General features: G+C 38.4%; 1 pseudogene across 1 annotated transcript; it reads left to right on the plus strand.

Moving 5' to 3' along the window:
• The first annotated feature begins 3,501 nt into the window (after positions 1–3,501).
• LOC149203502 (OVARIAN TUMOR DOMAIN-containing deubiquitinating enzyme 1-like) lies at positions 3,502–30,199 on the plus strand (annotated as a pseudogene). Its single transcript, XR_016253959.1, has 8 exons — positions 3,502–3,841; positions 26,768–26,833; positions 26,932–27,015; positions 27,171–27,293; positions 28,888–28,940; positions 29,274–29,323; positions 29,412–29,512; positions 29,607–30,199. The product of XR_016253959.1 is annotated as an OVARIAN TUMOR DOMAIN-containing deubiquitinating enzyme 1-like (transcript).
• Positions 30,200–72,089: the final 41,890 nt, after the last annotated feature.

A 72,089-nucleotide genomic window follows, 5' to 3' on the forward strand; every position in this document is an offset into this window, starting at 1 on the left:
ATCTGAGTCTGATATGTACCTCAAGATTGCAAACTGAAAATCTGATAACGAACAACAAGAATGCTAGGAACATTGCAATTTTAAAATAAGGTGGTCGTTTCATTAATTGTTTCTACAGGTTCACGAGGCAATCCGTCATTGTTAGATTTAGGAACAAGAATGGAATTAGTTCTGCATGGGGCTAGAGGTCTTGAATACCTTCATGACCATATTAATCCACCAGTGATACACCGGGATTTTAAGGCCACCAACATCCTACTTGACAATAACTACAATGCCAACGTGTCTAATTCTGGGCTAGCAAAGCTTGCTTCTGAAAAGTTGAATGGTGAAATATCCACTGAGATTTTAGGAACTACGGGATATGTTTCCCCAGAGTAAGTTTCTTAACTTACATCAAATGTTATTCCTTGATATAAGCAACAACAAATGGCTAAAGGTACAAGTTTACTCCCTCGCATTTGATCACTTGATACAAATTTCACTACAGGTATGCGTTGATAGGACACCTAACAATAAAACCATCAGATGTTTACAACTTTGATGTTATGCTTTTAGAGCTTTTGACAGGCTGTGTACCTGTAGACATGAAGAGACCTCCAAGGAAAGGCATACTCGTCTCTTGGGTATTGATTATTTATCTATCTTGCTCTCTTGTATTATGTATTTTGTTAAGTATCTTTTTTTTTTTTTCGATCTGCAAAATTTGAGCCCAAACTGTTCATTTAATGGGCAAATCCTTCATAGTTTAGTTGATCATTAATATATTTTTTTGAGGCCACTAAATTTTTAATCTGATATTTTATTTTGAGCTGGTGAACCCCAGGGATCAAACATAAGCCCATGTCTTTAGGAAATTGTGTTCATTCTTGGGAGGTTGGCACTGGCAAATAAAAAGTGAAAATAAGACTTTGTCCTCATAACTGCTACAATGGATGATGGACTAACTACCTTAGCAGCTCCTAGTGCATCTGCATAATACTGTGGTGGTTTCCTATCTCAAGTTGGGTGGCTTGGAAAGAAAGCATTTTAGTACAAATCAAGCTTCAACTCTCTTGTATTGCCCAGACCGTCGGGACGGTGACTCTATCCTACCCTGCATTAAAATGTAGACCTGTACATCTGAGCAACATTCTCATGTTGTTGGTTGATATATAGGTGGTTTCAGTAATCTAGATTGAAAATTTTTCCATGCCTTGTCCTAACTTGAGGTGAAATTCATGTAGGAAAGTGTGTCTAGGTGGTGGTTATTCTCTGTTGGCTATGCCATAAATCCTTCTTGCTCTGATTAATTTATACTAGTTTTTTTTCTTAATTATGCACTAGATAAGTTGCATCATTCTATTTTTCCTTTTTTTTAGTTGTATTATTTAAAATAATCTTGTAATATAATTATTGTATATTTTAACTATGAATCATTTATATATGAGTTTTGAGATGGGTCTAAGATATAAAACTTTGTACAAAATATTGATATGTACGGTTATGAATTGTTGATATAAATTTTGAGATGGGTCTAAGATATAAAGTTGGGTATAAATTCTTAATTTGTAGGTGGTTATAATTAAGTTATAAAGTGATAGCCGTAAAGTTATATTGTTAAGTAAGTGATATTGTTAGATAAATTATTATATGGGTAAGTAAAAAGATTTCATGATTTATTAAATATAATAAATTTATAAAAGTAGATATTATAAACTATTTTTGTTCATTTTAAAACGCTTTATATATGATAAATTAATTATCATAAAAAAAATTGAATTAAATTATTATATTGTAAAAGAGAAAAGTTGAAAGATAAAATTTTATGAAATACATAATATAATTCAAGTATTTTTAAGTTTGAATTTATTCATAATTTTTATTTTTTATTTTTTATTTTTAGATTATCATCATAATTATTAGAAAAAAAATCATTTTTATAAAATGAGAATTTAAATTTATAATTAGTATAATTACTAATAATATTATACAAATATAAATATTTAATGGTGTTTATTGGTTTTGATTGTTTTTAGTTTTACAATAAAATTTCAGCATTGCAAATATAAATTTCCAAAATATTCCAAAATTTAACACACAGATCCATCTTAACTTACGATTTGATGTGTCCTCCTAAGCTTGCAAGCTAGGAGGGTTGGTCTCAAAAGGCAATTGAGGAGTTGGTCTGGAAAGGCAATTGAGGCTAAGCTTGCAAGCTAGGAGGGTTGGTCTCAAAAGGCAATTGAGGAGTTGGTCTGGAAAGGCAATTGAGGCTAAGCTTGCAAGCTAGGAGGGTTGGTCTCAAAAGGCAATTGAGGAGTTGGTCTGGAAAGGCAATTGAGGCTAAGCCTTCAAGTTGTATTTCAAAAATCCCTTTCGTCATACTATACAATCTTGAGGAAGTTGTCAAGAAATCATCATACATGACTATAAGTTATGCTCTTTATTTCTTAATGATTGGTGGTTATGTTGGATTTAATTTTACTAGTTTTCGCTGGTTTCTTAAAACACTGTAACGTTAATTCATATAAAGTTTAATGGTTTCTTAAAAGACTGTAATGTTAATTCATACAAAGTTTAATGTTACAAGTTATAATAACATAGATTTTGTTGCCCAAAATGCTTTCCACCTTGCATTCTTTTTGTGGATATGGGTAAGCAATATGCTCTTTCAGTAAAGAATAAATTCTTGTGTGTAGAGTCATTGAGTTTACTATGGTAATGCCTGTAACATTTTGCAGTCTTTTCTTTGTTGGCCTGTGGTTTAGTGGTTAAGTGGTTGAGACACGACATCACTATGTTAATAACCCAAAGTCAAATTTAGATCAGAGCCTTAAATTATAAGTTGGTTGAAATTTTATGAGATTTATATGCAATATTAATTCAATAATTAATAAAAAATAGTGTGAGACACCCTAAATCAACTTCTGTTTATACAACATTAGAATTTCATTTCTGCTATATATTTGCATCTCATTTAAATTTGCCCATTCCCATGTAGTGATTGTTTCTTAATTTATGTCTTAAGGAGTTTCTTTTGCAACATTTGGTGCAAATGCTAGTTTAAACACTATTGTTCAAATATAGCCATTACTTGAAATTATGTCTCTTAATAATATTTGTTTTTAATATATTAATGAATTAATATTATAACTTAAACATTATTGTTCAAATATAGCGATTACTTGAAATTATGTTTCTACGTTGCTCTCTATTTAAGCCTTCGCCATGGTCTGCCTCTTCATCTGGTCTTGATCATGAACCACGCTTGTTGATTCGAAATGCGTCCGCCAAAAATTCTCTCATGTAGTTTTTGCCAAAAAACTTCGTTTAAATTTAATTAAGCTAATTATAAAATTAAATATATAAATTCTTGATAATTTAATTTAATATGTATATATTTTTAGATATATACACTCGATCCAAACAGGTAAGGTTTTGAAAATAAATTATAAAAATAATTTGTAGTACCCATTCAATTAACACATTCCCAATCACTGAGCGACTGGTTGCGTTCGCTTCGGATTTGAAATATGGCAGGCCGTCCATTTCAAAAAAATAAAGAATAATATTCCCAAAAAATAGTGCTATATAAATGGCCACCACTCCCTTTCATCTTTAAAGGAAACTTGGAGATCCAGCACAGCAGTTTAAGCATAAGCAGACGAAGAACAGGAAAACCCTCGAAGCCCTACCCTTCGTCCATTGCATTTACTCTGAAAAAATGGATGGCAGTTGCGATGGAGGTGATGGCGTAGTTGACGCGGACTGGACATGCTACAAGGACGACGACATTATACAGCAACAGAATGCCATCCAGGCCGAGGAGGCCCTCAAAATCCCATTTGTCGGCGACAAGGTAAGATCCGCAAATATCAAAGTTTAAACCCTAATTCTGCATGATAAGAACTATATGTTTTGTTTTCCCCACGGCGATTCGATCTCGCGACCACGCCCTTCGCAAATGCAATTGTCTCTCAATTGTAATTGTAGGGTTTGTATTTGTTTTGATACCCTAGACTTAATGTATGCCTCGAATGCAGATGATGTTCTTTCTTTATCCCCGTTTAGGCAGTGCCGGTCTTTCCGATTGTAGTCCTCACGGAGAACCGGGTTTTGAAATTATGTTTGACTTCATATTATGTGGAAGTTCAGTGTCTATTTTAGCTTGATTTGTTTTTCAATTAAGATCGGCAAATTTCTCATCGCTATTAGTGCCTTTTTAACATAAACTGCCCGGTCTTTCCACTTGCAATGACTATTTTAACGTTTCCGCTGACGTGGTTCCGATCTTATAGAAACCTTTGTTTGAAGATTGCGGGGTCTGTGGTGGAATTTTTTACACTGTTCTAAATATTGTTCAGTGCACTTCGCTTCTGCCATTTCGTCTGGACTCTGTCGCTTTAAGAGTGATTGGGGACCATTTTAATTGATCTGCTAGAATATGATACGCGATGATTGAGAACCTGGTAGTGAGTTTGGAACTTGGAAGCGAGAGGGGGTTTACCACTGTGATGTCGTTTGATATTTGGTTTTGTTTGTTATGAATAAAGTACATGGATTAGGTCATGACTGCAAGATGGGGCCGAAAATATCTTATTGATAAGGCAATTGATCTTAAGACTTATATCTACTTATGCGATGATTTATTGAAGGGAGAGGAAGCAAGCGGAATTTTTCTTTGTGGAGTGCGCCATTGTATCTGACCGTATATATTGAAACTTTTTTCGTGCATATTTGGTCGTAGACTCTATGTTAGATGTATACTTATGTATTTCATTTTTTCAAATACATGTTTATAACTTTATTGGGTATAATATCTGTATGTGTATTTGAACGTATATGGTTTGGTAACTCTGGTATTGAAATGTTGACGGTCTGCACGTTTTCCCTATTTACAGAAAAATATTATTGCTTTCCATAGGTTGAGAAGTGAAGGAACTTCTCTTTGGACAAGGGAATTGGGATAAAGTATATAATGTCTAGTGATATTTATTTGGTTTATCTGTGATCATGATATTTGAGGAGCTTCTACAATTGTTTTGATTGGTATGGCGAAATGGAAGAATGGGCCTCGTAAGCTGAAGGGGAGCTGTTACTATTTGTGGTGCGGAGAAGATCTGCTCCTCATGGTTCTTATGTCTCAAAACTGCCTTATGTGATGCCTACCAACACCCTGCACAAATGTTCAGTGGCAAGGTTGTTCAGCCTCACTCGTTGTGGCAGTTTTCTCTTCAAGAATCAGCAGGCATAATAAAAAAAATCAGAACTGCAAACAATAGACTAGTTTGAAGGGAAAAGGGCAGTAATTTATTGAAGAGCGACTGAAAACTCAGCAAACCATCATTCTATTATTCCAAAAACTCTCCAGTTTACATCCATCTTACCACTTTTAGACACGTCCACAAGATCCTAAAGTCATATGTACTAAAGAAAACTACTTCTAATTTAAAAAAATGTGATTCTTATCTTTTCCCTAAATTTTGCATAGATTGTTTCAGTTTGCAGGTCTACCATGTGGTGGCCCATAAAGCATGCAAATTCACTGATGTGCAGTCAAATGTTTATTTGAATTAGAAATGGTCTATCAACTTTTCATCTTGTATAAGTGGCAGAAAAAAATTGAAACATTAGTGTCTTGTTCTAGTATTCCAGTTTCTATATGTACAAGGTAAATGATATGCTATAGAGCCTCTAAGCATGAATGTTATTCACTTTGTATAGTCCTCTTGACTTTTGCTCTATGTTTTGGACTATTTGAGGTGATCCATGTATGTTAATGTGTACTACCTCTCAATTCTTGCTTAATAGATTCATGCTTAAGATGTTTCTATGCAAGTATGAAACCAAATATGATTTAAAGCTTACGAGTGACTAATATGTTTAGTTATCTTTTCTAAAGATGGTTATTTTCGTTTGTTAAGCTTTTAGTTTTTTATTTTTATTTTTTTTATTTCTTCCTTCTTGTAATATGTTTCTTGAATAAGTCCATCAAGTACTAACTTTCATTCCAAGGATGGAATTCAAGGTAATTTGGTTTCTTTAGGGCTCAGGGCTAGGTCAAGATTCAATAGTTGGCTCACATAGAGAGCAAGCATGTCACAAAATGGGATTTAAACCTAGGCGACATTGCATAATAACTTTCTTCTAGTCACTCAATTAATTTCCAACTGGCATTGTTAAGTTTTTTCGTTGAGATAGTTGTTTACTCTTTGGAACTAAGGTTTCCTTGCCTTAGATTGTTAAAATTGACAACTAGGGTCAAATTCCACTTTGGGCAGCTCCTTTGAAGAAATTAAATGTGGCGTTGAATTCCTCTTTTCGAGAGGACCAAAATTGACCTAAAGACCGCTAAATTTGGATAAGGAAAATATAGTTTTGAAAGCAAGCCCACACGTGTAATTTGTTAAGGTCATCTTGGGGTAAATTAAACAAAGAGAAACCTTTGCCATCTCCTATAAATAGAAGTGACCTCCATCCTCATTAGACACATCCTCAACTCATAATTCTTCTCTCGAAAGTTGGCCTTGCCCTAGGAGATCAAGCAAGGAGGACAAAGAGCATGTTTTGGGCTATTTTTGTTTCTTATGTAGGTCTGAGTTATTGTAGGAGAAGGCTGCATCCTTAAGGAGAATTTCTGGGCTGATTCAGAAGTGTTTTTGTGACTATTTTATGTGGAATACCTTCTTTACAGCAGGCCGAGTTGGCAGGAGGATGAGGCTTTTGGAAGCATGTCTGGGCTAATTTGATGGGTATTTAGGGATTGTTTTGGGCCGCATCTAACTTCTCTTTCTAGTCACAAATCCTCTAAGGAGATTACAGGGTTCAAACCTATCTTTGAAGGAGGTTAAGAGGTTTAGATATCATCCTAGCTTGGGCCGCATTCACAACAACGAAGAGCGAATTGTTTTAAGGTTAATCACATGGGTTTATTGCTGTAGGTTAGGGCTGATGTGTGCCCTAACCAGGTCTATAATTTTCTCAGAGTTAAACTTTTTTGGGTTCCTTATCTTCAGCAAAGAAGACCACATTAATTGATCTAGGATCAAGCACCTTTTGGAGATTATGTTGTATCAACTTTGACTATTGTTGACCACTAGTTAGGGCATAGTATGTCTGTTGTTGTTTGAAGGCGGAAGTGCAGACTTTTTGGGCTCTTTGGAATTTGGACAGTGGTATTAATCATCATATTGACAAGTCAATTATGACTTTGATTGTACTCTTTCTATCTGTTGAACATTTGATTTTTGATAAGAAGATGAATTGATCAAGGGTTTTCCCCATCTTGGGGTTTTTCCTTGGCTTGAGCCAATTCCTGTGTTCTCTTGTCTTGGCTTGTCTTTTGCATATGTTATTTATGTTCTTTCTTCAATTATTGTCGATGTGATTATGGTTTATGTGATTGCTAATAAAAGAAATGGAATTGAAATGGGCTCAAATGGAACATTGAAGTAATTGTCCTAAGCAAAGAACATGTTAACCAAAAATTAACACAGATGCTATGATTGAGGGAACGTATTCTGTAGAGTCATGTGATACTTTTACTTCTTGCTTAATTCAATTGTTGCAAATATCAATTTTGGGAATATATTGTTGAGGATTTGGAAAGAAACTTGTTGGTATATCCAACAAGACTTGGAACAATTGACAATTGAAAAAATGTTTGGAAATATTAGGAGAAATCATAATATTTGCAACATCATCTTAAGTTTTAGCCCATACTTGTGTGATTTTTAGCACTAGCACAAAATCTTTCAAGTTATTGATAATCTAGGAGGGACCATGCTATAAATTAATATTTTTGTCCTTTTGTAAAAGGTTTTTAGAACATCCTAATCTTCTAAAATTGATTGTTATATGGCCTCCATGACAGTCCTCTTCTTCAAATTAAATTCTTCTTTTGAATTTTCAAGTGCACCCTATTTACTATTTATGTTGTGGAAAAAGAATTGGAAGTGTTTTTGTGGAGTTTGGTTGGTAGATTAGTTGCTTAAGTCTTGAGCCATCATTTTCTATAAAGTATTTTTGGAGCTATAATGGTTGGCACATGCCAAACAACATTATGAAAACATAACAAGAAGAGGTAAGCCCTCAAACATTATTGCCACCAGTGTTTTACGACTCCGACTCCGACTCCGACTCGGCCGAGGATCGACTCCTCCGACTCCGACTCGGTAATGACTCGGCCGGCTCGATTTCAATGACTCGGTCGTTGTAAAAAATACATTAAATATTTATCTTTTTATTATAAAAAAACATAATTTTAAATATTTTAAACATAATTTTAAAGATATTCATTCATGTTTCCAAACACACAGCATTATAATATAGATGGAAGACAACATATGATCAAAGTAGGCTCATGAACCAATCCATTATATCAAAATGGTACCCAATGGCAATACATAGTCAACTGTCATACATGATCAAAGACTCAAAACAAAATACAAATAACCAAGGAGGCTAGAAATGGCCTCTACAACAAAAGTAAACTGTGATGGTGACCAGACTCCAATACTAGTACTACTGGCTAGTAGCTACTGCCAGAGGAGCCAAGATCATCTCGACCAATCTCTGGATCATCATCATCAGAGTCAGACAAGGGGCCCCATGGCTCCTCCTCATCATCATCGTCTCCAACTGCAACTGTAGAAGTGGTGCCAGTACCACTAGCAGGCTGTGCAGCAGATGCAAGCTGAGATAGAGTAGATATGCGACTGCGCTTCTGTCGTGGCTGAGCAGAGGAAGCACCTACAACTGGAGTCCTACTCCTTGCTGGCTGTGAGACTGAGGCTGGTGGATCGGGATCTGCATTCAACTGAACAGGCTGAAGTTGATGTTCCAGTTCAAGTTCATCAAGATCCTCATCAGGATCAAACTCTGGTGGACGACTCTCCACTACCCAATCTGATGTTGGATCAATGTCTTCCAACACAATGGGATCTGAATCAGGTCTTTTGTTCAGCAATTGGTTCCGTCTGAGCCGAAGGTTGTATTGGACAAAAACTAGATCATTCAACCGTTTTTGCTCCAAACGGTTTCTCTTCTTTGTGTGAATCCTCTCAAAGACAGACCAATTGCGCTCACACCCAGATGCACTGCAAGTTTGACTCAAAATACGAATTGCAAACTTTTGCAATTGAGGGCACTGGCCACCAAAGGCCTCCCACCATTGTGCTGCAAAAAACATAGGAGTGTAATGAATTATGAGTTAGATGAAGGCTGAAGCTAAACAAAATTACAAATTATATCTAACTTTCAAATTATAAATGATTTAACAAACTTTAGTCTTTAATAAAAAAAGTAAAACTGTAAAACCATTAAGAAATTGAAAATTGAAATTTTGTTTACCTGGCTCATCTGCTTCTCTTGCAATCTTTGCTAGGTTCTTCCCAAAGGTCCCTGTTGCATTGCTGAAGGATGTGACCTGTTGATGTATCTGCAGCTGATCAGACTCCGATGGGATCATGCGTTCAATGCAATCAACCAATCCATCTCTGACCTCCCCCTCAAAGCTCCTGACTCCTTAGCTTTATAATGATACCGTGGGTTCAAAAAATACCCAGCTGCATGTATAGGGCGATGGAGTTGATTGTTCCATCTTTCATCAATGATTGCCCAAATGGGCCCATACTTTGCCACTCTATCCTTGTATGCTGTCTTTATTTGCTCCTTTGCTTGATCCATAGCCTCATAAATGAAGCCCATAGCCAACCTTTCCCCATCCACCAACCGCAACACCTTAACTAGTGGCTCAGCAAGCTTCACAATCTCTGCTGTCTTTCTCCAAAAAGTTTCATCATGGACTTTCCTTTTCAATTCTCTGCCTTCTGGTTTGTTAGACCAATTGCTTTGATTCCATTCATCACTGGAAAACATCTTTTGCAAGTTTCTATGTTGGGAAAGCATAGATTGCAATGTCAAAAAATGTGTAGCAAATCTAGTGATGGCAAGCCTAATAATATCCTTGCCTCCAGTGTGTTTCCTCATGAGACTCAAAACCAATGTATGATTGTAGATAAATTTTGTTATGCTTTTGGCATTATCTACAGTGTTTCTGACCCAATCTAATTTTCCAATATCCTCAAGCATGAGGTCTATGCAATGTGCAACGCATGGGGTCCAAAAGATGGTCTTGTGTTTTTCCTCTAACAGTTTACCAGCAAGAACATAGTTAGAGGCATTGTCTGTGATGATTTGAACAACATTAGCCACCCCCACATCCTCAATAACCTCATCCAATAGCTGAAACAACAAGTGGCCATCTTTTACCTTATCAGATGCATCAACTAATTTTAAAAACATGGTTCCCTGTGGGCAGAAGGCAAGAAAGTTTATGATGGTACGGTTTCTTTGATCAGTCCATCCATCTGACATGATGGTACACCCTGTTCTTGCCCATGAGTCCCTGAACTCTTGCAAATACTCATTAATGGATTGAATTTCTTTCTGCAAACGAAACCCCCTTAGCTCTTGCATAGTAGGGCCTTTGAAGCCTTTTCCAGCAGCATGTATGGCATCAAACATAGGCTCATAATATGGTGAACGAGCAGCATTAAAGGGGATATCAGCATCATACCACCATCTAGCTATGTAGTCACAAGCAGTCTCCCTCAATTCTTTCTTCCAATGGTCATCTAAAGTGGGCTGAATTTGACCTTTACTAACTTCAGGACCATGTGCATCTGATGGAGAGGAGGAGTGAAATAACTTTTGATAGTCACATCACCCTTCATTCTACCCTTTCCCTTATCTTGAACAGAACCAAAAGAGGGAGGAACATAACAGAAAGGGTTGGATGCCTCAGTTTGAGGGATAGAGGAAGAACCCTCAAAATCATAGTGGGGGTTGGTAGCCATCATTCTTTGTATCTCCCTCTTCCTCCCAATTTCATCATGTATCTCTTTTTGCCTAGCCTTATCTTCTTTAAATTTTTCAAAGCTGGCCAACAAATTCTTTCTAATCTCCTCAATTTCATCAGAGGGACATGCGGTAATTTGGCCTTTAATCCCTGCCAAGTGTTGTTTCAGCCTATGAATCCCCCCAGGACCTTCCTTAATTTTCCTATGGCAAAACTTGCAATGCATCTGACTATCAACCATTTCAACATATGCCCAAGCAGGATCTTTTGCTCTAGGTGCCATTTTTTGACTAGGAAAACAATCTGAAAATGAAAAAAAAAAATAAAATTGATTCAATGTTCATTTATTTGACAAAAAACACTCTCTAAGCTTTCTTGATATGCACCTAAAATTTACTAAGCAAAAACAGATTTATAGAGGTGGAAAAAAATACCTCCAGGCACAAACTGCCTCCTCAAGCTTGCTCCAAGAATCAGCTCCTCAATGCTGCTCCAAATGGCTGCCCAAGAAGCTCCTCACTCCAGCTACAATGCTCCTCCAAGACTCCTCACTGCTGCTCCAAAACAAGCTCAAGAACTGCTCACTAATTCTCAAAGAAGACTCTCACTCAAATGCATAAGACTGCTGTGAGTGAATGAGAGCATTTGGCTGTCTTAAATAGGGTTTGGGAGGGGGAAATGGACCCCAAAAGCATTTAACAATTTACCATTACCCTTTGGAATCCATAAACTGAATTTAACTTTACCAAAAATCACAAAAAAAGTGAATTTTTTTCATGTTTTACGCTGCCCAGCCGTAGGTTCATTGACTCGGCCGAGTCATAACGGACCCGGCCGGGTTGACCGAGTCACATATGACTCGGCCGAGTCATTGGATGACTCGGCCGAGTCATATGTGACTCGGTCAACCGAGCCGGGTTGCTGGCCGGGTCAGAGTTTTGGGTGATGACTCGGTTCGACTTGGCTGAGTCGGAGTCGAAACGGGTGGGTTGTAAAACACTGATTGCCACATGGAAGCTCTTCATAAGAGAAGAAGTAAAAGAGTTAGCAAGTAAAGCAAAAGATATTGAAGGTCTTCAAGTAGACCACCTCAAGTTGGGGGTAGGAATATTTCAACCACCATGGCAATGATACTCAACTAAATGCTCTCAAAAGGCTTTCTAGCGTGCTAAACACCAAGTGCTAGGGTATAAGATTCTAAAGGTATGAAGATAATACCATAAGGGACTTGACCAAAGCTTTCCAAGAAGAGGCTCTTGTAAGTGAGGCATGTATAGAAGAGGAAGATTTTCCTTTTGAAAATAGTGTTGAAGAAGCATCTCACATTGAAGAACATGTCCATGAAGATCTTGATGAAGAAGACACTTTTTCTAGTGCAGACCAAGATAAGGTAAGTGGTTTTCCCTTTGAAGTTTTTGGGTAGAGTCATGCGCACGGTGAAAACTTTGAAATAGAAGATCACTTGGAAGAATCGTTGGAAGTTATTGATGTTGATGAATTCATACATGTTGGGAGGTGTAAATGAGATATAAGCTTACTCACTTTGATGGAGATCCTATATATGATTTTGATGATGATGCTAGAGATGTGTTGAAGGAGTCATTTTATTGATACTCATGATCATTTCTAGCCCCACATATATAGTAATGATCTTTGGCCATATAGGAGGACATGATCACAAACTTGTTTGAGCCACCTATACCTTCTTTTGATGCTAATTGTTAATTTCCTCCATATTCTAATTCAGATGATTATCCCTGTTAGCTTTGGTCTCCTTTGTTGAGTCTGATTGTTGTGAGGGGCTACAGGTTTTTCAAAGGATGGGTTTCCAACCCTTTCCTCCTACATGTTCCCAACATGTCTCTAAAGACACGACCCAAAGTCGTATATTTGTTATTAAATTAAGTTTGGGAAGAGTGTTTTCAGGTTGCGTTTTTTTGTGCAAGTTTCATTCTATATGAGAAGATGCAACAAACCCTATTCTTCAAGGTTCGAGTCCTTGCATCCCTCTTCATTCTTGCCTTGGTTACGGGATCTTAAGGTCCTTTTTCAAGTTTTTGATGATCCTTCCTCAATATCTTGGGGATGATGTTGATGAAAGTCAAGAATGTCATGTTGATCCTTTTTTTTGAGATGCTTTGGTTGCATAAATAGGACCTTGCTTGTAGCAAGGATAAGTTTATCTCTCTTTATCTTAGCCCTTCTGTAGCCCACCCTCATATCTTTTATCCTATCCTTGATTGTTGTGATTGTCATCAACTTATGCTCAATGTTTCCTTGCTTTATTTCATTACTAAGCATAAGGATAGGATATTTGATCCCAATTTGATTTTTTACTGGCTTCATTAGTTGTATAACTATACTTAGCCATCATTGTTAGCATGTTAGTGTAGGTAGGTCGAGGTTGCGTCTCTTGCATCTTTGATTTTGAAATGTTCCTTTGCTTGTAGTTATAAGTTTTATTAATAGCTTAACAACTAGTTGACATAGTGCATCATGTTCAGATGCTGTTGTTGCTTTTAGTTTTTTACATGTGATGTAGGCAATAGGTCTGTGAGCCAAGGATTATTAGGATTCTCATTCATTCTTTGTTTGAGCACATGGATCACGTGCTTTACGGTGAGCGAATGTTTGCTAGTTGGAACTAGATGTTACTCACTAGTTTGATCTAGCTTGGTAGTCAATAACCCCACTTTCATCCATAGGTCACCACTTTTGGTTGCCTCTCAGCCACTCTTTGATCAGGTATTTATTTCATCTAGCCAATTCACTTGAGGAAGATGGGTCTTCAAATAATGAGGTATGCTAACCATTTTTGTATTAAGTACTTTCATTTAGTGGTTTAAAGCATTCTCTTATGGATCATAGGTTAAATTGGATGATTGGTCGCTTTTGATTGTATCCTTGTTCCCTTGCTTCAACTTGGTGGTTATCTCTTGCCTCTACTCCAATATGATCGTCCTTGAGGCATTTTCTTTCCATTGTCTAGGAGGGGCATGAATAGGAGGCTTTGATTGATGATGCATGTCTATGTTTTCCACTTACTGCTCTCATTTAATCTCTCTTCTTCTGGTTGATTGCTCGTTGCTGACATTTATTGGTTCCCTATATACCTTTTTTTTAAGTAAGGGCCCATAAACTTGGCCTTCAGAGGTTGATGTATTGGAAAGAAAGATAAAAGCCTATATAGCTGCATTGAAAGAAAAATTAAAAAGAAAAATATGGCTGGGACAATTTGTAAGTGCGTGGGAAAAAGCTTAACTTGAGCTCTACCTCCCCACTAACCCTCACCTAGTTCCTGGCATATCATGATCTATTTATTAAAATAAACTTCTGAACATCCCAACTGTTGTCGCTAAATATTGCACCTGCAACACAAGTGTAATAGGAGGCTTGGAAATCTCCCTAGAGATAGCCTATGGGTTGATTGTAGACCTGTGCCTAGGACATCTTAAATAGAGGAGTGCTTGTAAGGTTATATGTGAGGGGTTGCAACACTCCAATTGTCACGTAAATAAAAGAAAATAAAAGGAGGGTCTTGGTTCAATAAGCTTTCAAAGAGGAAGATTCAAGCTAATTCATGGATCCAAATGCTGGGGGGTATTTTGGCAATCTCAAAGAGGAATGACTTCTCCTTTTGGTGCCCGACACACGAAAATGAGACAACTAAAATGAAGTTGTATTGATGGTGGAGAAGAGGAAAGGAGGGAGAGAAATAGGTGCATAGGGCTGTAACAAACAAAATCCTAGGCAACAATGTTCTAGCAAAAAGGGGAATTTAGTGGATAGGGTTGTGAGCAAGACATAATCCTAAACCATGGTTTTCCAATGAGAGGAGAGAAATGGAGGAGCAAAAGAAGGTTTCAGGTCAAACATAACATGGGTATCATTCTCTGCCAAAGCAACTTAAGATAAATCCATAGATTGAGGAGGAACCAATGACGTTCATTACACTCTTTCGAAGAAAGAAAAACACAGGTGAAATGAGATTACCAAGAGGAACTTGCTACACATTAATCATGCTTGGAATCAACAGGTAAACACCATTTATCCAAAAGGGCCTAATAACCAGTCCATACACTCAGCCATGATATCAACAAAGTCTCATAAAAACATATTGAACCAAAATGGCAACATAGAGTTCAGCCCTCGCGGGTCTGAGAATCTGGAACCTTCGCATTATGTTTCATCCCCCTATTTATAAGAAGAGGGGGCTAGTGGAGTTACAATTTACAAAAATATCTAAGAGCCAGGGCTCCAACTGCCATACTAGACTAGTTGTCCCCCTTGTAAGGCTCTGCTACATGCCTGTTACAACAGGGATCGAATCCCTTCTTGAAAACAGAGAAGTACAAAAAGTCAAGAGGGATGGGAGGAAGAATGGAGGAAGAGTCCTTTGCTGTCCCTGTGAGAGCCTTAGAACATGCCCTGTCTGTGTCACAGAGTGTGCCCATGCTGCTCGGCCGGTTGACTGTCTCTTCCACTTTGAATGCTTATGGCACCAACTTGTGGAGGCATGCTGCAGGCCGAGTCCTTCCTTGAGTGTGCCCCATACCTTCATTAAACTACCCAGTTGCCGACCCATCTCGCCTTTAAACCTCTGTACGATGTCTCCAATGCCCCAACGCGATGGTTGGGCAGTGTTCTTTGTTTAATAGTGTAATCGCACAGTCGCGGACCTTTTCCTCTAAAACAAGTGAAACGGGCCGATTTTGATTTTCCCCTTGGCCCCTTTTACTATACCCTTTTTTGTGGCTTTCCTCATATGATGTGGGGCTGAGACCGGGTGTTGAGCCCTCAGGCGCTAAGGTCGTCGGCTGTTGTGTCTCGACGACCTTTTCCTTTGTATTGCCTTTTTCCCTTATATAAGAAGAGGGGGCTGATGGAGTTATAATTTACAAAAATATCTAAGAGCCATGGCTGTAGCTGCCATACTAGACTAGTTGTCCCCCTTGTAAGGCTCTGCTACATGCCTGTTACAACAGGGATCAAATCCCTTCTTGAAAACAGAGAAGTACAGAAAGTCAAGAGGGATGGGAGGAAGAATGGAGGAAGAGTCCTTTGCTGTCCCTGTTGGAGCCTCAGAACATGCTTGTTTGTGTCATGGAGTGTGCCCATGTTGCTTGGTCGTTTGACTGTCTCTTCCACTTTGAATGCTTATGGCACCGACTTGTGGATGCATGCTACAGGTCGAGTCCTTCCTTGAATGTGCCCCATACCTTCATTAAACTACCCAGCTGCCGACCCATCTCGCCTTTAAACCTCTGTACGATGTCTCCAATGCCCTAATGCGGTGGTTGGGCAGTGTTCTTTGTTTAACAATGTAATCGCACAGTCGTGGCCTTTTTCCTCTAAAACAAGTGAAACTGGCCGATTTTGATTTCCCCTTGGCCCCTTTTACTATACCCCTTTTTGTGGCTTTCCTCATATGACTGGGTGCTGAGATTGGGCTCTGAGCCCTTAAGATGCTAAGGTCGTCGACCGTGTGTCTCAGTGACCTTTTCCTTTGTATTGCCTTTTTCCCGCATATCGACGCTTTAACCTGCTTTGCCTTTTTCCATCTGAGCGTGCTCATAGTTTGGATGCGAGGTCTTTATAAACTCGACTTTTAATCTTTTATAGCGTCTGGGGGAAAATATTGCATATCACAATAGACACCTCTCTATGTCCTTAGCTCTTTACCCCTCGACACTTGCGATCACCGTTTGCCGATAACTTGCTGACGTCATTGTTGACATCATCATTGCCACATGTCACCCTGTGGGTGGTGCCACATGGCACCTAGAAACAACCCCATAGGACCCTTGAAAATGCCAAAAACGAGTGGCACATGTCCGCCTGCCACGTCATCTTCTGTACTTGCCATGTCATTACTGATGTCAGCTGCCATGTCAACTCAGTGGACCAATCAGAGGCCGCCACGTGGTCTCTTGGAGGAGAGAAAAGGGCCCACTCGACCCTGTTTTGTCATGCCTTTCTTGTGTCAGCCTTCATAGGCCCTCCCCCGGCGAAACAATGAGAAATCGCAAATCACAATCGGCTGGAACCGCCGATATCTCTTAAGTGGGAGCCCTTTGCCTTCGCCAATGGCCGATGTGCGATATTGCTTGTGGCTCGACACGTGTAACTCGCAGAGGAGAGAGAAAAGGGCACACCCGACCTTGTTTTGTAGGCATTTCTTGTGTTAGGCCTTTATTGGCCCTCCTCGGCAATTGCAGCGATAAATTGCAATTGGCCTTCGCATTTGCCGATAAGCCTTAAGAGTGAGACCTTGACCTTGTCGATTGTTGATATGCGATTGCGATTAACTGTCCTGAGCCCCGATTGCGATTTTTCTTCAACACTTAGCCATTTTTTCTCGTTTGTTGGGCTTTCCAAAGGGATTCTTCAACATGCTTTAATTTCTGCCCCATGAGTCCATTTTTGGACTTCCATATACCATCAAGAAGCTTTTTCTGAGCACTACGCGATGGAGTGGGTCCGATATGGCACTGATAGCTTCTGTGGCCCAAAAAATTAGCACCAAACTTCACTGCTATTGGGCATCTGAAGCAACTGGTGACTAAAAAAGTAGTGAGTGACAACACCAACCCCGATGGGCAATGAATTACTACATCTTAAGGGGGGATTTGATGCATCTATTGAAGCTTGTAACCCAAGGTATCCATTCAAAGAAAAAGAAAAGTATTGAAGAAAAAGGTGCACTTGAGGGGTGGTAAAAATAGGAAAAGGAAAGGGGTGTCTTAGGTCCCACGATTGCTCCCTCTTCACTTCATATTACTAAAGGACATTGGTAGCGTCAATGGTACACTACAATGCCATCTTCCATGAAGTCAAACCTCAAACCACTTCACCTTTCACTTATAACTTTAGATTGGTTAGTTGACATAGGAATTGTTCCTCCCCTTGAGATTGGGAGCACCCAATAGGACCATTGATAAACGCTCCTATACTTGAGTGGGGTAACTTGTTTACAAGTCTTAAGCTAGAAAGATGTTTGTAGATGAGGCTTGTGTAATGTAATTTAATGCCTTGTTCCATTGAATATGGCCCACTTTGATATATTTATGGTTTGAGGTACCTTTGATCATCTCTCTTGATTCCACTCGTGTTTGCTCCAAACTTCACTGCTATTAGGCATTTGAAGCAACTGGTGACTAAAAACGCAGTGAGTGACAACACCAACCCCAATGGGCAATGAATTACTACATCTTAAGGGAGTATTTGATGCATCCATTGAAGCTTGTAACCCAAGGTGTCCATGCAAAGAAAAAGAAAAGTATTGAAGAAAAAGGTGCACTTGATGGGTGGTAAAAATAGGCTGAGGAAAGGGGTGTCTCAGACTCTCAGGTCCCACGATTGCTCCCTCTTCATTTCATATTACTAAAGGACATTGGTAGCGTCAATGGTACACTACAATGCCATCTTCCATGAAGTCAAACCTCAAACCACTTCACCTTTCACTTATAACTTTAGATTGGTTAGTTGACTTTGGAATTGTTCCTCCCCTTGAGATTGGGAGCACCCAATAGGGACCATTAATAAACGCTCCCATACTTGAGTGGGGTAACTTGTTTACAAGTCTTAAGCTAGAAAGATGTTTGTAGATGAGGTTTGTGTAATGTACTTTAATGCCTTGTTCCATTGAATATGGAGCACTTTGATATATTTATGGTTTGAGGTACCTTCGATCATCTCTCTTGATTCCACTCGTGTTTGCTCCAAGTTTTATTGACCATCACTTGAGGGATCAAAGCATGCTTCTTTGATATTTCAAAGAGGATATCTAGCCTACATTTTGACTCCACTAGAGCACTTGAACACTTTTGAGGGGCATTTGACCATGTGATGAATCAACAACATAAATGATGTCGTCCTCTTTTTTCTAGCACCTTGGACTCTAAGCATTAGACTTGGGACATTTTCTCCATAGATGATATATTGCAGGACTCGACATGATACCCCCAAGTTGTCTTAGTACCCTTCTTGATGGATGTTGCCCTATGGATGATGGTTTGATAATGATGACTTAGTGGGACCCCTTTGGAGGTGTTTGTACACCTTTGGATTGAGGATGTCACTACCTTGAGCTATGACACCATTATGTTTGAGCTTGACCATCCCTTGAGGGATCAAAGCATGCTTCTTCGATACTTTAGAGAGGAGGTCCAACTCATGCTTTGACTCAACTAGAGCACTTCCAAGTAGGTCATTGCCACTTTTTGAGGGGCGGTGGGTCATGTGACGGTTCAACAACATAGACGATGTCATCCTCTTCCTTCAGAACCTTGGACACTAAGCATTAGACTTGTGGTGTTTCCTTCATAGGAGATGTATTGCAGGGCCCAACATGATCCTCTAGGTTGGCTTTTTATGCTTATTGATTGATGTTGCCTTATGGATGCTGGTTTGATGATGATTACTTAGTGGAACCCCTTTGGAGGGGCTTGTACACCTTTGGATTGAGGATGTCACTTCCTTGAGCTATGGCATCATCATGTTTGAGCTTGTAGATGTGATGTGCGCACCCATTTGCATGGCATCTTGCAGATGATGGACCACTTGATGCTTTTGATGGTTTATTGATAATGGAGCACCTATCTTACACCATGGAGTTGGCTTGAGTAGATTTCAAGGCACTCCTTACACAATTTGATGAGGGAGAGGCTCATTTAGAGCATGGTGTCATCTTCATTTGCCTTATTACTCACACATGTTGGTTAAATTAAGGTTTCATGTTATATTTTGAATTGATATGTCTATTGTGTTGGTCGACATGTGACCTTAGTATCATATTTTGTAAATTATGCTTATGTTGGGGCTCTTTTAGCCTTTTGAGAGGAAATAAACTCACCTTGGCATTGTATAAATAAGGGAGTTGATTCCCCCCTTGGATTATCTTGTCAGACATTCATTATTCATTTCTTGAGCTCTTTTTACTAGTGCATGATAAAGTCCTAGTTGAATGACTAGGCCCGGGGTTTTCGCTATAAAGTTCTAAGGGGTGAGACTAAAAGGTATTTTGGCCTCTTTTCTTGCCCATAGAAATGGAGAGATAGTTTGATTCTGAGAAAGACCCCTTTTGGAAACCGAGTTAGTGATGCCCACTAGATTGAAATTTCCTCAATGATCGATTTTATAATAACTGATCTACTAGCCTAGAAAAGCGATTTGTTACATAATAAATGGATACATTTCTCAATTTTTGCAAGGAGCCTACTTTAGTCTGCTCTTCAATAGTTGTTTGGCTTGAGAATAAAGCCCAAATATTTGAAGCCCCCTCTAATTTCTTCAAGAGGAAGGGAAAGGAGGTGTTCTATATGCTCAATATCTTCACCATACAGGCCCCACCAAAACATAGGAGATTTGGCTTGGTTGACAACCATCTCAATGGCCAAAGCGAAGGACTTTTTCGATGCTGAAAATGCCTAAACCTTCAGAGAAGATCAATATGTCGTCAACAAATAGGTGTGTTAGACAACATTGGTGACTAGTACTCATTCCTTTGAAAACATTTATGAGCTTTGCGTCTCTTAGGAGTTTGCTAAGACTTTCAACAACTAATAAGAAGTGTAGGGGAGAGAGGGTGCGTCCTTAAAATAATCCCCTTTTAGCATGGAAGAAAGGCAAGCTTGCTTCTTTTATGAAGAGGGCGAAGAAGTGTGTACTTATACAATTGAGGACCCAAGTCACAAAGGAATGGTTCAATCCCAAGTGGATTAAGAGAAGACAAATGTATAACTGACTTGCTTTGTCAAAAGCTTTAGAGAGATCCACTTTATATATTATTGCTTTTTGGTGTCCTATATGGATGGAGTGTGTACCCTCTTGTGCAAAACCAATGGTTTCATGAATTTTCCTTCTCCATAGGAAACCAAATTGTTTCAAGGGAATGTTCTTTGACATGACATATTTTAGGTTAAGGGTTATGATTTTCGAGAATATTTTGTATATGGAGTTACATAGGGAGATAGCCTTGAAATGCTCAAAGGTTAGAGGATGATCATATTTCGGGTTAGGGCTATGAAGGTTGAATCGAAAGGGGCAAAAATATGGTTCATGGCCCTAGAGTATTCAATAACCTTTAGCTTTTCCTCTCTTATAAAGTTGTAACATTGCAATTGGAACTATATTGGGAGGCCATCTTGACCATGACTACTAACTCTAGTAGGGAGTGCGTAGGCCAACCCAATGCTGCATAGAGGAGAGAGGAAGCAGTTTGACACTTTCGTTGGCAGAGATGGCATCTAGTGGATTATGAGATCAGGATCGGTTGGATGGTGCATCCAACTATGTGATTTGGAAGGCGAGGATGTCATGCCTTATGGATGAACATTTTATCAAGACCTACATCGACATGTGGTAGCTTTTCCCGCAGATCCAAATTCGCTCAAAAAGTACAGAGGAGAGATGGCGAAGTCCAAGCGGATAATCCTCGACGGAGTGAAGGATCATGTAGTATGCCACATCTGTAGCAAAGGGACGACCAAGGAGATGTGGGATGCCTTGTCCACTCTATATCATGGATCTTCTGAGCAGGGGAAGATGTATTTGGAGCAGAAGATGAGATCCACGCATATGCATAAGGGGGAACACATTGGTCCGTTCCTCTCAAAAGCTTCAGGAAACCTGAGACAAGTTGGCAGCTGTGGGGTCAACACCTCACCCTACTGAGATGGTGAGGTTGGTCCTGAACTCAATTTCAGAAGAGTGGCAAGTATTTGTCCAGAGCATCCTGGGTAGGGAGAAATTGCTAGACTAGGAAGGAATGTGGGTCACTCTTCAGCAAGAAGAGATGAGGAGAGACTTGGTCAAGTGTAAACTTGATGGCAACAACAGTAGTGGGAAGAAGCTCAAGGAGGAGTATCAGAATGCAAGCCTCGCATTTAAGGGGCAGTAGGAGCAACGAAAGAAGAAGAAAGATGTTTCGAAGATCATGTGCTTTTGGTGTGGTGAACTTGGTCATTATGCTACACAGTGTCCTCTCAAGAAGAAGGACAAGGAACAGAAGCATAATCTGAGGGCTGCATCCACACAGATCGAGGAGGAGGAGTTTGCCATGATCGCCCAGAGGTGGGGTGAGATAGTACTGTAGTTTGAAAGAATTGCAGATGGGCAGGGTCCTTGAGGAGTCCACCTCATGGATCAATACGTTGCTACAGGAGCCCATATCAGTAGTAGCAGGATGGACCAGTGTTGGTGCAGAGGAGTGTCAGAGTGATAGTTTCAATGGCTAGGTGTGTGAGAGACTGAGCAATACAGAGCTAGAGTTGGCAGCAGTGCAGTTAGCAAAAAGAAAAATCAACAAAAACGCAGAGGCTTCAAAGGATCATCATAGAGACTAGAAACAATCACAACTCCATCAACAGATGCATCATGTTGAACACCCGTTCAGTGATTTTGGATGCTTTTCCGTTGCTGATGCAGTAGCAACAACAATTGGAGAAGGTTGTAGTGTTGGCAGTCCCAACAGCAAGACAAATGCAAAATTTGAGGAGTTGCAGTACAAATGCAGTGTTGGTAGTGGCAGGGTCAGCAACAGTACATATGCAACATTTGCGTAGTAGTTGATGGGTAGAGATGTCAGACATCAGCGATGCAGAGGGCGATGTTATAGATTCAGGCTGATGCTTCAACAAGTTGCATTACTAGAGCGCATTCCTCGCTAAGGAGTGTTGATTTCTAGTAGCATCAGATGCTATAAGACTCGACATTTGCAAGGAGGCTTGGACACATGTATTCCACAATAGCCAGAAATTGTTTTGGAAAATTTCACCCAGAATTAGTATTATTAAAATAATTAATTATTTTTTAATGGGTGCGTAAGTCTAAACTTAGGAAATTAAAACAATTAAAGGGTATTAATCAAACTGCGGGTGGAACTTCTAGAAGAAGACAAGGATCAAGCCAAAATGATCTCAGCCATTGATTATAATCTAATCTGGGCCGTTGGTTCTCAACACAAGGATTATAATAGGAGGCTTGATGGGCATTTGGAAAATACATCGAGTGAGAGATCAGAGATCTATTTTCTGAAGAGAGTAGCGTAGCAATTGCCAGAGAGGTCATCGAGGAGATTTCTTGTAGTGAGGGGTAGGGATAGTTTTCTGGTTGAGGAGTTCCCTGATCAGGGGATACATTGCAGAGGAGGCAGAAAGAGATCCAAAAGAGGTAGCGCAGAGCCACGTTGATGCACCACAGAGCTTGAGAGGAGATTCGAAATTTGCTGGAGAGTCGAGTTCTAGAGCTAGAAGCCGGGGTGTGAGACCGGAAGGGAAGAGAGTCGAAGTTCCAGAGGCAAATCGACCAGCAAGAAGGGTGACGCAAAGCCTAGTAGATCTGACACTAAACTGCGTAGGTTGACACAGAGGCAACACAGAGGCAGTGTGGGGCTTGCCATCCAGAGCCTGGATCAATATTGAATCTCTAGTGATAGTGTGAGGTATTTCTCACTAATTTCTCTGCCAGTCAGATTCTCTGTATCGGATAGCCAGTAAGGCATCCAAAGATTGTATTCAGAAACTACTGCATAATAATACAAACCCTCAGTTGCTGCACCGGTTTTCCCGCATTGGGTTTTTTCGGGGATATTTGTCCAAAAATATTGGTGTCACTTGCATGTGTGATATTTCTTCTTGTTCAGTCCTTGTTTCCGCATATAATTTAATTAGTGAAGGCTGTAGTTGTATTTACTTTGATATTTACAGTGTAACACAGTAAATAACTTGTATGAATTAGCAAGCAGGAGAAGTAATATTAGTTTGTTGCAATAGGGGATTTGGGTCACCAGATTTTCACACAAATTTCTCAAACGTTTCAAAGTATTCTTCCCTAGTAGGCCCTACCATTTCATTTGGTGCATCACATGGGGTTACTTGACCTCGTATACTGAGTTAGCCTACAAAAAGGGGTTGTTTTTTACTTGAAAAAGGAGAAAAAAAATTAAAAACAATTGCTGAATCAATTGTGGATTTTTTAAAGAGACGTCATACTTGGGGTGCTAATTCCACTAGACAACTCCAAACCAACTCTAAGATGACAAAGAACCTCTAAACTTGAATTGTTGTAAAACTCAGTGCTGTTGCAGAACTATGCAAGCTCTCATAAAAATTTGAAATGAGAAGTGTGAGGCAAATAGGAGCTTGATGCTATTTCTATAATTTTAGGAAGCCAAAAATTGGAGGGAAACTACACATGGTTTCCTTAGAAGCCAACTAAAACCCCAATTTGTGGGTCCCAAGCCCGCCATGGGTGCACATAATAGTTTAGGCTAGTTTATAGCGGAATTGGCCAGTTTGGATTGGTTGTTATTGGTTAGGTACCAAACATGTACCGGCTAGTTTGGATCAGTTGGTACTAGTCCCTGAACTGGGTCTGTTGGCTGGTTTGATGTGCCAACTTTGATGACCAACTGCTTTGATTGGTTACTGGTTCAGATTGACTTCGTTTTATAACTATGGGTGTTACACTTTGCACAACATGTGAAGTCTTGGGATGATGTAAACTAATCTTTATAACACTATAATTGTAGGAAATTCAAACTAAAAGCTTCTCACAATCTAAATGTTTGGCACATTAATGTTGAAAACCTTAATCTAACTCTCCAACAAACCTTAATCTAGCTAAGTGAAAATACAACATAAATGTTAATGATTTTAATGATTAACACGATAGACATTACTATGTTAGTTTTTTAAGAATGAATAACTCGAATGAATGATTTACAAATGAGTGTATTATGCCTATATACCTCCTTTATAACTCGAATGAACAAATTTGTGTGTGTTATGTATACTCAATTCCTTTATGGTTGAGATGCTAGCCCCAAGAGGTGGACTAGGTTGACATTGACCAAAGTAGTTAATTAGATAAAATATATGTGTAGTGGGTTAACTATCATATGCAGGCTTAATAAATCCCTTGATACATCAAATAGGAGGTCAACATATGTCCTCAAGTGAAGATTAACCACTTAATCACAAGATCCCCATGCTAAATGGGCAACTTCTCTTAAGGCATTACATTTGCAAAAGGCATCCATAGAACATCACAATATCCCCCCCAGTGCTGATTTGTGGGGATCAAAAACCATCACCCTTCCAAAAAAACCTTCATGATCTTCATTAGGATTGATCATGTCCAAGAGTCTTTGACTGAGAAAGGAAAGAGTAGAAGGGCTAGCTATAATAAGAAAAACCTGGAATGATGTGTTGGGGGCCCTCCAAGCAATGACATTGGTAAGAGTGGCAACAAGCCCACTTAGGTAGAGATGGATATAATGTAGTAGAGGGATCATTGTAACCATTGTCATCAAACACTTGTGCATCCATATGAAGAGAGTATCAAATTCTTGTTGGGATTCGGGAAGGAGAAGCATCACTAAATTGTGCATGTGGAGATGGAGTATTAATGATGATGACACCATCTAATAAGGGAATGTTGAAGAAACATTTGAAGGGGAGAAGGCACCATATGATGAAGTAGTTCCCTTCGCCCTTGTAGAGTGTCTAATGGTTGTAGTGGATGAAGTTATGAACATAGGAGTACATATGGGTGGTTGAATGTAAGACGGAGATTCGAAAAATCCAATACTACTAGTTGGTATTCTTGAACAAGTGACCTAGCAAGAGAAGAAGCATGTTTTGTGGATAGATGTGGAGAATCATAATTGGAAAGGAGTGATGGAAGAGTTCTTAGCCAACCACGAGGAAAAAGGCTCATTAAAGAAAGCATCATGGTGAGAGGTGTCATAGGGAAGACACCCTTGAAAAGTCTCACTATAACCAAACAGAGTTCTATCTTACTGTGAGTGTAATTGATAGGTGTTATATTGTGCTCCTCAAGAGGGGATAGACCCATGCCGTGAATCCAAAGGTGTTGAATGCCATAGAGAGGACTTCTAACCATGCAACTGCTCATAAGGAGTCATACTAGTAACTGCATGAGTTGATGTGTGATTTATGATAAATGTTGCACAAACGACCACCTCACCTCAAAAGGAGAGTTTCATGCTTCCCATTCTTATGTTCAACCACACCATTTTGTTGGGGAGTACAGGGAACCATATTTTGCCAAGATATGCGCCAAAAGAAAAAAAAAATTAAAACAGGCCTCGCTGCATTCTACACGGCTTTACTGAACCAGTCGGTTCAGTTAAAATGACTGGTTTGGTGCCGAACTAGCCAAAAACGGTTCAAGTCACCAGTCCGAACCAATTTTTGCCTCAAAACGGTCGAACTGGCCAGTTCAGACCGGTTTGGTCTGGTCCACATAATGCTGGTTAAATGGTATTACCAACGAAGTATAACTTCAATTGCCATGTGAACTTTTGACAATCTTGACACCTTTTCCTATCTGGTTTGTTTGTTCTGTGATGACACTGACTTTGCCACATTAAGCCACCAGTGAAGTCATCACCTGGCAATAGCCTAGCCGTAGGATGAGACTGGTGAAATCATCCTATTTTTTGGCCGTCATGAGCTACAGAATCTGAAACCAGCCTATGTATTGCAATTTAGTCCTAAAAAAAAATTGATGTACATATTGCAAAATTCAAATAACTAGAAATTTCTCGTTGATTTAATTTTTGTTTGTAACAGTTTCTATTTAATCACAATCTTACAATCAACCCTAGTTACTTTCTATGGGTATGAACTATGCACGCAAATTAGTTGACTAATCTGTCATTGTATTTTTGATACTCCTAATGAAAAGCAAGAAATAGGGAAATTGTGAGTGTGTTGATTCTTATTTCTTAACAAGTCAATCTTTGAACCTTGTAGAGGACAGGCTAGCCAGGTCAGTCCATAGACAGAATAAATAGTTGTAAAGCTTGGAAATTCATGATAATTTGTAATTGTTAAGGCTTTAGATTAGAAATTGACAATTTGTTGAATCTGTTTTCCCATTATTTTATCATTTCAGGAGTCTCTTTCTGCCTTGGCAGCTGAGTATGAAACAGGGAGTTCGATCTTAAAGGCAAAAATTGAGGTATATCGTTTCTGATTTTCTAACAATTGTGTTTTTGCTGACAAGGTATTGATTTTTTGCTAAATATAATGTGTCTGACTGCACATATATCTGTGCAGGTGCTGGATGAGTTATATGGGGCAATTCGACGCACACGTGGTGACGGAAACTGCTTCTTTCGTTCCTTCATGTTTTCGTATCTGGTAATATGGGAATAAAACATTCTTATGATTTATCCAGAGTTTTGGCTCTCCTTTAAAAAGTTCCAGGGTCTAAGTTTTTGTCTATTTTATGGGAGGGAGAGTAACAGCATACAGTCATTTCAACTAATAGCATTAGTGTTGAGGTTACGGATTAGGAGCATATATTGGAGACCCAAGATGAAGCAGAAGTGGAACATGTGTTGAAAAACATTGAGCAGTGCAAGAAAGCCCTCCTGGACCTGGGATACGCAGAGTTCACTTTTGAAGACTTCTTCTCTGTAAGCCCCTATTTGCAGCTTTTACTCCCATTCAAATACAGCTTTTACTACCACATTGTATTAACACTGGATATATCTTTTAGTCCCATTACCTACTTCTGTAGTCATTTTTAAAATATTAATAAAATTATTTTATATCTTTTAGTCCTATTTATCTACCTCTGTAGTCATTTTTTAAAGCATTAATAAAATTATTTTATCTTATTATCTGTGTAGAGCTAGTGGTTGTGTAAAGTTTAAACAGACAGCTTGGAATTACAGCTTTAGTCCTCTGTATAGAGCTACTGGTATCTTGAAGGAAGCTTTTCTATTTGAGAATGGTAAATTGAATTTTTAACAAGAGAAAATCAATTCTAACCAGTATAAGCATTAAAATCTGTTTTCCTTTACTTATCATATCTGTCGTGTTCCATTTTTTAAATTTTCACCTGTATAGTTAAACATCTTTTGATCATTTAAGCTCTCTGCTTGATTCAAGGCATTCATCAATGGTTGTAAATTGTAAATTATATTACTGAGTACTTGGAAATTGATTGACTACTAGTTTAATTGTGGTGCCTGATTAGTGCATGCTTCCTTCACAATGTTAACATATTTTGGGTTTACAAAATTGGATCTGTCAGTAATTGAGGTGTAATCAAGGTGAAAGCTGAGGAAGGTCCACAGATGGTGGGTCTTATGGGCCTCACAGTAAAGGTTAAAACTATTATTAAGAATAAAAAAATATTATTGATAATGATAGAACAAACAAAGAGGACAGCAAAACATTTCAAGACAAGTTGCCACACAATGATTTGATAGTGGAGAAAAATTACAATCAGAAATTCTGTGATCTTATTAAAAAAGATCATTTATAGACCATCTACTTGAAACTTACAGGTAGAGTTTCAACTCCAAGCTTTTTTTCCAGCTTCTACAGAAAGAGACTTTCAATAGGGCACCCACCTTATATTAAATGTGATTCGATTTAAATAAGATTTTTTCTTTGCCTCCTACCCACTTCTTGTTTCTACAAACCCTCACTAATATTTCAAGGGAAATAATATTGGTTTGGACACCATACTACGATATATTTAATGATGGATGCAAAATATTTCATGTGTTGAAGTGGGAGTTTAGTGATACAATATACTTTGATGACTAGTACAAGACATTTAATCACCTGTAAGCATAAATAGTTCAAAATTGAATTAATCTACCTTCAAATGTTGTTGGTTCTGTTTTGCATTTCACTAATGCGTCTTCAATATGCCTTTCTTTTCCCATTTTTGTTAAGCGAATGGTTTGGTCTGTATTGTTGGTGTTCCTACTTTCAATGTATACTATTAATCTGCTCAGGAGTCAGAACCCAGAAGATAATACTTGAGATTTAGCCAACATATTCTTTACTATCAACTTATGCTATTAGTCTGCTCAGAAGATTACTACTTAAGATATAGTCAACATGTTCTGTACTTGTAGTCAACGTTTTTCTCAGTTTTTGTCAGTATTTGGAGTCAGTCTGTGACATTTGTGTGTATTTGAAATCTTGTAGGATTAGTATTGAAATATTTTGTCAATTTTTTGATTTTGTTCTTCATTAAATGTCACTCAGATATTTATTGATCTGCTTGAGAGTGTGATTCCAGGCAGGGAGTCATCTATAAGGTAACATTTTCTCTCTGTTTGCCAGGAAAATTACAGTAAGGGAATTCTTAGATTAATACTTGTCATTTGATTTCATAATATGCTGGTTTTATTGAGATTGGAAATTCCTATGGTTGCAGTTGATACTTATTTCTAAATTTAGGTTGGATGTTGCCTTCTGCCCATAGAAGGTTGTTTGTAGTCAAGCACAACTATAATTTTATCATACGTGTGCATTAATGCAAGGGCGTGACTGTTTTTCTACCTCAAGACAATTAATGAGACTGTGTTCACATTTGATTCGTTAGTTTTCTTAGCTGTTACAAACGAGATGATTTCTTTTCCATTGTGCAGTATTGATACACTCATCGAGAGGATCCGAGACCCATTAGTCTCAAATTATGGTAAAACCAAATTTTAATAATTTATGTTATACATAATAAGTTAATTGATTTATCTTTGCAATGGTTCATTTTTTCCTCTGTTGTATAGTTGTGATGTTTTTCAGATTTGTGACATCGGGTGAAATTCGTCGGAGGACAGAGTTTTTTGGACCCTTCATAATGGGTGTAAGCAATGGCACAGTGGACCAGGTGATAAGGAAGCTTCCATGTGCACAATAAATCCCAATTTCTGCAACACTTCTAGTTATCAATTGGCTTTCTTATTTTGTCTTGCTGCCTGCAGTTCTGCAAAACATCTGTGGAACCCATGGGAGAAGAGAGTGATCATGTCCATATTACTGCACTATCAGATGCATTGGGGTGCCAATTCGAGTTGTATACCTTGACCGAAGTTCATGTGATGTTGGTAAGACAGAAGTCAATCATCATGATTTCATACCTTCCAACTGCCTTTTAAAAGAAGCGGGATCAGAAACAATTGAGCCTTATGTAGTTTTACTGTATCGCCCAGGCCATTATGACATTCTTTATCCCAGGTCAAAGAGCGGTGTTTAAGTGAGACACCACCTTTATAATTTGACTGGCTTAGGAAGTTACAGGCCTGATTTTATTGGATTTGCTTGAATATCACATTCTTGTAAAGATGCCTGGAATTAATGTTTTGAGCTTTTAGCTGCAAGTGTAAATATGAACTTGGCAATGGTTGGCAAATTATAATTCCATTCAGATCCACTGCTGACTTTCCAACTTTAATCAATACTGTTGAAGGAATGATTGTTTCTTTTTGTATATGCCATTCCTATTGTATGGAACCCGAGTCTATTAAGCTGTGGCAGGTTGTATTTGAAATACTGATTTTCTGTGATTCATGAGTCATTGTTCCACCCTATAGTTCTAAATTACAATGAGCATTGTTTTTAATTATGTGATCTTTCTGAGGAATATGAAATGACCACAATTTTTAGTTTTATAATTGATCAGATTATTCTATGCATGATATTACCAATGCAATTTAGAGCAAAGTGCTACAATTCGAGGCATTGCAATATGATACCATATTCTCGATAAATTAGTTGATTCTCTGAGAGAATGGTAATATTTACCGTTTTCACCCTCTCATTGGATGATTGTGAATCCGTGGTTTTCTAGCTCGACATAAACTTATGAGAACTTGGTTATTTTCAGGAAAACAGATGCTAGTAACTGAGACTTTTGTCCAAGTTTTTTCTTTTCTTTTCAAGATTAGAGTGATTGGTAACTGGAAAGACTGATTTTATTCTCGAGGTGGTTATAACTTATGACCTTTACCAGGAAGGAACGTAAAGGCATTGTCTCCTTGATTTAACAAGAAACAAATTCCTTGCTGAAGATTTGACATTCTAATGATATTGTTGATGCTCTAATGACTTATTGAAGTGGTTGAATGCTTGGAAGGGTATTAAGCATCATTGGATGGTCTGCTAAATGAGTAGGATTTTAACAAGTAGATTGTGTTTGTATGGTAGTTCCATCTGAAAATTAGGGTAATGTGGTGCATGCCAATGGTTTTATCTCTGGTTTTCTTAATAAGGACCGAGGTTATCTCTGGTTTTTTTAACAAGGACCGAGGGACATTTCCCTTTTGTAGGGGACTCTTGGGCATCCTGCCCTTCAGGATGCTCCCATGATTTTGCCCAATGGTCTCAGAAAAAAGTCTATTTTTTAAAGAAATCATCTCGAAAAATAAAACCTAAAAGTGAATATGAATATTTTTTCATTCTTTCACTGTTCATGTTTATGACATGTCCTCGTTTCTCATATAATTTTTTGAAGAAAACAAAAATTTAAAACCCAAAGAATGTGAATATTTATTTCATGCTTCCAATGTTTATGTTTATGACTTGTAGTTATTTCTTATATTTTTTTCATAGGATTTTGGAACATGTTGTCAGTCATGGATCTTGACGCTTCCCATTACATTTCTTAAAATGTGGGGTATTTCAACTTTCCACGCATCAGTCCGAGCTGTTTTTTGTTCCTGCATCCCAGAAAGTTAGTGGAACATTGATATTTCTTAGCCAGCTGGTGCAATAAATTGTGGACAGTTTCCACTAACACATTTTTCCTTATATTGTATTAATTATGCTAGTCAAAGTTGCATATTCATTTCCAACATGACTGAAAATAGATTTGATACCGATATTGGACAAAGTTGCATATTTATTTCAAACATGACTGAAAATAGATTTGACGACGGTCTTTGAAAATTCGGTGTTCTGTATCTTGGCAGAATACTAAATCAAGGACAACTATTCTTATGGCCTGGCCTACATCATCACTCTCTGCCTGGAGTGATAGCATTGTGCGAGTCCCATGGCTTTTCAGGCTTTCCATATCAACGCTATTTTGTTTTTCGTCCCTGATAATTGGAGAAATCTTTATTTCTTGTGACTATAATAGTTATTTCTTAAATCCCGGGTTTTTCTGGTTAGAATTTATTTGAGCAATCTCTCGTTACTCTAGTAGAAGTGCGAGATAGTTGCTCTGCAAGTAGAACTATCATTTTCTCTTGCGCTGCATTGATTGTCTTTCATAGCTCTAACTTCCAAATTTTCTTAGTCGTTCTGTAAGGCTGTCATTTTCTCTTGCACACTGGATTTATTGTCTTTCATAGCAATGAAATCTTAATTTTCTTTCTCCATTTCCTGTATAGCTGAATTGGTCCTATTAAACTGCGCTTCCATGTATTTTTGGATCTTTGAATTATTTGGGGTCGACCAAAACAGTGCATCCATTTGCCTGGGGACAATAGTTGCAAAGTTTGTGTATCAGACCTGACAATTCAATCTGGTAAAATAGGTTTATCATGGTCACGCAGTGTGATTTTGTTGTAGAATAGCCCCTGGCTTGGCATATGCGTAAACAATTCTGTAGATTTCATTGGTTGCTTAGCTAACTGTAGATTTTAAGGTTCTCAGCGAACTATAGATCAATATCTGGATTGACGATGTATCAGATTTTGTTGAGAAAATTGCAGGGTTTGCAGGCTTGGATTTTTGCTCGTGGAGTAAAAGTGGCTCATATTGTTGAATCGGATTTATGATTGTTGGAAGCACGGATGAATTCGCAGGGGGGGATTGACAATAGTTGAGCTATGTGTTAAGAGATTCTCAAGTTGTCAATTATAAAGGGATTCCCCGCCTCTTGCCATGGTGCCTTCTCTCTCGTGACATTGAAATTCAAAAAAAGACTAGAGAGATGCGGTTTGTTCATTGCACTCATAATCAGTAACGGAAATTAAGAATACACTCTACAAAGTTTGCATCTAAAAACATGGTCATGTTGCCTGCAAGTTTGATGGTGCAATCTTACGGATCATATCTAGAAATGACAATGTTCATAAGTATTGCGATCTTCTCGAGGATGCCTGCGACTTTAGAACTGTTTCTTTTCTCCCATTTATTCTTTTAATCAGGGGAAGAGGGTGAATTTCATACTAGTGCTTGAAGATTTCAATTGGATTGGCAGTTTTTGGAGTTTCATTGATGGTGTACTATATTATGTTTGTGTGGTTTAATATCTGTGCGGCGTTCCATTGGGGTTTTCGGTTTTTCTTGCCTACACTGCAGCGTGTCCTTTGTTGCTCGACACGTTCTAAAGGTATTCCCATGTGTTCCCATTTATGGTTGCGATTAATTTGGCCATATCTCCCAGAGGAGTGCGTTTATAAACATATCTAGGGTGATTTGGAGTTTGAAATTGTGCTGCCATGTGGCATTTAGTCAATTGGCTTGTGGTATATGTCGACTGGATTTTATGTGGCCGTTCCAATCTTGGTTGTCCAAACTCTATTGTGAAAATCCTCACAATCGTCTTTCGTTCCTTCGGGAATTTTAGTCCATTCTCGTTATTCCTCTTAGTGTTTCTCATAGTTGAGCTCTCTTCATTAGTTTTTCCACCACATAGATGGCACTGCCATAATTTTACCTTGAGTATTTCTCCAATTCTTTGATGTGTTGCAGTGGGACAGAGTTGGCTTTGCTCCTCCCGTTTTGAGGTTACCAGTTACCTATAATTCTATACTTTAACAAAGTGGCCTCTTCATAGGGGATTGAACGTCCTTGGTGTTTTTCAATTTCTCGGTTTCAAAAAGTTGGTAATAAAAAATTTGCCATTTTATAGAGTTGGGTCCTGGTTGGTGAATTGAATTTTATTAACCAAGTTTCCATGGGATGGTAACCTTTCTTGAAATACCATATTTCCAATGAACAGGCTGCTAATCTCAAGTAGTAGGAAACTGATTACCATATCTCCAAAGAACACACCGTCAATCTCAAATAGTGGGAAAATGATTATTGGGCTTTTTAATAGTCCTATAACCACTTCCTGATTTTATAAGGTGCATTTATTTGTGAATTTTCCCTTTGTCAGTGTTTTTATATTATCAAATAAAATTTTGATAGTAGATTTTTGATTTCGAGGCCTTAGCAAAATTCACATTTGTCAGTAGATGTCCATCTTTGATGTTGTTCTTGTTGTTAATGCTTAGAAATGAAATGACATTTGAACGTCTATGAGACTAAAAGTAGTCATAGGTTCCCTACTTTTCATCTTTTGCAATTCGACCATTTTCTTATTCAAATTGATGATGAGGTGACCCAACCTTCCAACAATCCCCTTGCTGAAAAATACAATGCCAAGAAACTGATGTTTAACATATTCCCATAACTTTCTCTAATGTCTTTGAACGCATAACATTCCAAGATGAAATGTTTTTCTAATTTCAGTGCCCCAGACGTGCAAAATGTACACACTTGTTCTTCCCAAGCTTTTTAGGCCTTTTCCACTGTCTTGTTTCATGTGAAAATGTCTGAATCTAGCAAATTAGAAATCCTACTGCAGTAAGCTGATTTGCATTACCTACTCATGTTCTTCATTTTAACAAGTTATTTTTAGAAATATTTAGAAAATATCAATGCAAATACACTGCAGCCTACACCAATATACAGATCAAGTACTGAAAAAATAAATGAGACAACCACACAAATGACAGTTATTTTTGGACTAAACATCATCGGAAAAACCCAGTGTGGGAAAATCGGTGCAACAGAGATGAGGGTTTTATTATTAAGCAGATTTTTGAATACAACTAGGGTACTAAATCTGACTCGCCCAATAGAAAATACCCCAACAGAGGTACCTCTATCCAGAGAGATATTTTGGCAGATCCAACAATTGGATGAACAAACCCCATAGGTGACTGTGTTGGAACTACGTCACCTCCTCTAGGAGTTGTGTCACCTTCCCAGTGAACCTTCCCAGCGTAGAAATCGATTTGCTGAACTGATGTTTGATTTGCCTCACAGAAACCCCAATGCTGCCTCTAAGTCACTGCGTCAGCGTTTCAACGTCGGCATCACCCTCTTGGAGCTGCGTTGTCTCTCTGGCGTTGCACTGCCTCTTTGTTATGTATTCTTGCCCTTGAACGAAAATCTTGCTGCCGAACTGCCCCTCTGCACTAGAAGTTTACTTCGAAATTCTCAACAAACCACGCCCCAAAATTTCGATCTAGCTAAAGTGTTGCTCTCACTGTGTGTTTTGCAACTGACACCATACTTTTCCTGTTGAGAAATCAACAGCCGTTATCTAATCTCAATCAACGACTAAGATTAAATTAGACTTGATCCTTGTCACTTAGAAGTTTCTTACCCATATTTACATTAATTCATTTTAATTATTTTAATTTCCTAAGTTTTAACCTAGGCACTTTAAAAAATAATTAATTATTTGAATAACATGCAATATGGGTGGAATTTATCCAAACGATTTCTGGGTCTTGGAAATCTTGTGTTCTAGCTCTTCCACAAAATTTCGGAGCTAGAGCACATCCGATGCTACCCAAAAATCAACACTCTCTTAGCGAGGAATGTGCTCTAGCAGTACTTCTTAGTAGAAGTATTACACTGATCCATGGCATCACTCGCATGGGTACTTTGTGCTGTTGATGCTCGACCTGGTGCCCTTCATCCACTGCGCTGCTGTAATCTATACTGTTGCCCATGACATTGCTACTATCACCGTTGCACTTGTATTGCAGCTTCCTCTTAATATGCTGCATCATGTTGCCCATAGCACTGCCACTGCTATCTGCTGCAATATAACTCAATGGTTGAGAAGTAAGCAATTGAAAAGCCACCCAAAGGTTGACACGCTGGGTAGTCTAGATGGCCCTTGATGCTGAAGCTACCTCTGTTGCGAATCTATGTTGACCCTCTGATGCTATTGCGCTGCTGTTGTATCTGCTTCGTGCCTTTCGCACTGTTGCAACACTCCACTACGCTGCTTCAAACTTTGAAGCTCTAGCTTTGCCACTGTTGCTCCATTATCCCTCACACCAACTAACTCCCATCATTTTGCTACTGTCATTAAGGGCTCCCGTAACCGTATGTGATCCAACATTTGGGTACCTTGAGTATCATGCCTTTCTTTACTTCATTGTAGCTCCAACTACAATTCTATATCGCCCCACCTCTTCTCTGGAGGTGCGTGAGCACTCATGGCGCAATCATCATCGTCCTCTTTGTCAGCTTGCTCTGGAGCAACGTTTGAGTCGGACTTCTCTTCTTTGCCCTCATTCGAGGGCAGTGCATGGTGAAATGACCCATTTCTTCACATTTGAAGCATCTGACTTTGGATATGTCATTCTTCTTTCATTTCTGCTGTCCTTGTTGTCCCACTGATGCGAGAGTCACATCTTCATATTCCTCCTCCTTGATTTTGACCCCTTTGCTGTTGCTTCCTGCCTTGGTCCATTGTCTGATCTCTTCCTGTCAAAGAGTTTCCCACATCTCCTCCCAATTGAGAAGAGAAGCCTTGCCCAAGATGCTTTGGACAAAGGTTTCCCAGTCTTCAATGACTGCATTTAGGGCAGTCTTGACCATAAATTCAGCGTCTGGTGTAGCCCCAACAGAAGTTAGTTGGTCACAGATCCTTTGCAACTTGAGAAGGAAGGGATCGATTTCTTCTCCCCACTGCATCTGAAACTGTCTCAATTGTCTCTCAAGCAACATCTTCCGCTAAACGAAAGTTCCATCGTACAATGTGGCCAAGGCTTCCCACATTTCCCTTGCTGTGTCTTTCTCAGCGATATGTGGGATCACATGATCCTTGACCCTGTCCAAGATCACGCACTTTGCTTTTGCCTGAGCCTCGTATTGCTTGAGAGGATCAACATCAACCAGAACAACAATCATCCTCGAGGCATAATCCTTGATTCAAGTTTTAACCAAAACTGCTAGGGCCCTAGCCTTCTAGATGACGAAGTTGGATGCTCCATCCAACTTGTCCTGATCCCTCAGTCCATTAAAGACCATCTTTGCCCATATAAATGCGAATTGGTTCTCTTTTCCTTTTTTCGCCGCTGCCCTAACAAAACTCGATCTGGATTTCTTTGGCGCTAGAAATCTTCTAAGGAACAAGCTCCCTCTGAATTTTGATTTCCTTCACAAAAATCCTTCTGCCAACGACTATCAACCACCTCTCTGATCTTTCTTTGCTGCTGCTCAACACTGGATCTAGATTTCTTGGCAAGAAATATTACAAGGAATTGATTCCCTCTACTTTTCTTCTACTCCGCTAGATACTATTATCCACCAACAAAATCAGCGCCCCACCAACAACTCTAGATGAAATTTGCACTGCACCTCTAGCCAAGGCAACTGGAAGAACGACACTCAACAATATTTGCATTGGCCCAATAGCCACTGTGATGCCCTTTGCAACAACAACGTCACCTAATCAGGCCGACGCAGGCTCTGCGTTAGCCTCCCTTGGTGATTGCGTCACCCCTCCTCTGCACTCTTGGCCTAAAACTGTGCTGTCTCTCGGGACCACTATCTTCACGCACATATTTCCTCTGTCCTTTCGCTGATGGCTTCAGTCCTCCTTTATCTGCAATCACTCCGATATCATGTGAATTTCTGAATCTAACAAATTAAAAATCTTACTGTAGTAAATTGATTTGCATTACCTACTTGTGTTCTTCATTTTAACAAGTTATTTTTAGAAATATTTAGAAAATATTAATGCAAATACACTGCAGCGTACACCAATATACAGATCGAGTACTGAAAAAATAAATGAGACAATCACACAAAGGACACTTATTTTTGGACCAAATGTCCCCGGAAAAACCCAGTTTGGGAAAATTGGTGCAACAGATATGAGGATTTTATTATTAAGTAGATTTCTGAATACAACTAGGGTGCCAAATTAGGCTCACCCAACAGAGGATAAACCCGAGAGAAGTACCTCTATCTGGAGATAGATATTTTGGCAGATCCAACAACTGGATGAACAAACCCCAAAGGTGACTGCGCTGTCCCCAACACTGTGCAGCTATGGCTGCTTCCAGCTTTGTGCTGGAACTACGTGACCCTCTTAGTGAGCCTTTCCGGTGCAGAAATCGATCTGTTGCACTGATCCCCGATTTGACTCACAGAAACCCCAACGCTACCTCTAAGTGACTGCGTCAGCGCTCTAGACTCTGCATCACCGCTCCAGACTCTGCATCACCCTCCTGGAGCTACGCTGTCTCTGGTGCTAGACTGCCTCTCTATTATGTATTCTCGGCCTTTGACGAAAATCCCACTGCCGTATTGCCCCTCTCTGCGCTAGAAATTTACTCCGAAATTCTTAGCAAACCATGCCCCAAAATTTCGATCTAGCTCAAGCGCTGCTCTCACTGTATGTGTTCTCCAATTGACCCCAAGCCTTCCTTCATACTTTCCCTGTTGAGAAATCAACGACCATGATCTAATCTCTAATCAACGACTAAGATTAAATTATACTTAATTCTCGTCACTTGGAATATTTTTACTCATATTTGTATTAATTCACTTTAATTATTTTAATTTTCCAAGTTTTAACTTAGACATTATTAAAAATAATTAATTATTTGAATAACATGCACTCCGGGTGGAATGTCTCCAAACAATTTATGGGTCTTGGAGATCCCATGTGTTCTAGCCCTTCCACAAAATTTCGGAGCTAGAGCACATCCGATGCTATCCAAAAATTAACATTTCACATCGAAGTTGATTCGAGTTGGTTCTTAATTGAGCAATACAAACTTTGCCCTCCACGGAATGCTAGCTCCAATGAACTCTTTTTGTTGTAGATCACACGTAGGGTTGAATTTCTCAATGTAATACTTCTTCTTTCTACCCAACTCTTTTTCCCATACTCGTTTACGAAACTTCTCCCTAACAAAATTCATTAGCTCATTGCTATTTGTGGGACAAACATTGAGGTAGATATTCCATTTTTTCATCCATGTGAAGTTTTGTCTCATCTATGTTTTTTTTCTTTCACTCATGCCTTCATTGAAGATAACATTAGGTCATCTATCTATTCATTTACTTCTTCAAGAATGCTACCTTCAAAGAAGAACGTATGCTAGCTCTGATTCCTTTTATTAGAGAATCATTATTTTGGTCTTGCTAGTATTGACTTGCATCCCCACTGCTCTACAAAATTTCTCAAGGGAATATAGGTGCGTCTGTGATCCATGGGCTGATTTAGAAATCAATACAAGATCATCAACATATAAAAGAAGCTTTATCACAAACTCCCCCAACCGAACACCATCTCCACCTTGCAGATTTAGCCACTTTTTCAGTTTATCAATATATAAACAAAAAATAATAGGGGATAGAGGGAAACCTTTATTGACTCCAATGTCACTTCTAAAGGTTTCTGAAATACCCATTGAGGTTCTAATTTTGACTTTCACCTCTTCATAAATTCTATGGACAACGACTCTATAATGCAAAGGAATTTTAAGTTTCCATTTTACGCCACAACTTATCTCTAGGGATTGTGTCAAATGCCTTTTTGAAGTCAACAAAGCAGCATAATATTTCTTCTCTGTCTTCCCAAAGTTTTTCAATAATGTGTCTCAACGTAATACCATGATCCACTGTAGAATGCTTTGACCTAAACCCTGCGTGTCCTTTTGCCCTCTTTTCTTTTACTTTTGATTATATTTTCTACCATGTTGCCGAAAAGCTTTGCGAACAAAGGATTGATCATAATGGTTCTATAATTGGAAGGTTTATTAATGTCTCCACTTTTAAAAAGGGGTATTGCTAGGCTAGTTGTCCAGTGTCTTGGGAATCGTTGCTGAATGATGTTGAATATTTCCATGATGTGTGGTGCAAGAGTGTTCATTCCTCATTTTAGATACTCCGCTTGAAGTTCAACCAAGTCTTTCGCCTTTCCTGTTTTCAACTTCTTAATTCCAATCTCCACCCCCTGTAACATGAAGAGATTTGTAGTTGTGTTTATCTTTTGGGGAGGCTCTGCCTTCGATTCTTTCTCATAGAGTCGTCTTGCATATTCAAACCATTGATTGACTGTAATATTATTTTCGATTTGCTTCTTCTTTGGTTGAAGTTCCTACCAGAAAAGCTTTGGATTCTTCTTGCCTAGATATATTAACTCTTCTTGCCTTGTTTGCATGAACTCGTCTTTTTCCCTCTTTAGTATCCACTTATATAACTTTACATTCATCTTCTCCTTGCTTGTGTTTTTCAAGGTTCTCCTTGCCATTTTGCATTCCTCATCAAACTAAGCATTTATAGGAAAACAATTTGATTCCGATTTTCTACTTTTTGCTCTTTTGCACTTCTCAAGTGCACTTTGAATTATATCTGTTAACTCATCACTGGTGAAGCTTTTGAAACCGGTTTTCTCCTTCTGTATTAACCTCTTTAACATTGTCTTGAAGATAGTACAATTTTCTTGTGTCAAATGAATTTTGCCCCTTGATAGTAATCACTGAGAGCATTGGGTTTTTCTCCTATGCCGCCTTTTTCCTAACCATAACTTTATATAAATTGAGTTATGGTCGGATTTTAAGTCTCAAATATGCTCTCCAAACTTCGTCTATTTTTTCTATCAAGCTTTGTGAACAAATCACATAGTCAATGACACTTTCCCTATTGTATGTGTTGCAAGTGCAATTGCACCATTATTAATACATGGTAGAAACATTGTGATATTTCCTATCCTTAGTTGGGATTATCGGATTGTTGTGGCTTTGTTTATGATCCTTCTTCTCTTTCAAGAGTCATTCGAGGAGATTCGTGAACCATCACCAATCCAAATTCTATTGTTTTTGAATTTGTTAGCAATTTTTTCTATTCTTTTAATTGTCCTTGATATATAAGGATATAATTTTTATTAAACCAAATAATGTTTGTAAGCCAAGCTTAGCAGCCTCTCCACTCTGCAACAAAAGTGGTTACAATGTTGATTTTGTTATTCCTTTAAAAAGGAATGCATGTCACAACCAAGAATTTTCCTTTATGAAAGGCGTAGGGAACACAACCAAGAATTTTCTTTTATGAAAGGTGTAGGGAACACAACCTTCACCATATCACTATAGAAACAAACATTTAATTTTCTTATTTTTCAATATATTAATTGGAGAAACACAATCACTTTGTTGTTTTTTTATTTTTATTTATTTTATTTTTTATTAGTATTTTGGATTTATCTTTTATAGGTTTTTTTTGGATAGTTGTTGTCATTTGAATTTGGTGTTGCATATATCAAATGGGTTTAGTTTTTTTTGAGTGGTTTATTTAACATGGATACTTTGTTAATTAAGCATTTTTGTTGATTAGTTTGATCCATGTTTTATTTTTTGACTAGTGCATGCCCATGGTCGGGGCGGGGAAGCGGGACGACGGGAATAGGGGAAATATTAGAGAAAATGTAATAATATTTCCCCTACCCCACTTAATTGGCTTCTTGGACTTTTTAGGTTTTTTTATGTTAGAGAATAAGTCCACAATCTAGAACCACTTTGAGACATTCATGTTTTAGACACACTAAAGTGATAAAATCTAATTACATCTTCTCAAACATGGTCTCTAATCCAATATGGACCTATCAAGTATGGGGGTAGGGGAAATTCATATATATATATATATATATATATATATATGATGCACTGAATGCATGGATTCTTGTGTGGAATAAGCATTAATATCACGACTAAGTGTAATTGAAAAAAGTGATTGTTAATATATTTTTGAAAAATTACGAGTGGTATATTTTTGAAAGAGGAAAATTTAGATTGCTAATAAATTCTGAGATAGGTATATTAGTGGAAATTATAAATAGGAAACTCTGAACCTTTAACTAATTTATTTTTTGGCATGAAAAGTTTGATTGCCATATGCATTTTTTGGAGTGGTTGAGATGGTACAAATATATAATGCAATGGTGCTTTCCTTTCAATTGGTATATAATGTGTTTGAATTGATTGAATGGTTGATTTTGTAAATGGTTTTAAAAACCAATAGAATTACTATTGTAATATTATGTTGAAAGGATTTTATGCATGAGAAACTAACATTGTTTGACTAAGTAAAAATGTATATTGCAAGTAGAATGCCTTGCATGTGGCATGGAGTGTAAGCCATGATGAAAGCTGAGAATATTACCACCTACAAAGAATTCAACTTTATGAGAAGAGTCTCATGTTTGTGAGACATGGCTTCTATACAATGAAAGTTGAGAAAACAATTTTTTTGTCTGAAAATTTTAGTTATATCTCATGACGATTATATGTTATTGTACGGGTGAAGTGATGAATTTATCCAGGAAGGATAGATAAATGTTGTGAAGTAGAAAACCCAGGAGAAATGCTACTATATGAATTAGAACCCTTTGACATGCCTTGACTACCATGAGTAATGATACATAAACTATGTTAGAGAAAGCCAAAGGGATGCCTTGGTTGTAAGACACTATAAGTCTCTTTGGTCTTGTGCAAGAAAGCCTTCGCTAGTTAGATTACCCTGTTGAAAAGTGTAACTAGGTTAGGTCTTCATAATGACATGTGTAATTGTGATTTTATGTAATTGATGTAAAGAAGAAAACAAAATTATTTTTGTAGTACTTGAATCATGGGTTTCATGATCAAGGAATTTTATTTTAGTTAAGGTTCCCATTGTGAACCTTTAGGTTTTATCATCAAGTCATAAAAGTCAATTTGAGTCAGTGTCATGTATGAAGGACTCTTCTTGGGCATGTTACATTTTTGTATAAGTCATTAAATGAATAAGAAGCCCCTCCAAGACCAAGCAAAAGCACCTCCTACAAGTCGGCTTCAAGAAGGAATAATGAAATCTCTCCAAATGCCATGTTGACCCAGGAAACTATCAAGTCAGCTTATCTACCTTGGAAAACTACTATAAATAGGAAACTCAACCTCATTTCAAGGTTTGATTCGATCAAGGTTTGAAATAAGGAGAAGTGCAAAAATCACCTAGAAAGAAGTCTCATAGCTAGCGATACAAAGGAAGGAAAAGCGAAGGTGTTTTGAGTTCGTTTTAAGGTTGTTCTTTTGTCAGATGTGCGAAGAAGAGAGAGTTCATCTATTGCAAGAAGGCCAAGAAGGTTACAATCATCTAAGATAACCGAATTGGGAGAAGGAGAAGTCAAAGCGAAGCCAAATTATCAAGAAGAAGTCTCCTTATAAAGTAAGGATAGTTAAAGGTCAAAGTTGGTCAACTATATGAGCTAGGGTTTCTGATTTAGAGCCGGAAGTGCCACCCTAAATCAAGGGGCCGAAATTATGAAGGATAGCCTAGAAGGAGGAAGAAGCAAAGGGTTTCACCATCGGAAGAAGAGGAAACTTTGTGTCTTAGTCTTGGAGTGGAAAATAGGTCAAGGGTCTTGGTCTTGGTATTCGTCAATTGAAGTCTCTATAATAAGAATAATTTGTTGGGGTTTTCCTCTCAAGTGGGAGAGGCTTTGGCCTTGGCTGATAGCCTACATTGCGTGTCTCTTGTCTCTGTATGGTTTATGCATTGGTAACTGTTTGATGAAGAAGAACACTATAATAACATAAGTAAAATAAGATTCTAATATAAGAACTAAAAATCATTCACAAGTAATTGTTGATTATAGAGAAATCACCTAATTTCTATGCCCTAGATTTCTCAACATGGTATTGGAGCTAAGGGGACAAAATCAAGAAAGGGAATATTATCAAAGAACACTCAAGGATCAAATCTCAAGAAAGACATCAAAGCAAGAATATCATCAACAAAGGCAGGATCTACAAGGATGTGACAAAACCCTAGATCAAAGATAAAGTCTACACCAGACAGAAGTCTTGGAATCCTCAAGCCATCTTAAGAGACCACAAACACCATACTCAAGTTGAAGGAATTATACATCAAGTTATTTTCTATAAGAGAAAGACCAATGACATTGTCATCAAGATTCTAAGGCAATCTCCCTCTCGTTGAAGCAAGGTCCTTACCATTGAAGACATCATCAAGAAGTCATCATTGATCTGTTGAAGGAAATGCAACTAGGTTTGGTCTTCATAAATGTAATTTTGATATTTGTATTTATTCAAGAAAATAAATATTATTTTTATAATAAATGTCAATGAGTTTCCTGCTCATTGAAATAGGTCTAGCACTACTTAAAGTGCTATGGGTGAGTCAAATAGTCAAAAGGAAATGTTGAAGGCATTAAGGGCATGTTACAACTTGTATTCTTATTTATTATGGTCAAGAGAATAACTCCAAGCAAAGTCACAAGCCTCCTCCAAGCAATGACATCCTAAACGGAAGAAATATGAAGCATAAAAGTCAAGTCGGCCTCAAGTCATCTAGTCAACCTCAAGTCAACTTAAAAGAAGGAGAAGACATCTATATATAAGGGTCATTACACCACTCTAATAAAACACATTCATATCTCTGAAATTAGCGCAGAAAATGAGGAAGAAGAAGGGTGATCAAGTGACAAGAAAGGGAGCCTCTAGTGCAGTGTACAAGGAGTCTAGGCTGAAGTTGAAAGCACTGTTTTCTAGGGTAGAAAATAGTCGCATGTGCGAGAAACAAAGCCTCTTCGTGCGGTCATTACAACACTATCATCACAGTCACATAACATCATTGGTTGGGCAGTCTAAGCAAGCCTATAAGTCCCCTCACTCAAGTGTAGAAGGAACTCTCTCAAGCGAAGAAGGAAGAGGTCTACATCACAAAGAAAATAGTCACACATGCGAAGGTAAAGAAGTTGTCCCTACTGTCATAACAACCCTCCCATTACAGTCATACAAGTTATTTTATTGGTGAAGAGAAGAAAGGAACCATAATAGCAAAAGGGTCTCATCAAAGGTTTCTCCTCTAGAGAAAGTGAAACAAGATTTACTAATAAGTTGAAAGAAGAACGAAGTGTTAGAAGGAGGAGGACGAAGATCCGGGAAACAAAGTGTAGAAAGGAGAAAGGGCTTGACTTTTGCTTGGAAGATCTCTTTCTCAAGGGTCTAGGGTTTGGATTTGATCAATAGAACCTTCAATAAGATAAATTCACTAAAGGGTTTTCCTCTCAAAAGGACAGGTTTTTGCCCTAGCAGAGAGCCAACATCTTGTGTTCTTGTTCTTATATTTTGGTAGCAGTTTGATGAAGTACACACATATACATTAATAATAATAAGAAGAAAAATAAGCTAATAAGGAAAAGTAAAAATACTCCACAAATTGTTATCAAGTAGTGAAGAATCACACTACACTACTTTTCCCTAGATTCTTCAACATGGTTTCAGAGCAAGGTGACACATCAAGGCAAGGTCATCTCAAGAACACTCATCAAGGAAGGACATCTACAAGGTTGAAGCATCAAGCCAATAAGTATGTATCACATCAAGGACAAGAAGGTCTACAATGCATCATTCATCAAGGAAGTCTACAAAGCTAGAAGAAGAGCCTTACATAAAGGCACCTACAAAGAAGAGCAAATTGAAGCAGGACCTACATCAAGCTACAAGTCATCAAGAAAATATTATCATCAAGCAAGTCCACTTGAAGAAGAAAACTCAAAGAACATTAAGATCCTAGGAGGACAAGCCATCAAGTCTTCAAGGGGAAAGAAAATCCAATACATCTTAAAATCCATCAAGTAAGTACATGTCCCCTTCTGAATATACATCAATGTCTTTTTACAAGGAAAGCAATAAATTGGTAGGTACCAATAACTTTGTTGCATGGGAGAAGATGATTGATCTACTTCTCAAGGAGAATGAACTCCTAGAACATGTCAAAGAGAATATCACTATCCCTACTAAGGAACAAACTTAGGCCTTAGCCAAGTACAATAAGGATGAAACAAGAGCTTAAAGGATTCTGATAGAATCAATCAGAGACTCTCATTCCCTATGTCTCCAAATTTGAGACATCGAAAGAAATTTATGACAAGCTAGTAGAGATATTCTCGATATCCACAACTTGAGAAGCAATATCTCTGAGGAATGAATTATATAAGATTAAGATAACAGAGGAAGGAATAACTCACTACCTCATGAAAATATCTGAAATGTGAGATCAACTTCAAGAGTTTGGGGAAGTCATGTCTGACAGAGAAATGACAATTGTGGTATTCAATGCTCTACCTGTGGATTGGGGCAACTTCACATCAAGCATATATGCCAAGAAGGAAGCAACCAATCTCAACGAAATGTGGTCTCTATGCATGACATAGGCAACCAGACCCAAAGCTAAAAGAAGATGTGGGATCAAAGGAGAGAATTTTTTAGCATGGTCGAAAAAAGGGATAAATTTGGAAAATTTGGTTCATGAAGAACAAACAACAAAGACATGTCCAAAATCCAATCTTTTGGATGTCAAGAATATGGACACTAGAAAAGGAATTGTCCTAATCTTAAGAAGGACAACAACAAAAAAAGAAAGAGGAAATCTCACATGACTCAAGAGGTGAAAGAAGAAGAAGAAGAAAAAAAGGAAGATCCTTTGGATCTCTACTATGACTAGGTCAAAGTCTTTTCTTCTTTCAAGGTTTTGAGTAGGATAGGAGCATGTAGGAATAGAATAAAATTACATGGCTAGAAACATCCTCTAGAATCTAGAAGCATGATGTACATAGAGGTCTAGATACTCATGAAGATGGCGCACTTATAATAAGAACAAAATGCATGGTTATAAATATTTTCTAGAATATAGGAGCATGGTAGATATAACTCAAAATATTCGTGTAGAAGAAGCATTCCTAGTATAAGACCTCATCCACGACAGAAGAATAAATGATCACCATTAAGAATCTTAGAAGACCTCCATCATCAAAAGAAAAGGAACATTTTCAAGGCAAGGGTCTTTAAGATCCTATGATGGAATCTTCAAAAGAAGATTCATGAACCTAAGAATATGTCTCATTGGGAATCCCATTCATGGGATTCAAGAAAGAGGATGATATGCAAGCAAGCTAAGATGAAGCAAGGGCCACACCAAAAGATGATCAAAGGAAAAACAAGATGAGGTATGTATGCATCAAAATTTAAGTCATGTTATCATTTGTATATTATTGAGTCATGGGAATAGTTCTATAACATGATCAAGTATGCAAGAATCTCTTTCAACAAAAAAATGCTCAAAGGAAAGTACTATAATGCAATGAAGGTCAACAAAAGAATATGCTCAGATAAGGAGTATAAAATTGCTGACTACGAAGCAAGAATAAATGCTAAATAGTCCAAGAAGAAAGCAATGAAGAAATACTCTCGCAAGAAGCATAAGATGGTTGACCTATCTATTGAAGAAGAAGCAGATGAATAAAGAGATCAAGCATGTGAAGAATAGCATGATGACCGAGAATCACTATCTGACATGATACTTTGAACGAGAGAAGGCAGGACAATTCTGATAAAGGAAGGAAGGACCCTTGACACCTATGAAGGCCTTGGAGATATGAAAGATGAAGATAACTGATTCTACTCTACAAAGATGTCGTGATGAGCCATCCAACAAAATAAAAAGAAATGTTGAAGAAATATTAGGATGAAGTCATGATGGGCTATTAGGTCGAAGCTTGTAAAAAAGCAAGTACTTCGAATCATCCATGAGAAGAGTATCCTGAAGCGTGGACAAGATGACAAAGGAGTAGCCAGATGACAAAAAAAAACTGATGTATGACATGAAAACCACCTTACATGAAGGAAGCAATGACATGACAAACCAGGAAGGAAAGTGATCGATGGATGGTTCCCTACCTAGAAGAAGTTCAAACAAAGACTTCATGACATCAAAGAAAGGAAGGAGAACAAGCAACTGAAGGACCCACGAAGAAGAAGTTGTTGATTAATGAAAGAGTCCCTAGTTAAGAGGGAGCTCTGAAAGGTCCCTGATCAAGAGGGAGTTTTGAATCACCCCTGATTACAAAGGAGTGACATTTGTGTTTTTCCATCTCATGGGTCATGCACTAGACCAGGACTAACAACCGTAAGTCTAGATGAAGGCCATGAATTGAAATGTAGACACAAGATAGACACTACATTCTTGTCTTCACTTGAGAAGAAATAATGGGAGTATTGGGTAATCATATGGCATCCGATACTCTTTGAGGATGTGTAGGACATCCAAGAACAATGTAAACTTTGAAACGGGAACCCATACTGTTACCCGTTTTGTAGAGATAGCAAAAAAGTGACCCGATTTTGAAAAGAGGTGATGTAGAACACGTGTTTTTTAGAGCTTAGTTTTTGGCACTATAATTTTTTTTCATGTACATTGCATTTTATAATGGTAGCATTTTTTATGCTGATTTAAAAACGTGGTAATTCTACACCAGGCCCTTTTTTTAAAAGGATTTTTTTTTTATTTTTTATTTTTTATTTTCTAATGTATGAAATATAAATAATTATTTTGTAAATTTAATAATTTTTGAAGCGGTCTTTCCTTCATATTTTTTTGATTTTATTTTGTTTTTTTTTTTTGTAGTGAGGTTTTTATTGTTTCACATATTTAAAGAAGAAGGTCGATATTTTGAATTTTCGATATTTTACATATTTATACATTGTTAATTAATTTTTCAATCCACAAGAAATAATTGTTTCTAAAAAACAATATTTTTTAACAATGGACATAAAAATAGCCATTTTTAACATAAATATAATTAAAAAACTACACGTTTTGATAATTTTTTGTTACAATTGACATGTGAAAATCACAATTTTTATACGAAAATTTTAACTAAAAATAGTTAAATAATAGTAGTTTTTTTTTTTTTTTTATTTTGATTTATTTTATTATTATTATTTTTTTATGAATTTCATGTCAAAATAATAATAATAATCACTCTTCTTTTTCTTTTCTTTCTTTCTTTCTCTCTCTCTCTCTCTTTTTTTCAAAAAATAATGATTAACTTAAAAATTAATGCGAAAATCACATATTACAAATATTGAACACATAACAACCTTAATTGAGTGTATATTCTTCTCATAAAATGTCAAAGTCAAAACATTGCAAGTATAACTACTTAATAGTTACAAAAAATGAGCTTGATTTCTAAGCATAACTTAAATTTAATCAACAATGTCACGTAATCCAAACTCTTCGTCCTCTATAGTTTCATCATTGTCTTCTTCTGCAATATTTTCTGCTTCCTTTTGCTCATTTTTGTCTTCCAATGGATCTTTGATGTCTGCGAATCTCCCAATGTATGTCTTTCCAAACATCCCATGTAATGGTGGTTGAGGTTCCTTTGCCTTTTTTGCCACACGTGATTCACTAAAGTCCCCTTTCTTCAAACCAATTTCTTCCATTGTATTTGGAAGAAATTGAAGAGCATTAATTCTTTGTTGAATGAAATTGCACTATAATGGATCTTTTTCAATTGCAATGCAATTTCTTCCTTTTTGAAGGCAACATGTTAGTGTTGTACCTAATTATCAAGCACAAAAGAAATAATGAAGTAAATTAGTACAATGACATATTAATAAAAAAAATAACATATTGAAATTCAATTCTATATAGTAAAACTTACCTGAGCCAGAAATAAATCCAGAACCCAATCTCCTTCATTTGAACATATGTCTATAAAATAGTTAATCAATAATTGTGGTTTTTGATAAATGTTAACTATCTCTCCTTTTGCTTCTTTGTCTTCATATGTTAGTTTTCTCGCAACAACATCATAAGTCAGTGTTTGGCTATGACTCTTTCCGTCTACCCAATTAAAAATCATAGACATATAGCTATCATCTTTTTCCAACTATCAATATGAATGAACTCACAATCATTTGTAAATACTTGATCGTCACGGTTAAGAAGATTTGACTTTTGCCTGTTACATGAAATAGTAAAAGTTGAATCAACTTGTACATAAATGAATTTTTCAACATTAATCAAATATACATTTTAAATGTCTTACCATGTAAGCTGCATCTGTGAATTTGTTTTCCCTTTGAAGCTTAAAAATATCATTGCCAATTGTGTGTCTGAATGAAATGTCACAAATCTCCATAATAGTGATGACGCGACTTCTACAAATCCCACAACCACTTTACTAAGAGCTTGATAAGTATAAGGGTCACTATCATAGTCAATGTTTGGAATATTGAAAACATGGGGAATATCTGCAATAACTAGGGCATACTCCCTTTTAGATATGAGTTTAGCAATGTCTTCACAGTCGCATTGTATTACTTGATATTGAATAGTGTCTAGTCCATTCCAAATGAAATGAGTAAGAGTTGGATCAAGTTCAACATTCTTAACACGTTGCTTCCTCAGTATTTCGATCTCTATTTTTCAATAAAGGTTCTGAAGCTAGTTGGCGCTCCATTATCATCCTTCTTCATCTTTTATAAAATAAACAAATATATGTGTAAGTTATAAATTAAAATAGTACACAAATGAATAAAAATGAATGTGTAAATCAAGATACCTTTTTAAATGCAAGATAAAAAGCTTTTAATGTTGATGTAGAACTTGAATCTGGATAGTTGTGTACAACATCATCCCAACTATCTTCATTCAACAATCTAACCATTTGTTTTTGAATTTTCATGTAAACTTTGTGACTGCATAGATAAAGTAACAAAAAGTCAATATAATGATATGTATAACAAATACTACCAAGAACAACATGTTTTATTTAAAAGAAAATTATAATCTAGAAATAAATAAAAATAATTCAACAAACTTACTTTTGAAATTCCTCAGACATTTCCTCCAATGATAATTCCCCTGACTTCACACGAGATAATATTGTTTTGATAATTTTTTCATCTTTCACTCCTTGCATTGCTCTCCAAGGTGTGATAGTCATATCTTCTGGAAGCTGCTTCAATTCAGGACCTGATTTACTGTCGCCACATATCAATGGCTTAGACTTTTTGACCTTTTGGTTTTTAATGCCAATGTTTTTCCACATGCTAAAAATGTCATCAATCAACTTCCAAACATCTTCAGTTCTAAATGCCAATTGGAAAATGTTATCAACACCTCTGAATATATCACTAGGAAGATTGCGTTTTCCACCTTTTGAATTGGGTTTCTCTTCAATTTGATAGCCTATTTCCATACAACATTCCCTTCGGAAATTTGCAGTAACATTTATCCTATCCCCACCACATTTTTCTTGAAATTCACTATGAATAAATATAACCCTTTGGATGAAAGTCATAGACACCTATATTCATTATCTGAATTATGATCCCATGCCACTAAATTTGCTTCTGTATCCGATAAACCAGCGTAAATGATACATTTCATTGTTTCAAAACGTGGGTTATTGAGATATTCCTCCATCAATTGTCTTTGAGCTTCTACAGAATGGTTCCCCCCAAGCACATAATAAATGTATTCAAAACATTTTGACTTATCAAATGCTTCTTTGTTGGGAACTTGAACTGGATCAACAAAAACACATAATTAACCACATGAGAATATGGATTGTACCTCATCAATGTCTTCAAGTTGTGAACATGTAGATGGTGTGGTTTTTTGACTTGATATTGACATTGTCCTTCACTTGCCTTATAGGTTTGTCTGACATTAAGTTGAAATGTACAACCACCATCAATTAAGTTTTTCTTTGTCAAATTATGTTGAATGGCATTTTGTTTTGTTTTGATAATGCCATCCTCTAAATCAGCTCCTGGTGTAACGATTTCTCTGCTTTCTTTTGAAGTTTCACTAGGTTCTTGACTGCTGGTAATGACTACTTCAAAATCTTCAACTTTACTTTTCTTCGTCATAACATTCTCAACAGGTTTATTCTTGGGCGTTGTTACTTTTGGTCTTTTACGGCTCTTCTCAGTTCCAATGTCATCTTTAGTAACAAAAACATATGCTTCATTGTCAGTTTCAACTTCATTGCCCTCAAAAGTAACTTGTATACCCTTGCTAGATTTATCCAATAGAGGCCTTTTTTTCCGATCCTTTGGATGTAGTTTTGTAGCATCATCAATTACTACATTTTGCTTGTTTTCCATATCTTCTTCTGACACTGAGTAAAAACTGCTGACAACTTTCATGATATCATGCTCTATGAAATGAATGCCTCCCAACCTAATTGAAGAAATTTCAACAAAATTATGCCAAACAAAATATCATATGTCAATAAAAGCAAAATTGAAAAGATACAGCGAGACACTTTCAAGAAAGCAAAATACAAATATAAATAACAATACTTACGATGTTTTGTTTCATTTCATTTACAATTTGTTTACACAACTTTGTAGATATCTCTCTCGTGTCATACAATGAATATGTTAGTCGATATTTAATCCTTTCATGTGACTTGGGAGCTTTTGTAAGTATGTAAACAACTTCAGTGTCCAGTACCGAACACATATTTATGACTCTTCCCATCAGCTCAAAAATTCCATTTTCATTCGATATATCAATATATAGATATATATTCACATTTTGGCTTTCTCTTTCTTTCACATACCAGATTCTTGATGGGAATTTCACCTCTTTTGAATTCTTCCAGTCTGAAATCATCTTCTTATCATTTTAGGCACTTGAAAGATTTGTAGCCATGAGCTCAGGTGGAGTTCGTTCACCAATGTTTTTTGAAGATGCACCTTTAAGAGTCTTTGGTCCAGACATCTTCATAGAAATCTTCTTTGATGCCATTTTTCTGAAAAATAGAAACACATAAATCAATAAATAACGAAAACATATTAACTTAAATCCACAACGAAAATATATCATAAATTTTTTATTTGTATAATCAGATAATTGAAATTAAAAAATATTAACACTAAGAAATGGTAGAAGCCCACCGACACCACCCCATCCATCCGTGGAGTGGCGGGCGATTTCCCCACCCCCTACCCCCCATGCCCCCCTTACCCCTCTTCCCCCCCAATCGACCCACGCCACGCCACACCACCCCACCCCCAACAACTTCCTCCCCACGCCCCAACTCCCTACAACCTACCACCCCACGCCCCCCTCCACCCCCCTTCCCCCCTACCCACCGCCCCCTAATCCCCATGCCACTCCACCCCCTTCCCCTCCACCCCCCAACCCCCTATAGCCTACCCCCACATCCCCCCAACCGAGCCACCCCACCCTGCAATCGGACGACCACCCCAGCCCACCCTTACCCCCCTTCCACCCATTCCCCGTACCCTCCTCGCCCCCCCCACAAACCGAGCCACCCCTCCTTGCAATCAGACGGCCACCCCATCCCACCCTTACCCCCCTTCCCCCTACCCCCAAGCCCCCCTCATCCCTCCCTCCTACCTGCCTCCCCCACCCCCCTACGCCTCCTCCCCCAGCCCTCCTTCCTATCCCCCCCCCCCCTACCCCCTGCCCTTACCCCCTCTCCATCGCCCCTTAGCCCTCCCTCCTACCCCGCTAACCCTCCCTCCGACCACCCTCTCCCCCGACCCTCCTTACCACCCCCCCTCCCCCCTCCCCCTCCCTCCTACCTTTGCCCTCCCCCCTACCTCCCTTCCCTACCCCCCCCTACCTGGCCCCCCTACTCCACCACCCCCCCCCACTCCACCCCTCTACCCCCCCTACCCGGTCCCCACCCGCACCCCCTACTCGACCCCCCTACTCCCCTCGGCCCCCCCACTCCATTTCCCTACTCAGCCTCCCGTCCCCACCCCGTTACCCCCTTGCCCTACCCGCCCAGCCCATACTACCCCCCTACCCAGTCCCCCCTTCCCTTCCCCCTACCCCCCTACCCGGCCCACACCCACCTCCCCCCCTTCCCTTCCCCCTACCCCCTACCCGGCCCCCTCCCTTCCCCCTCTTTCACCCTTCCCCCTCGCCCCCCCAGCCTACCCCCGCCGCCCCCCCTACCCGACCCCCCTCCCTCCCCCCGCCGGCCCCCCCTACCCGACCCCTGCCCCACCCTAACCCCTACCCGGCCCCTCTCCCTCCCCACCCTACCCCCTACCCGGCCCCTCTCCCTTCCCCCCCCCCTCAGTCCCCCCTACCCCCCTCTACTCGCCACCCCCCCCTTACCACCCCCCCTCCCTCCCCCTCTCCCTACCCCCCCTCCTACACCCTTCCCTACCCCCCCACCTCACCCTTCCCTTCCCCCCCAACCCCCTACCCCTCGACACCCTCCCCTACCCCCCCTACCTGGCCCCCCTACTCCACCACCCCCCCCCCACTCCACCCCTCTACCCCCCTACCCGGTCCCCACCCGCACCCCCTACCCGCCCCCCCCCACTCCACTTGCCCTACTCAGCCTCCCGTCCCCACCCCGTTACCCCCTTGCCCTACCCGCGCCCAACCCCATCCTACCCCCCTACCCAGTCCCCCCTTCCCTTCCCCCTACCCCCCTACCCGGCCCACACCCACCTCCCCCCTTCCCTTCCCCCTACCCCCTACCCGGCCCCCTCCCTTCCCCCTCTCGCACCCTTCCCCCTCCCCCCTCGGCCTCCCCACCCTACCCCCTACCCGACCCCCTCCCTTCCCCCTCTTTCACCCTTCCCCCGCGCCCCCCCCCGGCCCCCCCCCGCCCCCCTACCCAACCCCCCTCCCTTACCCCTAACCCCTACCCGGCCCCTGCCCCACCCTACCCCCTACCCGACCCCTCTCCCCACCCTACCCCCTACCCGGCCCCTCTCCCCTTCCCCCCCCCTTCGATCCCCCCTACCCGCCCTCTACCCGCCACCCCCTCCCTTCTCCCTATCCAGCCCCTACCCGACCCCCTCTCCCTTCCCCCTCCCGCCTACCTGCCCCCCCTTCCTCCCCCCTCCCCCCTCGTCCCGCCCACCCACACCCTTACCCCTCCTCGTCCCTTGCCCCTCCCCCCTCGGCCGCCCTTACCCTTCCCCCTCCTCCCCGGCCCCGCCACCTTCCCCCCTACCCAACGCCCTACCCATCCCGCCTCCCTTCCCCCTACCCGACCCTTACCTGCCCCCCTACCCGGCCCCTAGTCGCCCCTTACCTGCCCCCCTACCCGGCCCTAGTCGCCCCTTACCTGCCCCCCCCTCCCTTCCCCCAAGGCCGGGTAGGGGGCTGAGGGGGGAGGGGAGCAGGTAGGAGGGGTAGGGGGGCAAGGAAGGGGGGGGGTAACGGGGGGGGGAGGGGGGGTGGGTAGAGGGGGGTATGGGGTCGGGTGGGGAAGGGAGTAGGGAGGCGGGAAGGGGGGAGGGTAAGGGGGGCGGGTAGAGGAGTCGAGTGGGGGGTAAGGGGGGGTAGAGGGGGGCGGGTGGGGAAGCGGGTAGGGAGTTGGGGGCTGGGTAGGAGGGCCGAGGGGGGAGGGGAAGTGGGGGGCTGGGATAGGGGTTGAGGGGCGGGAGGTGAGGGGTGAGGTGGGATGGGGCTGCGGCAAGGTGAGGGTGGGGTGGTCGAGGGGGTGCGTGAGTTTGGGTAGGGAGGGTGTGTGAGGGAGTGGGTGGCTTTGCAGTGGGCGGGCCGACCATGGACGGAAATATTAGTTAATTTGGGGTTTAGGGGGACCTGGAGGTTGAGTTGGTAGCTGAACCTCGGGATGTAATGTCAGTAATAGTGGGAGTAAAATTATGGAGATGTTTTACCATACGGAATGTGGGATTAATTAGTTCATGGGCGTCTCTGTATTATAAAAACATCAATTATCTCTATCAACAATTCTTTAACATCATGTAGAATAGGGAGGGAATCTAAAGGGAAACGAAATTTTTTGGGGGGGAAATTTTTGGAGGGAAAATTTCATTCTCTAAGCTATATAATATCTTTAGGAGACTCTCCATTTGTATCATTCAACATCTTCTATTTGAAAGGGATGTATTGTCTTGATAGTGAAGTTTTGATTTATACAGCATCAATATCTTCATCGCGTAACAACTCTATTCATATGGATGAATATAGCAGGAATTCTTCCACTATGAATAGAAAGTCAATTCTTCCACTTAGTCCTGATCCTAAGGACTATGAGAGCAGCACTAATGAAAGAGGGGATAGAGAATTTCAAATAAATAAAGAGTCACAGATTCCACTTAGTTCGAATTCGAAGGACTATGAAAGCAGTAGTGAAAGAATGGAGTCCCACGGTGTCCACTTAGTCCTAATTCTAAGTACTATGAAAGTAGCAATGATGAAGAGCATGATGGTGAAGTTCAAAAGAATGGAGTGTCACGGTGTCCACTTAGTCCTAATTCTAAGGACTATGAGAGCAACAGTGTTGAAGAGCATGATGACGAATTTCAAAAGAATGAATTGCCACGGTGTCCACTTAGTCCTAATTCTAAGGACTATGAGAGCAATAGTGATGAAGAGCGTGATATTGAATTTGAAAAGAATGGAGTGTCAAAGTGTCCACTTAGTCCTAATTTTAAGGACTATGAGAGCAGTAGTGATGAAGTGCATGATGATGAATTTCAGAAGTATGGAGTGTCATGGTGTCCAGTTAGTCCTAATCCTAAGGACTATGAGAGCAGCTTTGATGAAGAGCAGGATGATGAATTTCAAAAGTATGGAGTGCCACGGTGTCCTATTAGTCCTAATTCTAAGGACTATGAGAGCAACTTTGATGAAAAGTGGGATGATGAATTTCAAAAGTATGGAGTGCCACGGTGTCCAGTTAGTCCTAATTCTAAGGACTATGACAACAGCAGTGATGAAGAGCAGGATGATGAATTTCAAAAGAATGGAGTGTCACAGTGTCCACTTAGTCCTAATTCTAAGGACTATGAGAGCAACAGTGATGAAGAACGTGATGATGAATTTCAAAAGAATGGAGTGTCACAATGTCCTCTTAGTCCTAATTCTAAGGACTATGAGAGCAGCAGTGATGAAGGACAGGATGATACACTTAGTCCTAATTCTAATGAGTATAAAGGTAGCAGTGATGAAGGATAGGATGATGCACTTAGTCCTAATTCTATGGACTGTGAGAGAAGCACTGAAAATGCACATGAGGAAGAATATCTAATAAACATCGAGTAAAATTTTCCATTGAGTCCAAATTCTAAGGACTATGATAGTAGCACTGAAGAAGGGGAAGATGAAGAATATCCTCCAAGTCAGTATTTGAAAAGCACAGTTGATCATAGTGTCGATAACATTCATCTTAATGATGATGAAAATCCTTATTCAAATGATGATCCAATGATGGAGATGTTTCCAAGCAATATTGTATCGACGAGTAGGAGCAGACCTTTTCGTATCAATGCAAGATGTTCTAGTTATACAAGGGGTAGAGCAGAATATTTGACGAGAAGAAGTTCTATCAGCGCACTCATTTCAAGTGAATGTTGCCAAAAGATTGCTTGAAACATGTGGATTTCAAATTTGCATTAGAGAGTAGGAAGAGATATTTGTCAATGAATAAAAGCATGCAAAATTCATATTTAGTTGGGTGCATGCAATCTACATTGTCAGGTTATGATTACCATATTAGGACTTTATTTATCTGTAGAAAAGTTTTCAAAATGTTTCATTCGATTGAGAATTTTCGTCTCTCAAGAATTCAAGAAAATTTGGAAAAGGATCCCACATTTTATTCTGAAGTACGTCCTAAAAGATAGTTTGGGCCATTATCAAATACTGCAATGTCATGGATGAAAGATTTCTTTTCTAAGCATGGAGAGTGTATGCCAAATAGAGAGACAATACATATTCCAGATAATTTTTCAAGATGAGAAATCTACAACTTATACAAAGAATATGCAGAAGGTGCTGAGGGACATGGCCGTTTATTACGTATCAATATTTTGTGAAGGTATGGAAGAAAGAATTCAACAATGTCCGTATTCCTAAGAAGACAAGGATGGGGATTTGCAATACATGTGTTTCTCTTAAATCGAAAAGGGACAAACGTGAAGGGTCAGAAAGAGGTAGGCATTCATAACTTTAACTTTTAAAATTGTATAATCATCAAGTATGAAAACATATTTCTTAATGGCTTTCTTTTATGTTGTGTAGATTCAATTGTTAAAGAACTTCAGGAGCATCGCGAACAACAAACAAATGAAAGGAAAAAGTTGTACAAGCATCGAAAGAAGTGTTATGACAATCCAAATAAATATTTGGGTTTGATAATTGATGGTATGGACCAGAAGAAAACACTTTTACCACATTTTGTTCGCACAACCAAAAATTTACAGGAGGAAAATTTTATTCAGTATCACTTGGTCGGTTTTATGGTCTTCAATGGGAAAATGGTGACAAAGGTGTACTTCATAGCTCCAAATATTCATAATGATGCAAATCTGACCATAACCATAATTCATGATGTGCTTTCTCATTGGTCTGGTAATCTTCCTGAATTTTTGTATCTACAATTGGACAACACTTGCCGTGAAAACAGAAATCAGGTTGTTTTTGGATATCTAAACATGCTTGTTGAATTGAGAATTTTCAGAAGGTAAAGGTTGGTTTCCTTCTTGTTGGGCACACTCATGACCATATTGATCAAATGTTTAGTTGTTTTTCAGTCACATTGAGGAGGAAGGAAGTTGGGAGCTTGCCATCATTAATTGAATGTATTAAGAAATCGTACATGCCAGAGCCTACTTTTGATGTGTTGGAAGAAACTGTTGACATGCGAAGGTTTATTATGGGATCATATGGTGAGGGGAAATGCATTGAACAAATTAATGAAATTAGCTTCCAACATCAATTTCGTATCAAAAAAATTGATGGGAAAACACTAATATGGGATAAGAAGTATTCAACTACTACAGAATGGGCACTGTCACCAGGTTTGCAAATTTTTGAAGTTTATTCCAGATCATCCAATATTTGCATCAAAAATATTGTTATTACAATCAGTTGGTGAAGTTCATAATGCACGCAAACAAAATAGAGATATAAATTATTTTGATTGCCTAGAAGAAATTAAAAAATGTATTAGATATACATATGACTACTTTGACGTTGCTGATTCAGTTTGGTGGGAGTCATTTTTCAATAATCAATGTGATATCATTTCAACAACAAAAAATGAAGATATACCTTTGAAAAATCCATTTATTTGGCCACAAAATGTGTCAAATGCACATGAGGAAATAAACATTATTGAACAACAACAATCTCAAGGTATTATTAATTCTTCACAGGCAGAGGAAAGAGAGATGTCTATTGGTTCCAGAAGATCTCGTGCACAACGTGAAGCCATGGAAGACCTTTACAGGGGTTCAGTATAGGATATTAAGGAGGGTTGCATGATCGCAATGCTAGCAGATGGAGATCCCAATGGCTATCCATTCTGGGTTGCTAAAGTTATAAAGGTCTTTACAGAAAATGAGGATGTTACAAGTGTTGAAGTACATTGGTATGCCACAAATACACACCCATTCAATGGTGTGTATAAACCAAAGATGGTAGCTGACAAAAAAAATGGTGGAAAGAGAAAAAGAAAGGGCACGAATATAACTAGTCACCGCACAGACATATTGAAATTGGAGGATGTTGACATACTTGTTTATGAATTCAATTTAACGAGGAGAGGAACTCTTCACTTCAAGATGATAGAGATTTTGGAAAAGTTGTTACCAGAAGGAACATTGTTGAGATGGGAGTCTGCTGAAGCTAGTCGTAGATCTAGAATAATTTTGAAACCTGAAATGATGGGCATGCATGTGGACTCAGATGGGGCACTAGTTGATGAAAGAGAAGAATATGGAACATCTTCATCAGCATCCAATCACTCATCTGAAGATGTGAATTCTGATGGTGTGCAAGAAAATATGAGTGATTTTGAATAATTCTCTAAGGCAGTTTATCTAACTGATGTATGCATCGTATCTTGAAATAAAATTTTTGATTTCCATATGCTGTTAAATGAGAAGTTATGAGTCATTTTTATGTTGTTGGATCATTTTACTAGCATTTTTTTTAAATTTTGAAAATTGACCCTAAAAAAATCATCGTTCTAGTATAATCACTTTTTCGTTTTCAAGCTGTATTTTGCACGAAAATTTTGTTTTCACTGCCATTTTTAAAACATGTTCAAAATTGTCCCTAAAAAAAAACCATTTTTCCAGTATACACACTTTTCGTTTTTAGCACTGTTTTTGATGCTTTTCTGGCGTTTTTTGGCCAGAGTTCCCGTTCTGAGTTTATAGTTCCCGTTTCAAAGTTTACATTGTTCAAGACAAGAGTAGGCAAGAGGACCGATATTCTTTGAGGGCTGGGAACCCTAGATAAGAATAGTCCTCGAAGTAATACTTAGAGAACACTCGGGTGGGTATGTACCTTGAGAGATAATGATGAATATGTATACAAGTCATTGGTCTCACTAGCACTGTAGCTCATGGTCTCATAGAGAGATGGAGCTATTAGTCAAGGCCTTGCACTATGACAATGCCGATGAATATGGTGCTATAACAGATGGATTACAAATCCGATTTCTCTTATGTGAATTATTCAAGATTGATAATATCCAAACACCTTGTAATGTTGTATGAATACCTCCCTAGTTAAGAGGGAGTATTGAAGGAAATGTAACTAGGTTCGGTCTTCATAAATGTGCTTTTGATATTTGTATTTATTCAAGAAAAGAAATATTATTTTTATAATATATGTCAATGAGTTTCTTTCTCATTGAAATAGGTCTAGCACTAGTTAAAGTGCTATAGGTGAGTCAAATAGTCAAAAGGAGATGTTGAAGGCCTTAAGGGCATGTTACACCTTGTATGTGTATGTATTATGGTTAAGAGAATACCTCCAAGCAAAGTCACAAGCCTCCTCTAAGCAACAACATCCTAAAAGGAAGAAATCCGAAGGATAAAAGTCAAGTCAGTCTAAAAGAAGGATCATACACCTATATATAAGGGTCATTACACCACTCCAATACAACACATTCATATATCTGAAATTGGTGCAGAAAATGAGGAAGAAAAAGGGTCATCAATTGACAAGAAATGGAGCCTCTAGTGTAGTGTACAAGGAGGAGTCTAGGTCGAAGTTGAAAGGATTGTTTTCTAGAGTAGAAAACAGTCACATGTGCGAGAAACAAAGCCTACTCCTACGATCATTACAACACTATCATCATAGTCACATAACATCATTGGTTGGGCAATCTAAGTAGGCCTATAAGGCCCCTCTCTCAAGCGAAGAAGGAGCTCTCTTAAGCGAAGAAGGAAGAGGTATGCATCACAAAGAAAACAATCACACGTGCAAAGGTAAAGAAGCTGTCCTTTCTACCATAAAAACCCTCCCATTACAGTCATACAAGTTAGTTGATTGATGAAGAGAAGAAAGGAACCATTGTAGGAAAAGGGTCTCATCAAAGGTTTCTCTTCTAGAGAAAGTGAAACAAGGTTTACTAACAAGTTGAAAGAAGAATAAAGTTCCGGAAGGAGGAGGACGAAGTGACAGGAAACAAAGTGCCAAAAGAAGGAAGTGTCGGGGAACAAAGTACAGAAAGGTGAAAGGGCTTGACTTGTGCTTGGAGGATCTCTTTGTCAGGGGTCTAGGGTTTGGAATTGATCAATAGAAGCTTCAATAAGAGAAATTCACTAAGGGGTTTTCCTCTGAAGAGAAGAGAGGTTTTGGCCCTGGCAGAGAGCCAACATCTTGCGTTCTTGTTCTTATGTTTTGGTAGCAGTTTGATGAAGTACACACATATGAACTAATAATAGGAAGAAGAATAAGCTAATAAGGAAAAGTAAAAATACTCCACAAATTGTTATCAAGTAGCGAAGAATCACACTACACTACTTTTCCCTAGAGTCTTCAACATGATCTTCATCAACAAAGACTCCACCATTAAAAGATCCAAAGAGATCTCCATCTCTGTGGGATCAAGGATCATTATTGAAGAAAACTATATTCTTCAAGGAAAAGGTTTTCTATTCTTTATATCATCACCAACATCAAGAAAGAAACGAGGAGAAGAGAATCCTATCAAGTAAGTATATTTATGTCCATATTTGAATCTACCAAAATGTCTTTTTGCAAGGAAAACAACAAATTGGTTGGGGCTTCAAAATATCTTGCATGGAAGAAAAGAACAAATATGAATCTCATTGAAAATTAGGTTATGGAACATGTCAAAGGATCTATCACCAAAACAACAAAAGAAGATTATCAAGTTCTTGAAAAGTATATGAAAAGGCATGTTAGGGCTCAAAGGATTGTCATAGAATCCATCAAGAATCCCCTCATTCCATATGTATCAAAACTTGAAACTTCAAAAGAAATCTATGACAAACTGGTAGATTTGTATTCCATAAGCACTATTGGAGAAGTCATATCATTAAGGGAATAAATCTACAAGCTAAATATTTCAAGGGAAGATGAAATATCCTCATACTTTATAAGGATATTTGAAATCATGGATCAACTTCAAGATCTAGGAGAAGTCATGTCTGATAGAGAAATGACTACAATTGTACTAAATGCACTACTAGAGGAATGAGGTAACTTTACTTAAAGTATTTATGGGAAGAAAGAAGCCACTCCATTCTAGGATATATGGTAATTGTGCAAGATTGAATAATCTAGACTAAAGGCCAAATCTGATGTAGGATTAGGTGAACACAATCAAGCTTATGCTACAATGACAAGAAGAAAGGGATAATTTGGAAAGTCTGGTTCTTGGAAAAAGAAAAGGGACATGGCCAAGATTCAATGCTATGGATGTCAAGAATATGGGAACTACAAAGGAAATTGTCCTAAGATCAATAGGGAAGATAACAAAAGAGGAAGAGAAGAAGCCCATATCACCAAGGAAGTAGAGGAAGTTGAAAAGAAGAAGTCCAAGAAAGAGGAAGTAAGAGATCTCTACTATGATTGAGATAGTCTTCCTCACCTACGTTCTTTTCAAGTTCCCATTCTTAAGTATTCTATTGTACGATATGGCTATCATGATTCACTAATAAAAATGATGGGATGCATCATGGCATCATAGAAGCATTGAAAGCAAGAGCTCGTAACATCATCATAGAGAAGCATGCAAGATGGTTGAAATTGAAGTCTATGGCAGTCACCCATGGCAGGATGTAGCTATTGGAAACCTCATTAGTAAAATAGGTGTTACTTATGGAAAAGAAAGAAAAGGTCATCTAGTACAAGACTCATCATACATCCGTCAAAAGGAAACATCTGTTAGATGATGATACTCAAGATCCTCTATTGGAATCTTTGTCAAAAGGTTCACCAATCAAAAGGAAGCAAGGGTTTCATCAAGAACTCCAAACTTGTGGAATTCATGGGATGATGGTATGATGGTATGATGACACAAGAGGTGAAGCAGATCAAGGGATTGAAGCTCTTTGAATCAAGGAAGCTACTGAAGGAAGTCTAGATGACATAAATAAAAATGAGGTATGTATGCTTGTATTCGATATTGTAAAGTCATGTCATATGGTTGTAGGTAACATAGATCAATGCTCTATCTTAAGACCATGATAAAAAGAAAAGGACCTCCTACTCTGAAAGGAGATGCAGGAAGGCATGCATTACACATTTTCTAGATGAAATCAACATAATATGTCCTCTTATGTAATATGAGGTGGTTGACAAAAATTGGAGGAATTCTGATTGAAAATTCCTGGGAATGAAATGTGTAAAGAAAGGAAGGAAGAGATCATGGGATATGCAACCACGGAGAAGGAAATCAACATCCAAAGACTGATAGATTTGACTAGGATATCTCCATGAAAGATATAATGAAGTCTGAAAAAGAAAGAGACCCTTTACAATGTAGATCTTTGGGAGCTGGGTCAATGTGTATGCAGGATGCTGATGCAAACTAGAAGATGTCATGATGAAAGACCATCACAAAGGTAATTTTGATTTAAGTGTTCATTCCTTATTGTTGAATGATATTTGGATAGGGTTGTGTATGTCTTCCAAGGGAAGATCTATGGATATCTTCCACCCATGATGTCCATGTAGTAGGATGAAATATACTTAAGGAAAGATGACATGAAGAAGCAAACATGGCATAAAAGAAGGCTAGATAGGAACTGATGGATCACTTTCCGATGAAAGGAATAATGATATGAATAAACTCATGGATGAAAATGATAGATGGTTTGTGACCTACGAAGAAGTCCCAAAACATGAAGACTCCTGAATAATGAAAATAAGTTCATGCCATCGCGAGGAGGAGTTCTTCAAGCAGATGGTTGTCCCATCATCTCCACTTGAGGCGCTGTTGTAGGTCCCTAATTAAGAGGGAGCCTAGAAACAAGTTTCTTACTTAGAAGAAACTTTGAAGAAAAATTCCTAAACCAAGAGGGAGATTAGGTACATTCCTTCCCTAAGAATGAGTACATTCCTTCATTGGAATATGTATGTCCTCCCTAATTAAGAGGGAGAGATAGACACATCATTCTTGTCTTCACTTGGGAAGATAGAATGGAGGATTGGGTAAACGTCTCACATCTGATGATCTTTGAGGATGAGTTAAGGCATCCAAGATAAGAGTAATTGTAGAAGACCGATATTATTTGAGGACTGGGACTCCAAGATAAGAATAGCCTTGGTGGAACAACCCTGAGAACCTGGGTGGGGTATGTTACAAGAGAGACAATTATAAGGGCGTATATACATCATTAGTCTCGCCAGCATTGAGCTCAAATCTTATGGAGAGATAGAGCTGTTAGTTAAGGCCTTGCTATGTGACAATTTTGGTTGATGCTAAATATATGGGTTACCAATCTGACTCTTCTTATGAGAATTATTTAGGATTGAGAATGACCAAGCACCATTATGAATACCTCCCTAGTTAAGAGGGAATTTTGAAAAGTGTAACTAGGTTTGGTTTTTATAATGACATGTGTAATTATGATTTTATGTAATTGATGTAAAGAAGAAAATAAAATAATTTTTGTAGTACTTGAATCATGGGTTTCATGATCAAGGAATTTTATTTTAGTTAAGGTTCCCATTGTGAACCTTCAGGTTTTCTCATCAAGTCATAAAAGTCAATTTGAGTCAATGTCATGTATGAAGGACCCTTCTTGGGCATGTTACATTTTTGTAAAAGTCATTAAATGAATAAGAAGCCCCTCCAAGATCAAGCAAAAGCACCTCCTACAAGTCAACTTCAAGAATGAATAATGAAACCTCTGTTGGCATTATGATGCATGTGTTGTACTTGATGGCAACCCACTCTTAGAAGAACAACTCACTTATATATAAATAGATGAATCTACAGAAGAGATATCAGATGTGACAGAATACATGGGATGCAGGATAGCTCAAAGGAATCAGATGACAGTTCTCAATACGACAAGTTAGCTTTGCCATCAAGTCCAAAGGGGGAGATTGTTGGCATTATGATACAAGTGTTGTCCTTGATGGCAACTCACACAGATGACAGATCATAGTGCAGCAGGTCAGTAGCAAAGAGTTGATGATCAGACTATAAATAATGAAGAAAGAAGAGTATATACGCAGGTTCACTATATACAAAGTCGCATACATATGCAGGTTATACGCAGGTTCACTATGTACCAAGTCGCGTATATACGCAGGTTTGCTATATACCAAGTAGGGTAGACACGCATACACACATGTTCACTATATACAAAAACGCGTATACACGCGGGATTTCTGATCAAAAGTCGCGTATGCGTATGCACGCACTTTCATGCATGGAAAAGCACGTACATGTGGGAAAGCTTATTTTTGGGTCCGTGGTATTTAGACCTATGGTTTTGGTCCTTGGTATTGCGTCCGAAGTGTTGAACCCAGGTATTGGGTCCCTAGTATTGGTTCTCAATGGTTTTGGGCCATGGTATTGAGTAAGGCCTAAGACTATAAAAGGAGAAGAAGATCATTAGGAAAATATATTGAGAAAGTCTTGAATATCTGATGAAGTATGAGATCCAGTATGCAGGTTATGGGTTCATGATGCATTGCTTGATCTAAGCTAAGGAGGAATCTCAATGGTTGATGGAGAACAAGATCTAAGGATAGATCGGGATCTAATGGCTTGGAATGAATCATCTCTATACGGTTTGATCTTGTTTAGTCTAGATCTGTATACTGACGCATGTAATGTTTTGTAAATGTTACGAGCTGGGCATAACTCAAGTTTGGAATAGCTGCAAATCATGAATGAATATTTACAGATGTATACGTTGGTTGAATATGATAAAAGAGCATACATACGCAGGTTAGATACATCTAAGTAGCGTATACCTTATGAGCTATGATGTTTGAAGTTACAGGTGTTTCTAGTTGTTAATGAGTTATGATGACTATTTACTGGTGTCAGTATTCTGCATATTCAGATTGGTTGATTATCTTTAGCTTCAGTATTGATGGATGAGATCTATAATGGATCAGTATCAGAATGACTTATCTTTATGTGATCTGATGAACTAGATCTGGTTGCTAACATACATATTATCTTTGTATATGTAATGATTTGGGTATGTCTGAAGTCAGGAAGTGGAGCGAAGTTATAAGTAAGTAATTAATGACATATACGCTGGTTCACTTTGGTGAAGTTGTGTATACACGCTAGTTCAACACTTCCAAGTAGTGTATGCACTCTGATGCATGATTTTTGATGATACAGTTGGTTCTAAATATTGTTGCAGAGTTCAGTGTTTTGCTCTGTGTTCTGGTGACTGCATTTTGTTGACAGGGTTTCAGTGATTCAGTATTGGGTGATTAAGAGATTGATGATGCTAGTGTTGATTGATTGTGTGCTTCAATGATATTGATGGGTCCAATATGAAAATTAGATGAAAAGTGGCCTTCATATTATGATGTTGTGGTGGAGTATCCAGTCTGAAAATTTATGAAACGTGGTACCTGAAGGAATAACGAGTAGGTTGTAGCCTTCTGTAGGTCGGCACCTACGTACTAGTACATCAACTAGTACAAGAGCTAAGGGGGTGATAGATCCCTTCCAGTAGCAGCTGGAAAACGAGTAAAGGTTGGAGCATTTCAGTAGGCCGGCACCTACGTACTAGTAAATGGATCGGCTAGTACAAGAGCTAAGGGGGTTGTAGTTCCCTTCCAGGAGAGTCTGGCGAACAAGAGAAGGTTGTAGCCTTCTGCAGGTAGAAGCCTGCATACTGGTATAAGACTGCACCAATACAAAACCATTGTAAAAGAAGTTTCTTATTAAAAAGAAGATTGAGACGACTTGCAGCAGGTGGTTTTCACCCACGTTGGGTTTCCACCTTACATCATGGTGTTCATGTGTGCTTCTTGTGTGTGATGATCTATTCTATTTTACTGCTCCTGTTTACTATTCATATGGTTAATAATGTTCTGATGCACTCATTGAGGATCAACTAACTGAATCATAAGTTTACTGGATATACGCTTGTTGCATTACAAACAGTTGCGTATACACACGGTTTGCCTTAACTGAAGTAGCGTATATGAATCTTAATATGGAAATGAAAATGTTTTATTGATTTAATAATATTGATTCACCCCCCCAGTATTATTTCCAACAACCTCTCCAAATGACATGTCGGCCCAGGAAACTATCAAGTCGACTTATCTACCTTGGAAAACTACTATAAATAGGAACCTCAACCTCATTTCAAATGCAAGCAATTCGGTCAAGGTATGAAATAAGGAGAACTGTGAAAATCACCTAGAAAGAAGTCTCATAGCCAAGGAGAATACAGAAGGAAGAGCCAAGGTGGTTTGAGTCTATTTTAGGGTTGTTCTTCTATCACACGTGCGGAGAAGAGAGAGATCATCTACTACAGGAAAGCCGAGAAGGTTATAATCATCTAAGGTAACTAAATTGGGAGAAGGACAAGTCAAAGGGAAGCCAAGTTATCAAGAAGAAGTATCCTTCTAAAGTAAGGATAGTCAAGGGTCAAAGTTTGTCAACTATATGAGCTAGGGATTTTTATTTAGAGTCAGAAGTTGCAGCCCTAAATCAAGGGGTCGAAATTCTTAAGGATAGCCGAGAAGGAGGAAGAAGAAAAGGGTTTGAATATGGGAAGAAGATGAAGCTTTGTGTTTTGGTCTTGGAGTGGAAAATAGGTCAAGGGTATTGGTATTGGTATTTGTCAATTGAAGTCTCTATAAGAAGAAGAATTTATTTGGATTTTCATCCCAAGTGGGAGAGGTTTTGGCCCTGGCTGATAACCTACATTGTGTATCTCTTGTCTCTTTATGGTTTATGCATTGGTAACTGTTTGATGAAGAAGAACACTATAATAACATGAGTAAAAGAAGATTATAATCTAAGAAGTAAAAAGCATTCACAAGCAATTATCGATTATAGAGAAATCACCTAATTGCTATGCCCTAGATTTCTCAACATACACGAGAAACTCTGTAGCAGAGAAGGGCATTGCCTAAACTTGAAATGGTGAATGAATACAAGGAAATGGAGACTTGAATGAAATTTCTATTAAGACATTTATGTCATTCGCTCACTAAGATCATGAGTGTGTATGGGTGTGTTTGATGCAAGCAATGAGTTAAACTTATTACATGTGGAATCCTTGTGAAGCAAAGGACAACCATATAAATAAATATTTGGTTGAAGAATTCATTTTTTGAAATGCACGTTTCATTGTGGAAATTGAGGTCTTATATGGAAAAGTTAATGGTTTTAAATGAGGCTTTGTTGGTTTTCTAATGTAGATACTACACGGATACCATAAATCTAGAAGTGGATAGACTATGAAGACATGCCATTGTTGAAGGAGTGGGAAAGGAAAAGGACATAAAAAATGATGTTAATATTCAAGAGAAATGGTACTGATACAACTAGAAGGAAGCAATACACATACTGTTGTAATGAACAAAAGGCGACTGGAAGGGAATGTTTCTAAACAATACACTAGGAATGACATGATGCTAAAAATACACGTGGAATGGTGTAATGCTGCTAAGAATGACACCTAAAATGGTGTGCACACCAATGTTGATGTTCCTTTAAGGGGGACGGGATTGTATGTTGGAATATTTACCAATATTGGGGGGGTGGGGGTGAATCAACACTGGGCATTTTTAAACAGTTTTAATCATATCATGTAAACATTAAATAGTTAACAACACCATTAAAAAATTCTTAACATTATAAACAATACACTATATTTTTAGGATGGAAGCCCTTTCGAGAGAAAAACACCAACACTTTTTAATATATGTCTTTAAATATTACATCAACAGGAATCTTCAACTTCCAAGATCCTCCAACGATCACTGGAAGGAGGCTCCAACCCCCTTGTTTTATCAGCTACATTGAAATGATGCGCCAACAACCTAATTTTACCATCTTTTTACTGAAAATTATAACTAGGTTCAATCTTCATAATGACATGTGTAATTGTGATTTTATGTAATTGATGTAAAGAAGAAAAATAAAATTATTATTGTAATGCTTGTCTCATGGGTTTCATTAGCAAGGAATTTTATTTTTAGTAATGGCTCCCATTGTGAGTCCTTAGGATTGATCATAAAGTCAAAGAGAGTCAATGTCATGTATGGAAGGACCCTTCTTGGGCATGTTACATTTGTATATGAGTCAATGAAAGTGTCAAATAGCCATCGAAGACCAAGCTCAAGAAACTCCTTCCATTCGGCCTCAAATAATAATGTATTTCCTCTTAAAGTCATGTCGGCACACCTTCAATTCAAGTTGGCTTATTATGGAGGCTCCAAAAACTATAAATAGGGAATCTCGGCCTCATTTGAGTCACAAGCAATTCGGTCAAGGTGTAAAGTAGCAAGAATTGTGAAAGTCACCAAGAAAGAAGCATCATAACCAGCGAGAAGAAGGAAGGAAGAGATAAGTTCTTTGGATATGTTTTAGGGTTGTTTTACTCTCACACGTACGAAGGAGAGAGGCATCATCTATTGTAGGAAAGGCCGAAAATATTGGAGACCTCTAAGGCAACCGAATTCAGGAAGAAGTCAAATCAAAAGGTGGTTGAGTTGAAGGAAGAAAGTTTCCTTCTAGAGCGAGGAATATAAAGGGTCAAAATTGGTCAAACACATATGATAGGGTTTCTGAAATAGAGACAAGGAGTGCAATTTTGAACCAAGGACCAAAAATCTAAAGTATAACTGAAATACAAAAAAGAGAAGCAGTTGGATCAAGTGATGATTTGGGCACGAAAGAGAAGGAGTGAAAGGGAACTTGTGTCTTGGTATTGGAGTGGTAAATAGGTCAAGGGTATTGGTATTCGTCATTTCAAGTCTCTATAAGAAGAAGAATTTGTTTGGGTTTTCCTTTCAAGAGAGAGAGGTTTTGGCCTTGGCTGATATCCTATATTGTGTCTCTTGTCTCCTTTTGGTTTATGCATTGGTAGCTGTTTGATGAAGAACAACACTATAATAACAAAAGTAAAATAATATCCTAATCTAAGAAGTAAAAACAATTCACAAGCAGTTATCAATATAAGAGAAATCACCTAATTGCTATGCCATAGATTTCTCAACTTGGTATGAGAGCTAAGGTGACTAAGTCAAGGAAGGGCCTCTTAACAAGGGACACTCAAGGATCAAATTTAAATGAAGGTATGAAATCAAACATCGTCTTGAAGTCAAGATCTACAAAGGAAGTGTCATAACCCTATATCTAAGAAGAAATCTACACCAAAAGAAGTCTTGGGATCATCATCAAGAAAAGAAGGCCAAAACCCTACATCTACACAAGTTTAAGAGATCTATGAGTCAAGGTAAGCTTGAAGTTTTTCAAGATCAAGATCATATCATCTTGAATAAAGTTAAAATCCTAGATCAATCAAATAAGCATTCCTGGGATCCTTTCTCAATCATTTTGAAGTTGAAGTATCTTGAAGACTATTTATCCAAAGGAAGCCATATCAAAAGACATTATCATCACAGTTATAATATGATATCTCTCTCGTTGAAGAAAGATCCCTACCATTGAATACATCATCAATAATTCATTACTGATATTCATCAACAAAGACTCCACCATCAAAGGATCCAAATAGATCTCACTCTATGTGGGATCAATGATCATTCTTGAAGAAAACTACCTTTATCAAGGAGAAGTTTTCTATCCTTTATATTATCATCAACATAAAGGAAGAAGCAAGAAGAAGGAGCATCCAATCAAGTAAGTATATTTATGTCCACATCCGAATCTCTCAAAATGTATTTTTTCAAGGAAAGAAACAAATTGGTTGGGGCTTCAAACTATCTTGCATGGAAGAAAATGACATATTTGAATCTCATTGAAAATGAGGTTATGGAACATGTCAAAGGATCAATCACTAAACCAATAAATGAAGATTCTAAATTTCTTGCAAAGTATATGAAAGGGGAATTTAGGGCTCAAAGGATTCTCATAGAATCCATAAAGGATCCCCTCATCCCATATGTATCTAAACTCGAAACTTCAAAAGAAATCTATGACAAACTAGTAGATTTGTATTCCGTAAGCACTGCTGGAGAAGTCATCTCATTAAGGCAAGAAATCTATAAGATAAATATTTCAAGGGAATATGGAATAACCTTATACTTTATGAGGATTTTTGAGATCCAAGATCAACTTCAAGATCTGGGAGAAGTCATGTATGATAGAGAAATGACTACAGTTGTACTAAATGAACTACCAGAGGAGTTGGGTAACTTTACTTCAAGTATTTATGGGAAGAAAGAAGCTACTCCATTCCAGGATCTATGGTCATTGTGCAAGATTGAAGAATCTAGACTAAATTCCAAATATGATGTGGGAGCAGGTGAGCAAAATCAATCTTATGCTACAAAGATAAGAAGAAAGGGAAAATTTGTAAGGTCTAGTTCTTGGAAAAAAGAAATGTGACATGGCTAAGATTCAATGCTATGTGTTTCAAGAATATGGGAAATACAAAAGATATTGTCCTAATATCAAGAAGGACAATAAAAAAAGAGGAAGAGAAGAAGCCCATATCACCAAAGAAGTGGAGGAAGCTGAAAAGAAGAAGTCCAAGAAAGAGGAAGTAAGACATCTCTACTATGACTGAGATAGTTTTCCTCACCTAAGTTCTTTTCAAGTTCCTAAGTACTATTTTGTAATATATGGCGATCACAATTCACTAAGAAAAATGATGTGATGCATCATGGCATCATAGAAGCATTGAAAGCAAGAGCTTGAGACATCATCATAGAGAAGCATGAAAGATATTTGAAATTGAAATCTATGGTATTCAACTAGAGAAGGATACAACTCTTGGGAACCTCATTAAAAAACATAAGTGGCACTTATGGAAAGGAAAGAGTCATCCATAACAAATATCACCATACACCAGTCAAAAGGAAACATCTTCTAGATGGGTATACTCTAGATCCTCAAGATTCTATGATGGAATATTCTTCGAAAGGTTCACTTATCAATAGGGGAAGCAAGTGTTTCATCAAAGAAATACAACTTGTGTAATTAATGAAAGGATGGTACGATGACATAAGAGATGAAGCAGATCAAGGGATTGAAGTTATTTCAATCAAGGAAGCTACTGAAGAAAGTATGGATGACATAAAAGAAAATGAGGAATGTATGCTTACATTCGATATTGTAGAGTCATGTCATATGGTTGCAGGTAACATGGATAAATTCTCTATCTTAAGGGCATAATCAAAAGGAAGGATCTCCTCCTTCG

Source organism: Pinus tabuliformis, chromosome 2_1, assembly GCF_031772625.1.
Source record: "Pinus tabuliformis cultivar Carrire ecotype Pingquan chromosome 2_1, CPIR1, whole genome shotgun sequence".
In the NCBI taxonomy this organism is placed as follows: Eukaryota; Viridiplantae; Streptophyta; class Pinopsida; order Pinales; family Pinaceae; genus Pinus; species Pinus tabuliformis.